The sequence below is a fragment of the Triticum urartu genome, chromosome 6A (assembly GCF_056163025.1).
Source record: "Triticum urartu cultivar PI428250 chromosome 6A, HENAU_Tu73, whole genome shotgun sequence".
Classification (NCBI taxonomy): domain Eukaryota; kingdom Viridiplantae; phylum Streptophyta; class Magnoliopsida; order Poales; family Poaceae; genus Triticum; species Triticum urartu.
Window position 1 is genome coordinate 204,596,283 of NC_141878.1, and position 72,089 is coordinate 204,668,371.

The following is a 72,089-nucleotide window of genomic DNA, read 5'->3' on the forward strand; positions in this document are numbered from 1 at the left end:
TTGTCAGATCTGCTACTCCATTTAGCTTTTTGTCATTTTTGTCATGATTATTGTGTGCATGTTATGCCCTGATGTTCTACATATGTTTTGTTAAGGGTTTTTTCATCTTTCCAGAGGTGCAACCCATGTATTTTTGTGATGTGTGTGGTGACTAGCACAAGCTTGCAAAGTGGTGCACTTGTTAATTCTGATTTCAGGGACTTAGTCTTTCCACTAAGTCCTTCAGCTGTTTATCTCATGATGCCATATGTTCATGTTGTTTCCTAGTGATCCGTGCCTCTTTTGAGAATGATCAGCAAGGATGTTTTGTTAATCTTGTAGTGCTCTATTCATCCATGTCTTTGTTTGCAATTATGGAGCACCCTAGCTTGAGTCAATCGAGCTCTACAAGGGTATTGAATCACGACGAGTACGACTCCATCAACCCCGTTCTCTTGAACGCTTCCGCGCGCGATCTACAAGGGTATGTAGATCCAATCCTCCCTCGTTGCTAGATGACTCCATAGATTGATCTTGGTGACACGTAGGAAAATTTTGAATTTATGCTACGTTCCCCAACACACCGACCACCAAAGTCTGAAGTATCTGTTTACTCAGCCAGATCTGAACCTCCGTCAGCAGAGATGGATGGAGACTGTTGCAGATTTTGACGTGGGTATATCCTATACCCCCGGCAAGGCTAATGTAATGGCTGATGCTTTGAGCCGCAAGTCTTATTGCAATCACCTCCAGGTTCACAAAGTTCAGCCCTCGCTTGTCGAAGAATTTAGAAAGCTGAACCTTCATATTGTTCCTCCTGGAGCACTCGCCCCCCTCCCCTAGAGTTTCAAAAGATGAATCTTCGTGTTGTTACTAAGGGTTCTCTAAATACCCTGGCTGTCGTACCGGATCTCGTAGCTGGTATAAAGACTATTCAAGGTTATGACTCTGAAGTCCATAAGATTAAACGTCATCTAGCAGAAGGAAAGACCTCCTTCTTCTCTATCACCGATGATGGCGCCTTGTACTTCAAAGTCCGCCTAGTGGTACCACGTTCGAGGAAAAACCTGGATCAGACTAAAGAGGTTAGGAAAGAAGCTCATGATACGCCTTTGTCTATTCATGCTAGTAGTACAAAGATGTACCAGGATATTCATCAAAGATTCTGGTGGTCTAATATGAAGCAGGATATTGCTCGTTATGTTGCTGAGTGTGACGTTTGCCGCCGTATCAAAGCAGAGCATCAACGGCCGGCTGGAACTCTGCAACCTATCTCTATTCCTGAATGGAAATGGGACCATGTTGAAATGGACTTTGTCACTGGATTTCCCAAATCACAGAAAGGTAATGATGCTATTCTTGTCGTCATTGACCGGCTTTCTAAAGTTGCACATTTTCTGGCGGTCAAAGGGACAATCACTGCTAGTCAGCTTGCTACTCTCTACATGTCCAGAATTGTTTCACTTCACGGTATTCCACTGGTTATCAGTTCAGACCGTGGCAGCTTATTCACTTCAAGATTTTGGGCGAGTTTCCAAGAAGCTATGGGAACTCACCTGTCGTTCAGTACGGCGTTTCATCCTCAGTTGCAAGGACAGGTTGAACGTGTCAACCAAGTTCTCGAAGACATGCTTCGAGCTTGTGTAATTTCCTTCGGCAAGAAATGGGTGGAATCTCTTCCATATGCCAAGTTCTCTTATAATAATAGCTATCAAGCTAGTCTGAAGATGTCCCCCTTCGAAGTGCTATATGGACGAAAGTGTCGGACCCCTCTGAACTGGTCAGAAACTGGGGAACGTCCACTCTTCGGTCCGGATATTATCCAACAGGCCGAAGAATAAGTTCGCATTATTCGCGAGAATCTCAAGACTGCTCAGTCACGTCAGAAAAGTCAGTATGACCGCCATCACCAAGACATGGTCTATCAACCTGGCGAAAAGGCTTATCTTCGAGTTACACCAATGAAGGGTGCTCACCGCTTCGGGATCAAGGGCAAGCTAGCTCCTCGCTATATTGGTCCCTTCACTATTCTCGAAAGGCATGGAAAAGTGGCATATCAACTGGAGCTTCCGCCGAACCTTTCCCAGGTTCACGATGTGTTCCACGTGTCACAACTCCGCCGTTGCTTCAAGGATCCAATCCGAGCAGTGGATCATGAAGTGCTCGAATTGCAACAGGACCTCTCCTATAAAGAGTATCCGGTCTGCATTCTTGACCAAGCTGAACGCCGCACACGTCAGAAGGCGATCAAGTTCCTCAAAGTCCAGTGGTCGCACCATTCTGAAGATGAAGCCACTTGGGAACGCGAGGACCGCCTGCGTGATGAATACCCCGCACTGTTTCCTTCTACCTCCTAAATCTCGGGACAAGATTTCTTGTAGTGGAGGAGAATTGTGACGTCCGGATATTTAAGCTACAGTGAATCTCTGCTAATGATGCCACGTCACCTCGTTTACTGTTGCTAATCTCGCGTCGGTTCGAAACTTTCAAATTCAAAATTTAAATATTGTCAAACATCAAAAGTTTTCAAACATCAAAACAAAAATGTTCGGTTAGTGCCGAATATTACATAGATAATTATAGTAAAGAAAACACAAATTTATAAAATACTTATATGCCCTAAGTTGAATTAAAGCAGTAAAACAAAATAAATAAAAGGAAAATAAACAAAACAGAAAGCAAAAATAAAATAAAAGAACCCCCCGGCCGCTTGGGCTTCGGCCCACCAGGCCACCGGCCCAACCCCTCTCCTTAACCCCTCCCGAAACCCTAGCCGTCCACCCCGTCGCCCTCGCCCCCCCCCCCCCCCCCCCCCCACTCGCTCCCCCCTCGCTCCCCCGATCCGGATCGGGATCGGGGTGACCGCGCCCTCGACGCCCGACGTCGCCGCCGAACGCCGTCGCCCCCTCCCCGCCTGGACCTCGCCGGCGCTCCCCCCACCGGCCTGCCTCCTCGACGCCGACGACGTCCCCGTCCTCCCCCACGACACCTGCTGCCCCGTGCCCTACCCCCACCGTGAGCCCGCGCCTCTCTCTCTCTCTCTCTCTCCCTCTCTCTCTCTCGCTTGCGCGCTCGCGCCGCCTGTCGCCGCGCGCCGACCACGTCGTCGTGCCGCGCTGCCTTGCCGCAGCTCCGCCGCGGCCTCCGCTGCCCCCCTCCTGCACGAACGCTCGCCGCCCCCCCATCACGCCCGTGCTCGTGCTCACGCATGTGCGCGCTCGCGCTCGCTGCACCGCAGCCACACCCGCAGCCGCACGGCCCCGCCGACCCGTGTTGCTCTCCACTGTTGCCCCGGCGCGCCTGCCCCTCACTGGCCGCCGCCCAGCCCGCCTGCAGGCGCGCCCCGCTGCTCCCGCCGCCGACCATCACCTCGCGCCGCAGCTGCTGCTTCCTGCGCATGCTCGCTGCGCACGCGCGTGCCGTCCTCATCCCTGCCGCCACAGCCGCCGTTAATGGGCGCCCGCCCGTTGCCCGTATCCCCCTTGCCCGTTCGGGCTGTGCCCGTAGCCCACACCCGCTATGGCCCTCCTGCCTATGTCATGTGGGCCCCAACCCCCACAGAACATTTAAAAAAATAAAATTAATTAATTAATTAAAGGAAATAATAATTAACTTAATTAATTTTGATTAATTAAACTAATCAAATTATTAAACTAATTAAACATCAGTTATCTAATTAACCTGGTTAGTTAATTAGCTAATTAATCAGTATGGCAGTGGGGCCCACCCCCTAATTAATACTCCCTCCATTCCATAATGTAGTGCTTCCTCTATCCTCGTGTTTCAACTTTGACCATAAATTTAACTATCAAGACCGATTGCGGCGGGAGCAAAATGCTGATATTTCGCCATGTTTGCTGTATACTTCTTGCAAACTTTCTTTGTGAGGCAGAAACAGGACATGCTGAAGGTAGGTATTGCTTGCACTATTGATTTCACAAGAATTTCACGTCCTGCACAAGCAAAATTCCTTTCAGACCATCCTTGCATGCTAGTCCGCGCCCGATCGCCAATATGATCAAACGTCTCGCTGGTGATCCTTCCCACTGCTGTAGGAAGACCAAGGTAGCGCTCACTGAATGCCTCCACGCAAATACCCAACCTTTGCTTCACTATGTGGCGTCTCCCTGTTGGCGTATTCAAAGAGAAGAAAACCGAGCTTTTTGTTTTATTCACACTCTGCCCTGAACAGTTTGCATAAATTTGTAGGATTTGATTCAATCTATCGACACTCTCCACCGTCGCACTAATGAAGATGAGGTTGTCGTCGGCGAAGAGTAGATGGTTGATCCAGGGTGACCTGCATGACACCTGAATACCTCTGTCCACAAAATGTCCACCAAAATGATTTAACAAGGAGGTTAGTCCTTCCGCACATAATAGAAACAGGAAGGGGGACGCAGGGCAACCTTGTCTCAGTCCTCTAGATGGGGTGAAGGAAGGTAGTAATTCACCATTCATCCGAACTGAGAATCTGACGGAAGTGACGCACCTCATAATCAGACGAACAAAAAGAGCATCGAAGCCCAGTCTGAGAAGCATTGCTTCCAGGTAATGCCACTCCACCCGGTCATATGCCTTCATCATATCCAACTTAACGGCACATGAAAATCGTTTTCCTTTCTTCCTTCTTTTCATCGAATGTATACTCTCGAAAGCAACAAGCACATTATCTGTGATGAGTCGTCCCGGGACGAACGCACTCTGTTCCTCTCCCACTATCGCATCCATCCAAGGTTTCAAACGGTTGGTTATAGCTTTTGCCGCAATTTTATACGGCACTGGACAGAGCGATATAGGTCGGTACTGTGAGATAGACTGGGGGTGTCTCACCTTCGGAATGAGAGTAATTGAAGTGTCATTTCTACCCACTGGCATCTCTCCCCCGTTCAGAAAATCCAATACTACCGGCACTAGGTCCTTTTCCACAAGAGCCCAATGTCGCTGAAAGAAACCTGCTGTAAAACTGTCCACTCCCGGCGCCTTTGAGGGTGCCATCTGGAACAGCGCCGCCTTAACTTCAGCGGCAACATAGGGCTTGGTCAGTTCTGTATTCATTTCCTCGCTGACCCGCGCTGGTACAAACTGAAGCAAGCCCTCCATGTCATTAAAACCTTGAGAGGTGTAGAGCATCTGATAAAAGGATTGAACCTCTTCTTTGTCCTCTTCGGGTGTTTGACAGATCGTATCATCCCGTCTTCTCAGCCTCAAGATTTTTTTCATACGCTTATGCTGTCTTGCTTGGGCTTGAAAATATGACGTATTCCGATCACCGGCTCGCAACCAGCGGACTCGCGATCGCTGTCGCACCCATACTTCTTCCTGCCGAAGAGCTTCTCTCAATTTTTGTGCTGTAACTACCTCCTCATCAGAAGGACCACGCCCCACTGAATGTTTCCGGAGAGTTTCTAGCTTCTTCTACAACTTTTTAACAGTCCGGGAAAGGTTCCCAAACTCCCGGGCACCCCAGGTACCCAGTTCGCCCTGTAGTTGTTGCAGGGTACCGGCTATACCTGCAAGTCCCTGTCCCCGATGTAGCCTCTTCCATGATTCATTTACAAGCTCATCATAGTCTGCATGAGACTGCCATACATTCTCATAACGGAACTGCTTCTTCCCTTTATTATTCATAAGTTGATGCTCACTAAGTTCAATTATAAGAAAACAATGATCAGATTCTATGGAACTGACATGTCTCTCGAGTAAGGGGAAAAAGATTGAAAAAATCCTCATTTGCGAGCGCACGATCGAGTCGTGCTTTCACATTCGCTTCCCCTTGCTGTTTGTTATCCCATGTGTATTCCAAGCCATTCCACCCTAGATCCTGTAGGGCGCACTCTTGCACCACCTCGCGGAAGGCCCGCATCTGCCACTCCGGCCGTGCCGCCCGGCTGAAGTGCTCGGACCCATACAAGGTCTCATTAAAATCACCAACGCAGATCCAAGCTCGATGTTGGATCGCATAAAGAGTTCTCATGAAGCGCTAGCTATGGTAACGATTCTCTGCTCTCGGTGCTCCATAGAAACCTGTAAATCTCCATGGCGGAGAAACTTGTCCCTCCTTCTTAACTATGACGTCAATATGACTCAGACTATAATTCTTCAACTCAACTGAAACTTCCTTCGACCAGAACAGTCCAACACCACCACTCAGACCATCACTATCGATTGCGAAACAACCCGCAAACCCCAACGTGAGTTTCAGGTTTTCCACTCTCTTTGCCCTTATTTTAGTTTCCATTACAAATAAAAGGGCAGGACCTTCTTGCTTCACAATGCTGCGAAGCTCGCGAACTGCCTCGAGGTTCCCAAGCCCCCGGCAGTTCCAGCTCATGCAATTCATTTGGACGGGCAGGGCTGCACCGTAGCCTCTGCCGAATTTTCTGGTGTTGGCTTCTTCTTCTTCTTCCTAAGCCTGTCCTCTTCATTATGTCCCTCTGAACCATCCTCACTATTGCTCATGTCTTCATGCTCCACAGCAGATTTCAACAATAGTGGTTGATTAACTCTTCGGTATTCCTGGGTAGGCACCTCCGTTCTTTTTGGTAAGTGAGATTTGATCGGTGAGGTAACCTCCATAGTAGTTTTGCCCGTAGCAACATTACTAGAGTTCTTTGATTCTCGTTTGCTGGTGCTGGCTGTAGTGTGCTCTCTCTTCGTACTGTCACCCGAGAAATCTTTCCTCCTCTTCTCCGGAGCACGCAGGCCTGCCCCAAAGGGGAGATCTCCGTTCTTGTCTCTCTTCCCCGGGGTAGGGCAAAAGAGCTCCGAATGTCCCAAGCGGCCACAGGAGAAACAGAAGTGCGGCACATTTTCATATTGTATCTCATACAAGTCTTGCTTCTTCCTCCTGGCTGATTCAATTAAAATCCACCTCCTCAGAGGTTTACTCACATCAATGGTGACTCTCGCGCGCAAATAATCTCCCGTGTGGTCAAACTGCACCGAGGAAGCCTTCTTATCAATCTGCTTTGCGATTTCTTTACCCCATACATCATCCCTGAGATTGTAGGGAAGATTGATAACTCGTGCCCATAACTACAGCCGGTCAAAACTCACCTCATCCGGCCTCATACACTCCTCAAATTCAGCAAGGATTACCGCGTTCTTGCTCACATGCCACGGCGATCCGTCCCAGATCTGATCTCTGTCTCTCTTGGATTCAAACACAGCCACGAACATATTATCTCCCATGGACGTGAACTTCAACCCCCTAGGGTTTCCCCAAGCTGGGCGGAGGGCATTGCTTATGGTTCGGATATGGAGGAGATTGCGGTTCAAAACCTTCCCTGCAAGTAGCCACTTCACCGGAGCTTCGTCTTCCCGATCATCAATAACTAGAGGCGTCGCCTCCTTGTCGGTGATCCCGAGTTTTCCAAGGGCCTCTTCCAGTTGAGCCCTAGCCGCGCCCGACGATCCTGGTGCCGCCTGCGCCTTCTCTCCTTGGTTCTCTGTCCGCCCAGGCGTGGGATTAGACCCACCCCCCTGCCGGCGCCCGATGAGGACATCTTGCTCGGCCAATCACGCACCCCGCCAATCAAGATCTGGCGAGCGCCGCCGTGCTCCACGAAACCCTAATCGCCTAAGCGGAGGCTCCTAGGTTTCCGAAAAAACGTTATCATGGGCTGGAACATCTAGTTACAGGGCCAGAAAAAAATGGCCCAGTATACATACCAGTTGACAAATACAACCACGCCCAGTCCGGGCATCGCTATTCCTCGCGTTCAGCGAGTCGAGGCATCTGACTCGCTGAAGCGCGTGAGCGTCTAGGCTGGGCCACCCGCGCTGGCAACACCGGCATGTTCCTTAGTTTTATTTATTTTTACATTTTTTGTTTTTGTTTTCATTTTTTATACTTTAAAAATATTATATATATATATATTAAAAACACTCTTCAAAAATACATTTGATAAAATATTGAATAAGTATTAAAAAATGTTGAACAAGAATTTGTAAAATGTTGAGCAAGTATTTGAAAAATGTTGAACAAGTATTAAAAATGTTGAAAAAATATTTTAAATATTTTGAATAGGTATTAAAAAAATATTGAACAAGTATATAAAAAATGATGAACATGTATTTAAAAATGTTGAGCAAAAATTTGATAAATGTTGAACAAGTATTTGAAAATGTTGAATAAGTATTAAAACTGTTCGACAGTATTTTAAAAATGTTGAATAGATATTAGAAAATGTTGAACGAGTATAATACAATGTTGAACAAGTATTTGAAAATGTTGAATAAGTATTAAAAATGTTGATCAAGCATTTGATTTTTTTTGAATAACTATGAAAATGTTGAACAAGTTTTTGAGAAATGTTGAACGTGTATACAAAAAATGTTGACCACTTATACAAAAAATATTTTTGACATATATGAAAATGTAGAGTGAAAACGAAAGCAAACATAAAAAACAAAGGAGAAAGGAGAAACAAAAAATGAAAAAGGAGGAAAAAAACGAAGGGACAAATGCAAAAAAGAAAGGAAAAGTTGGAGAAGAGAAAAGAAAAGAAGAAAAATGAATAAGCATTAAAAGAGGAGAAATAGAAAAGAAAGCTCCGGTCTTTTACATCAACTAGGGTGCGAACGCGAAATGATAAGTGGCATAGCGGCTAGCAACTCTATGTAGTCAATCTGTGGTTGGATGGTTAGAGGGACTATGATATTCTCAATCCACCAGGATTCAAGTTCGAGACGTTCACGTTGACGATGAGATGCCTACGGTGACTTCGTAAATTTCAAGATAATATGCCGGCTCAGTCTTTTGAAGATGCTCATAAAAATAGAGTGTGTACATGTTTATAAGGGTGAGTGTCTGCGCGTGTATATAAGCGCTTGCGTCTGTACTGTGTTAAGAAAAAAAACTCTATGCAGTACAGAATCGAACCCAGGCCCTCATTTTCTCTTACTTTTTCTATTTCTAAACGGTTCAGCGAGCCTCGCTAAATGCGAGAAATAGTCCTCGCGGCCCAGTCCACATCGAGCAGAGCCCTTCCTCCCGACACGGCGACGCCCTCGCACAGCACTGTGCCACTGCCCGACATCGACGCCCAGCCGCCTCGCCGTCGCCGTTCCTCGCGACCTCACCGCCGGTCGCCAGCCGGAGCCCGGATCCCAGCCTCCCGGCGCCCGCGCCTCTCCTTCCCGCCCGGCCGGACGGCCCTCTGGTCCAGCCGCGCCTCCCTGCCCACGCCCCTCCCTGCGCGCGGCCGTGCCCCTGCCGCCGGCCGGAAGCCTGGCGCCCCTGCCCTCGCCCCCCTGCAAGTTTGGCGGCAGCCACTGCCGCTCAGTCACCACACCAGCCTCCGGAATTGAAGGTACCGAAATACCCTAATTTCTGATTTAGGGTTTCATTTTTGCACTATCCATACATAATTTTGCACATAATTTCGGCCTAGTCACATACATTGAGAGGGATGCTTTCTCAGAGGTGAATGAAGCTGATATAATTGATATCTTCATGGCAATGCAAAAACGTAGGCCAGAAACAGTCTTTTTGAATTTCTCAAGGTATGCACTATCTACTACTCCCTCCGTTCCAAATTACTCGTCGCAGAAATGGATGTATGTAGAATTAAAATACATCTAGATACATCCATACCTGCGACAAGTAATTCGGAACGGAGGGAGTATGTTCCATGTAGTATGTAATATGTAGGCTTCTTTATGCAAAACTAAGATTTAATTGAGAATTTTAGTGTGTTTGTAAGACCATATTGATCTATTTCTTTGTGATATTCGTAATTAGTTAGAATGTTCACATGTCCATATTGCTTATAATTTTTTTGGGGGGCAGACCACCCTGTCATCCCCTCTGCAGCCGGGCTCACGGAGAAGGGCGTCACCCCGCCATGATCGCTGCATCGGCGCGGCGGGTCGCTGCCGCCGCCGCTTCGTCTTCCCCGTCCGGCCATGTCTCCCAGCTGGCCTCGACGCTGAATCACCAGGTGAGTGTGGCGCGGATGAGACGCGCGCATCTACGTATCTATTTGATTTCATGCTCTAGTATGTTGCCAGGCGGTGAATAAACTTCTTTGTGGTTGCAGAGATGGATTCACGACCGGAACAAGAAGGCAATGGAGTTGGTGGCCAAGGGTTGGAGCGCCCTACAGGAGGTCGATCGCGTCATCGACTTCGCCGACCGCAACGACAAGCGACTAATCCCACTTCTCAGGGTACAGCTCTGGATTCACGTTCCCTCTCTTCCCCCATTTGGAACCATTCTGTTGTGACCTGTTGTTGGGGTTTTAACTTTTTGTTGTGCGATTCTTTCTCGGTGTCGAAGGGCGCAAAGGAGAACTTTGAGCTGGCTCTAGAGATCGACAATATGAATACTCACGCGAGATGTTGGCTGGCCAAGATGCATTTCAAGTACCATGTTCCCGGGGCGTGCAAGGCAATGTGAGTTAATTTTACCTCCCATGATGTTAGTGTTAATTTACTTACTTTGCTGTGTCGTTCAACCTGCTCATATGGCATGTACACTACTTTGTTGTTTCACTGCTATTCCAGGAATCTGTGAACGTGATGCAAACAACTAATTTTATCGTTGCTTATGTAGTTATGTTGTTGTTTTGACTCAATTTGAATCCTTTATAAGTGACCTTTTTTTTGCGAACTATCCTTTTTAAGGACCTGGCTATTATGTAAGTGCCATGATTCTGAATACTGGATACCATTGCGCCTCAGTTAGATAGTTGCATACCAGAATTATTTCTTAGTATTTGTTTTATCTGACGGACCAGTTGCAGATAATACTGTGCTTGTTTTATCTGACAGAGCTAAAGCTGCAGGATAATTTTGTTTGCATTGCATATAATTTGGCTAGCGCTGTAGGTATACCTTGTTAATTAAGTGTTTTAGTAATATTTACATATCAGGCAGTGTGAAGAAATCTTCCATAAAAGTGTGTCTTTGTTGATGTCCAAGTCACCGCTACTTGTATGGGTCTCGTTACTCTTGTAGCTACTATGCTTAGCAGCTCATGAGAAATACTAGTTTCCCCAACAAAGTTAAGAAGTTCGTGTGAATGTCACACAGCTTTGCTTATGAATCTCGGTTGATGTTTATAAGGTGTATGCAGCATTTGGGCAATGGGGTAATGGCCTGATGGGCATTGGTATCTACTATCTAATACTCCCTCCGTTCCTAAATATAAGACCTTTTAGAGATTTCACTATGGACTACATACAGAGCAAAACGAGTGAATCTACACTCTAAAATACGTCTATATACATCTGTATGTAGTCCGTATTGAAATCTCTACAAAGTCTTATATTAAGAAACAGAGGGAATAGAAAAGAGTAACTTGAAATTTTGTGGGTCAAAACCTCTTCAAAATCCTTTTTTTTTTGCGGGTGAACCTATTCAAAATCCTAACTGGAACTGAACCTTATTGTCTTGGTCAAAATGTTTAATAAACCACTGGTATGCCTTGAGTTTGGCGCTTTGAGATAATTTGTACTGGCAATATATTTGAATTGCGGTTACTAACAACATTACGTGTCCAATTAGTCAGCAATAATTGCTGCATTAGTACTTACCAGGACAGAAGATTAACGAGATTAGCAGCTCCTTGATTGGAAAAGAAAATTGGGAACGATGTTTACTTTTTTGACCTTCAATTAAATCGTAAAATATTGAGTGAGGCAAACCATCCTTTTCTTTTGCTGCGTTTTAGTAGGAACATTTATTCCGCTACCTCCACATGAAGCAAAACTTGCCTTCAGTACACATTTCATGTGAATTATGCTCATCTCTCACTTTTCATGCGTACAGTGGTGCTGCTTTGCTTGTTGAAGCTGCGAACATGGGTGATCCAGAGGCACAGTATGAACTTGGATGTCGGCTAAGAGTTGAGGTTTTCACTCTTCATCTGCTTTTGGCATCTTTCTGTTCCACCTATTTAATTCTTTTTTTTGTGGGGCACTTTATTAATCGAATATTAGTTGTTTGCTGGGCAAATGATAGTTTCATTCCTTAGACCATTTCTGTGGAATATTTCTTCACCTCAGTTGATGGTTACCTTTGTTGCTTGTAGAATGATCATGTTCAGTCTGATCAACAGGCCTTTCATTATATAGAGAAAGCTGTTGACCAGGTATGCTCGCCACCTGAATGTTGATCATATATTTTCTACTATGCTTCTTGGTAAGCATATTCAGCTTTTACCTATCTTTGAATGCAGTTGCATCCTGGTGCTTTGTATCTTCTTGGTGCTGTATATATAACTGGGGATTGCGTTAAGAGGGACATAGCTTCAGCTATGTGGTGTTTCCATAGAGCTTCAGAAAAGGTAGTAAATGAAATAGATCAACTCAAAATTATCTTATTTACTTGCAACCCATGAATCACGTTGTTATTTCTGTTTTTCTGACATCTCAGGGACATGCTGGAGCTGCAATTGCATATGGTTCCCTTCTTCTGAAAGGTTTGTAGACAAGTACTCCCTCTGTAAAGAAATATAAGAGCGTTTAGATCACTAAAGTAGTGATCTAAACGCTCTTATATTTGTTTATGGAGGGAGTAACTCTTAGTGATCTAAACGCTCTTATATTTGTTTACGGAGGGAGTAACTCTTAACGTTTCAAGAGATAATCATGTGTCCTTATATTATCCTTCTTGTAATGGCTATTTTAGAGTAAACAGGTTGTGAAGTTATGGTTTCACCATTAATTTGGACAGCTCTTGGTCAACTGATTTTGTTTAATTTTGGCTGGAATTGTTAGATTACTCCAGACTCCAGGCCTATCTGTTTATGCTTACCGTGTGGTTGTTTCAGGTGCTGAAGTGCCTGAAGTCATTACCAGGTTCAACTCAGGCAAGAGTCCGTCAACTGGGAAGGTGCGAAAAAGGACCATACAGCAGGACCCAGTAAAGCTGGCAAAGGAGCAGTTCCAGATAGCAGCTGAGTCTGGATCTGACCTCGGTTTACGGTGGTTGAAGAGGCTTGGAGATTACGAAAAACAGCCCGAAGAGCTAAAGCAAATCCAGCAATGACCTCCAGCGAAAGAATACCGCTGCATTCGGCAATTAGGCCCAGTTCTTTTGAACAGATTGTGAAGAATCTCGTCCTGGAAAATCCTGAGCGAAAAGAACTCGATTTGCCTTCCAAAATCTCGAGCGAATTCTGCAGAATCCTAGTGCAATTCAAAATCCTCGAAAAACATAGATTTTCACAGAATCCCAGGATTTTGGTAAGTCCCACCAAAGAAAACGTTTCGGATATGAGAGTACCCCTATTGGAGGAATAATTTACAGCCAAACTGCCCCTTTTGCACGACTGAACGGCCCAGCAAACGCTCGATCCCCACGAGCGCTAGCGGCGGCGGGAGCTCCACCAGCCCGCCACCGGCCACCCCCTGGCAGCCCAGCCTACACGCCGGTTCTCGCCTTGGGGCGGCCCCTCTCCTCACGACGGCCCGCCTCGCCGCCGCCAGATGGGAACACCGACAGCACCCCTCCTCACGTCGCCGCCGGACGGGAGCTCCGTCAGCCTCGCTCCTCGCGACCCCGCTGGACGGGCAGCCCGCCGCCTCTGGTCGCCTCTGGCCGCCCTGCCTAGACGCCCGATGGGAACTCTTCTTCTCTGTCTCGTCTCTCTTCTACCTCTGTATTCTTTTCTGTTTCTCTGTTAACATCTAGGTGAATAGATGGATGGATAGATGCATGTATTGATGAATAAATGGTACTGCTAATGCATTGATGTATGTTTAAATTTGTATCTGTCGCTTGACAATTTCAATTTGGTAATTGCCAATTTGGTACTGCTACTTGGTGCTTGGTAATTTTGGTATGTGCTGATGAATAGATGCGCTAATGGCTGTATGTTTTAGATGGAGAAAGTCAGTGCAGCTAAAGCTAAAGTGTTAACAATTCATCAAACATTTTCTGTCTAAGGGCAGTACAGACATTTCGCCACATAACTGAATCCACAATCTCAAACTACAATCTTAGAAAAGAACTAGGCGACAGATTCTGTGAGAAATTTCTAGAATCTTGATTCTGCAGAATCCACCACGAAAAGAACTGGGCCTTAGTGGATGTTGCAATGCTCTTGCTGCACATTAGTAGAGAGCTTCATGTTTCATCTGCCTTCATAACGTAGAGATAACCCTATCTTCTATTATAGGAGCGTTCATGTCAACTTAACTTGCGGTCAAATCGGTTTCTAAATTAGCAGGTTGAATTGTAGTACCAAATTTATCCTTTTTTTGTCACTAAGGATTTAGCATACAACGACAATTATACTGCTGGCTTTACCCTGACAATTATGCTGATGGCCTGAATAATAAGACAACAAAAATCGCTATTTCTGTAAGCTTTTCTTGCTCCTAGGTGATCTTTTGAAAAATTCTTACTCCAGCTATTATTAAGGACAGTAAAACTGAGCCTAAAGCGAGCTCTCTCACGCACTTGCAATTTTGGCCGTCAGATCATGTGTTTGAAATGTTTCTGGTCGTCAGATCGTTGTTTAGCGCTAACTAGGCCGGCTGTCCTAAGGGCTGCTACTCCAGAAACCGTTTCGGTGGCCTCTGGTTAGTTGGGCCAGTTTCACGCACAAATATTCTGTCCCACGAAGCCCATGAGCACACGAGCATCTCCTCTCTCTCGGCCCCGTTCTTTCGTCTCTCTCCCCGACCTCTCCTCTTCTTCGACCTGGCTGTGTTACCCTCACCCTAGTGTGTCGCCGCCCCCAGCCACTACCGGCGCGAACATCAAGCCACGACTCAATCTCTCGATCTCGACCCTGAGTGGCGGTCGCCACCGCCAGGCATAGGCATCGAACGGGGTGCGACGAATTTATTTCAAACTTCCTCCATGTCATAGGCATCGCGTTGCCGTTGTGGGCCGCCGGCCGCCGGACGGTCGGAGCATCCCAATCTCGCAAGAAGAGCTTATGGAAGGGATGACCTTAAACGGCCGTCGACACGTTCTACCCCCCGGCCAAGCTGGTTGCGATGAACAAGGGCTGGTCCTCCACCAATTCTGCTGCAAGCAGTTGCTTGCCCCGTTCAGCGTCAAGGTGAGAATCACCCGTATGTACCTTTTTTCTGATTTCAGGTTCTGACAAGGGAAGATTATGCACTTTCTTACTGTTAATTTGATCTGCAAGCAGTGAACAGTACAAGATATACTTACAATGACGCATACATATTTGCTGATGGTATTTAAGGTGCTCTTCACAGTGCGGCCATCACTTCTGTTTGCCTGGTAATATTTGACATTTGGCATAATAAGATTAGTAATACCCATAAGTGATCTTTATTGCCCAAACAGTGAGTCTACAATGAGAGTTTCCCATTCCTGCAAGAACTTAGAAGTGTTCTGACATAGATAGATAGTACATACTGTATAGTAAGCACTGAACTTAAGTAACTCCAATTGCAGTTGGTTAATCATTCTCTTCCAAAATTAAGATGTTACAAGTTATATCAACAACTTTTCCCATTTGCCATTAGTATTTAATACTATTGCATTCATAAATTGATATAGGATAAGTTCAGATTTACTTGACAGAGTGAAAGATGAAGGGAAGGCCAAAATTCACCTGCAACAATTTTAGCAGAAAAGTTATCGTGTGGCCGGTTAGAGATATAATAAGGGTGAGAGCTAGGAACACATTAAAAGCTAAGTCAGGCTAAATGAATGGCAAATCGACAAATTTGTTACTGGAGCAGCGGCCCACCCCGTGTAACGCTTACTTATATGCAATCGAAGCCTAGACGAGACTGATGAGAAACCAAAGGCATCGTTGTCTGCCGCCAACACACTCCCTTTTGCCTACGATGTCCTTCTCCTCTATGTGCAACGGATGATGGTTCTGGTTGTGTACTCAATAAGGTGAGTTGGCTGTTGCTTGATTTAAAACTGGGACAATAGGTTTCTTGATTTGTCTCGTGGCAACCTTTTTTCTGGTAGGTTTTTTCAAACAATTCTTCTTCTATGATAAGTTGATAACACTGAGATTATCAGGAAAGGATTCAGAGTTTGCTGAATCCAGATTACCACACACATGATGCAGAATTAACAACCAGGACTTTGAAGGATGGATGACAGTGCTTATTATGTGGTAGAAATCAAATATCGAAAGGAGAATATAATGTTATCGAAGGTGTGTGTACTGTACAAGCATACTGATTGATGTGTTTTTTCTGTTGTTCCCTCATGCAGCTGTGTCCATAGATATTGATTGATATACTTATTGTTGTGACAATTGCAGTCGAGGGGAGAGACATATGGGCTGGGAGTTCTGGATTTGATGTCATCACACTGATCAATTCCACCGTGCTAGATGAAAATCCCGTCGCCATCGATGCCTCGTTCGCCGTGTGTGCTGGCCCTTACCTCCGCACTGGCATATGGTAGTTTCTTCCTCCCTGATGTTCAATTGATAAGCATGATCATGTTGTGTCATAGCGTGTACATTTGCTCGGAAGAAATAGGTGTCTGCTTATTTCCTTTCTTTAGATGTTCTTCTTTGTTTTGTTACTCCTACATGATGGAGAACGTAGTAATTTCAAAAATTTGCTACGCACATGCAAGATCATGGTGATGCATAGCAACAAAAGGGGAGAGTGTTGTTCACGTACCCTCGTAGACCGAAAACAAAAGCGTTAGCACAACGCGGTTGATATAGTCGTACGTCTTCACGATCCGACCGATCAAATACCGAACGCACGACATCTCCGAGTTCTGCACACGTTCAACTCGATGACGTCCTCGAACTTCGATCCAGCCGAGTGTTGAGGGAGAGTTTCGTCAGCACGACTGCATGGTGACGATGATGATGTTCTACCGACGCAGGGCTTCGCCTAAGCACCGCTACGATATGATCGAGGTGGATTATGGTGGAGGGGGGCACCGCACACGGCTAAGAGATCAAGAGATCAATTGTTGTGTCTTTGGGGTGCCCCCTGCCCCCGTATATAAAGGAGTGGAGGAGGGGGAGGGCGCGCCATGCGCCCTAGGGGAGTCCTACTCCCATCGGGAGTAGGATTCCCCCTTTCCTAGGGGGAGGGCGCGCCATGCGCCCTAGGGGAGTCCTACTCCCACCGGGAGTAGGATTCCCCCTTTCCTAGTAGAACTAGAGCCCTTCCAAGTAGTAGGAGTAGGAGGGAAGGAAAGGGAAGGGAAAAGGAGAAGGAAGGAAGGGGGCGCCCTCCTCCCTAGTCCAATTTGGACCAGCCCATGGGGAGGGGTGCGGCCACCCTTTGAGGCCTTTCTCTCCTTTCCCTTATGGCCCATTAAGGCCCAATACAAATTCCTGTAACTCCCCGGTACTCCTGAAAATACCCGAATCACTCGGAACCTTTCCGATGTCCGAATATAGTCGTCCAATATATCGATCTTTACGTCTCGACCATTTCGAGACTCCTCGTCATGTCCCTGATCTCATTCGGGACTCCGAATTCCTTCGGTACATCAAAACACATAAACTCATAATATAACCGTCATCGAACTTTAAGCGTGCGGACCCTACGGGTTCGAGAACTATGTAGACATGATCGATACACGTCTCCGGTCAATAACCAATAACGGAACCTGGATGCTCATATTGGCTCCTACATATTCTACGAAGATCTTTATCGGTTAAACTGCATAACAACATACGTTGTTCCTTTTGTCATCGGTATGTGACTTGCCCGAGATTCGATCGTCGGCATCTCAGTACCTAGTTCAATCTCGTTATCGTCAAGTCTCTTTACTCGTTACGTAACACATCACCCCGCAACTAACTCATTAGTTGCAATGCTTGCAAGTCTTATAGTGATGTGCATTACCGAGTGGGCCCAGAGATACCTCTCCGACAATCGGAGTGACGAATCCTAATCTCGAAATACGCCAACCCAACAAGTACCTTCGGAGACACCTGTAGAGCACCTTTATAATCACCCAGTTACGTTGTGACGTTTGGTAGCACGCAAAGTGTTCCTCCGGTAAACGGGGGTTGCATAATCTCATAGTCATAGGAACATGTATAAGTCATGAAGAAAGCAATAACAACAAACTAAAAGATCAAGTGCTATGCTAACGGAATGGGTCAAGTCAATCATATCATTCTCTAATGATGTGATCCCGTTAATCAAATGACAACTCATGTCTATGGCTAGGAAACTTAACCATATTTAATTCAACGAGCTAGTCAAGTAGAGGCATACTAGTGACATACTGTTTGTCTATGTATTCACACATGTATTATGTTTCTGGTTAATACAATTCTAGCATGAATAATAAACATTTATCATGATATAAGGAAATAAATAATAACTTTATTATTGCCTCTAGGGCATATTTCCTTCAGTCTCCCACTTGCACTAGAGTCAATAATCTAGTTCACACCGCCATGTGATTTAACATCAATAGTTCACATCACCATGGGATTAACACCCATAGTTCACATCGTCATGTGACCAACACTCAAAGGGTTTACTAGAGTCAATAATCTAGTTCACATGCTATGTGATTAATACCCAAAGAGTACTAAGGTGTGATCATGTTTTGCTTGTGATGGAGGTTTAGTCAACGGGTCTACTACATTCAGATCCATATGTATTTTGCAATTTTCTATGTCAACAATGCTCTGCATGGATGTGACGTCCGGATATTTAAGCTACAATGAACCTCTGCTAATGATGTCACGTCACCTCGTTTACTGTTGCTAATTTCGCGTCGGTTCGAAACTTTCAAATTCAAAATTTAAATATTGTCAAACATCAAAATAAAAATGTTCGGTTAGTGCTAAATATTACATAGATAATTATAGTAAAGAAAACACAAATTTATAAAATACTTATATGCCCTAAGTTGAATTAAAACAGTAAAAGAAAATAAATAAAAGGAAAAGAAACAAAACAGAAAGCAAAAATAAAAGAAAAGAACCCCCGGCCCCTTGGGATTCGGCCCACCAGGCCACAACCGGCCAGGCCATCGGCCCAACTGGGCAAAGGCCCAGCCGGCCCACTCCCTTTCCTTAACCCCTCCCGAAACCCTAGCCGTCCACCCCGTCGCCCCACTCGCCCTGCTCGCCCCCCACTCGCTCCCCCATCGCTCCCTCGATCCGGATCGGGATCGGGGTGACCGCGCCCTCGACGCCCGACGTCGCCGCCGAACGCCATCGGCCCCTCCCTGCCTGGACCTCGCCGCGCTCCCCCCACCGGCCTGCCTCCTCGACGCCGACGACGTCCCCGTCCTCCCCCACGACACCCGCTGCCCCGTGCCCTACCCCCCACCGTGAGCCCGCACCCCCCCTCTCTCTCTCTTTCGCTTGCGCGCTCGCGCTGCCTGTTGCCGCGCGCCGACCACGTCGTCGTGCCGCGCTGCCTTACCGCAGCTCCGCCGCGGCCTCCGCTGCCCCCCTCCTGCACGAACGCTCGCCGCCCCCCATCGCGCCTGTGCTCGTGCTCACGCATGTGCGCGCTCGCGCTCGCTGCACCGCAGCCACGCCCGCAGCCGCACGGCCCCGCCGACCTGCGTTGCTCTCCATCATTGCCCCGGCGCGCCTGCCCCGCGCTGCTCCCCCTCACTGGCCGCCGCCCAGCCCGCCTGTAGGCGCGCCCCGCTGCTCCCGCCGCCGACCATCGCCTCGCGCCGCAGCTGCTGCTTCCTGCGCGTGCTCGCTGCGCACGCGTGCGCCGTCCTCATCCCTGCCACCGTAGCCGCCGTTAATGGGCACCCGCCCGTTGCCCGTATCCCCCTCGCCCGTTCGTGCTGTGCCCGTAGCCCACACCTGCTATGGCCCCCTTGCCTATGTCATGTGGGGCCCAACCCCCACAGAACGTTTAAAAAAATAAAAATAAAATTAATTAATTAATTAATTAAAGGAAATAATAATTGACTTAATTAATTTTGATTAATTAAACTAATCAAATAATTAAACTAATTAAACATTAGTTATCTAATTAACCTGGTTAGTTAATTAGCTAATTAATTAGTATGGCAGTGGGGCCCACCCCCTAATTAATACTCCCTCCATTCCACAATGTAGTGCTTCCTCTATCCTCGTGTTTCAACTTTGACCATAAATTTAACTATCAAGACCGATTGCGGCGGGAGCAAAAATTATATCAATAAATTCGTATTCGAAAGAAGTTTCTAATTATGTAACTTTTTCTCCCACCGCAGTCGGTCTCGTTCATTAAATTTATGGTCAAAGTTCGACCTCGGGAAGCGCGGGCGCACTATATTTTGGAATGGAGGGAGTACTAATTAGAGTAATTAAATTGTTCAATTAAAATGTGTCTCTGACAAGTGGGACCCACTGGTCAGGTTGACCAGTTAACTGCTGACGTCAGCATGACCTCATGCTGATGTCATAAATCCATTTTCGAATTAAATTAAATAATTAATTAAATTCTAGAAATTAATAAAATCTTTAGAAAATCATATCTTTTAAACCGTAGCTCAGATGAAATTATTTTCAACATGAAAGTTGCTCAGAACGACGAGACGAATCCGGATACGCAGCCCGTTCGTCCGCCACGCATCCCTAGCATAGCAAACACGCAACTTTCCCCCTCTGGCTCCTTTGCCCGAAAACACGAAACACCGGGATACTTTCCCGGATGTTTCCCCCTTCACCGGTACCACCTCGTACCGCGTTAGGGCACACCTAGCATCACGCTTTGCCATGTCATGCATCGTCTTGCATTTGTTTGCATTATATTTATTGTTTCTTCCCCCTCTTCTCTCGCTAGACACCGAGACCGACGCCGCTGCTACCCAGTACTACTACGGTGTTGACGACCCCTCTCTCTTGCCAGAGCAACCAGGCAAGCCCCCCCCTTGATCACCAGATATCGCTTACTCTCCTCTATACTGCTTGCATTAGTGTAGTGTAGCATGTTACTGCTTTCCGTTAATCCTATTCTGATGCATAGCCTATCATTGTTGCTCCAGCTGTTGATACCTTACCTGCCATCCTGAATGCTTAGTATAGGATGCTAGTTTACCATTAGTGGCCCTACATTCTTGTCTGTCTGCCATGCTATACTATCGGGCCGTGATCACTTGGGAGGTGGTCACGGGTATTTACTTATACATAATATATGATACTTATGGTGATTAAAGTCGGGTCGGCTCGTAGGAGTACCCGCGAGTGATTCCGATGTTGGGGGCTGAAAGGGCAGGTGGCTCCATCCCGGTAGAGGTGGGCCTGAGTTCCCGAAGGCCCCCGACAGTTACTTTGTGGCGGAGCGACAGGGCAGGTTGATACCATCTAGGAGAGAGGTGAGCCTGGCCCTGGTTGGTGTCCGTGGTTATTTCAGAAAAACACGCTTAACGAGATCTTGGTATTTGATCTGAGTCTGGCTACTGGCCTATACGCACTAACCATCTACGCAGGACAGTTATGGGCACTCGACGTCGTGGTATCAGCCGAAGCCTTCGTGAGGTCAGCGACTAAGCGGCGCGCGCCGGGTTGGACCGCGTAACGCAACTTGCAGGTGCCGTTGAACAGAGCAGGTGACGCAACCAAGCTCAAGGAGGAGCTCGTTGAAGATCTTGTCCTTTGTGTTGCTTCGTTCTAGTTGATCAGTAGTGGAGCCCAGTTGGGGTCGATCGGGGACCTTTGTCGCATTTGGGGTTCTTCTTTTATTTTGGTTCCGTAGTCGGACCTTGAGTGTATTTGGATGATGTAATGCTTTATTCATGTAATTGTGTGAAGTGGTGATTGTAAGCCAACTATGTATCTTTTCCCCTATTGTATTACATGGGTTGTTTGTGAAGATTACCTCACTTGCGACATTGCTTTCAATGCGGTTATGCCTCTAAGTCGTGCTTCGACACGTGGGAGATATAGCCGCATCGAGGGCGTTACAAGTTGGTAATCAGAGCCTTCCCCGACCTTAGGAGCCCCCACTGTTTGATCGTTTTTAGCAGCCGTTGTTGAGTCTAGAAAAATGTTTTGAGTCATTTAGGAATTATATATCGGGGAGTTTAGGAATTCTTTTTACTTCCCAGTCTCTTCATCGCTCTGGTGAGGCATCCTGACGTAGAGTTTTGACTCTTCTCTTCTCAAATTTCACTAAATTTTTTTTAGGATCACGCGGGTATCTTGGAATCGTTTCGATGGTTTTGTGACGAGAACATTGTCTTGGTGCCTCCTGTCAGGGGTTTTGTGGAAGTGTCCCGGGGAGTTGAGCTCCGAGGTGTTGTCGTCATAATCTTATCGTTGCAGTTCTGGAATACCTGAGTTTAGTAAGCCGACATCGAAAATCTCTTTTATGCAGTTCGTTGGTGAGATAACCTCGACGCCACCCAGTACTGGGGCGGGAGTTCGGGAGTATTGCCATAACTCGTATAACGGATGCTTTTCGAAGGTTGAGGTAGATGATTTCCGAAGGTTTCTTGGTTATGTGTTGAAGGATGGATACAACTGGATGTAGGATTTGCTAGTTTGGGTGAGATATTATGCTTCACCTGTATCCCCAACACCTGATTGCATAACCGGAAAGTTTCGGGAGTTTATAAGTGGGAATTCAAGTAGCTCTTAGGATATCTTTCCGACAGATGTATGATATGAAATTGGGGTTCGACGTCTAGTGGTCTGCCTATTCACGGTCGATTTTACAGTGGTCTCTTTGTGTCTTAAAGAGTCCTTGGCTATGCCGACTCGGGGACGCTTCGTATGTCATGTGCACTGCCTTGTACATGATGGTGCTGTACGATCGAGCCCGTGTAGGCCCCACCACGAAAACTTCGGACGAAAACTCCATCATATGTTTGTTCCGGCTTATTTTGCAAGCCAATCCCTTGTTTTTGTTTTGAGTCGTGGTATTCGAGTTGCTTCGAAGTCAAATGTTGATTCCATACCTTTCCTAAACGGTGTTCTCATATTTATATGTGGATACCAATCCTTCTTGATCATCGAGTTTGTCATGTCAATCCTTTTCACCGGCTTGTTTCTCTTCAAGTGGATCCGATCCTTTCAACATCAGCAAGATCAAGTATCAGTTCTTCTCAACGGTGTTCGTTTCACCCATTCCAAATTGTCTTTGTTTTTCCCACCCTCCCTCCCTTTGTTTTTTCTCCTAGGACTCGGATTTCTTTATCAAGTATCCATTTTATTATGGAAGTCTCTCCATTCTTCTTCCTTCATGTTCATACCCGGTGATGCTCATGAAGATTTTAACGCAGTTTCTAGTTCACCATTATCCATTCTTTTTCTTCTCCGGTGGAACCAATTCAAGCTTTTGGTGTTGATCATATCCTTTTTCCTCGTTTCAAATGTCTTTTCATGCCGGTGCACCTCTTAAACTTCCCCGCTTGCTATTCTATTGTTCCGGAGTGCTCAAGATATCTCGATGATTCGTGTTTTCCACTCTACATTCATTCAAGCTCTTTTGAGGATGTTATCTCATTCAAGCCATTTAATTCAACCGGTGCAATCTCCCTTCCAAATGATTCTACGGTGTTTCTTTTGAGTGGGCCCTAAACCACAGGTCTTTTTCCAGGATCTTACCTGACTCTTCTTATTTTCCCGGAGCTATACTAAATTCTTTTCAAAGTTTGACGTAAGAATGAATTATCGTCAGTCAAATGACTTCTCCAAGATCTTCCAAATTCTTTTCAGTCAAATGACGTAAGAATGAATTCTTTTCAACTATCCGGAGCTAATTCAAGAGTCTTCTCAATTTGTTATCCGGAGTCCATCAATTCAGGGGTATTCTTTCTCAGCTTTCAGTTATCATTCTCCAATCTTACCGGTGCTTCGTTTAAGTGATCTTCAATCAGCTCGTGATCTCTTTGTTCTCTTGTATCTAAATTCTCTCAAGCTTCTTCATTCATTTGCTAATTCTTACCCGGTGTTTCTTTTTCTTCTCATTGTTCTTTTCAACTTTTACGGTGGTTCGCTCAAGATCTCTTCCTTGGTTGTCATACTAATTCTTTCGTTGTTTTTCTATCCTACCGGTGACTTGCTGAAGACTTTCTCAAGTTGGCGCTATATCTATCATAATCCTTTCTACGAGAATAAGTAGTATGCCAATTCCATTGCTTGTCATCAATTTTAATTGGTGAAGGATACACATAATGTAATTCTTATTCTTGTTTCATCGAGTTTATTCAATTCCTTATTCCGGAGGTTCATCAAAATTCTTGTTTCCAATTGTTCATCTTCTCTTTTTCCCGGAGTTCCAACCTTTTTCAACTATTTCATCACGGAGATCCATCTAAGTCATTACAAGGATTCACCTTGTGCCTTCAACTTCTCTTTCTTTTGTTTGATCATTCTTTCATTACCGGAGTTCTTCATGAAGGCCCTACATGATGGTTCATCAAGGATTTATTTCCTTCTCGAAGTGTTCATTGAGATTCTTTTCAAAGGAGTTCAAGCATTCTCCATCTTGCTATCCGGAGTGCAATTCTTTCTTCCATATTATTGGAGGTGGTTTTATGTCATTCTTGATAATTGAGTTCATGTTTTCATGATTCACATGTGGTCAAGAATGAGATATTTTAAATCCATCAATCTCGTCATTGGAGTTATATTGGGTTATATTTCACCTAAAGCTTTCCCTAAGGATTGTTGCTATTATGGTGCTTATAATTGACCCAAGTTCTTCATTTATCCTCCCGGTGAAATAAGTTTCTCGTCTCCTCGTTGTTATCAACCCAATCAAATTTTTTCTGTGAGTGGCAAGTTGTCACCTCATAATGTTGAGATGCCTTCTATAAGTCCACTTCAAGTTTGTCCTTCCGTTGTTGGTGTTCCAACAACTCCGTTCGACCCTTCTCCTAAAGATGCCTTTTCAAGCTCTTTGTGGCAGAAGTTGGCTTTTCTTCTCCATTCTTTTATTTCAATGATCTATATTCTATTTCTCTCTTCCGGAGGCATTGCGACGTTGTTCTTTTCACCCATCATCTCGTTTTTTCAAAGATCATGTTCTTTTCATGCCTATCCATTTAACAGGAGTGTTGTGCCCTTTTGCTCAAGTTGTTTTGGCCTTATCAAGCCTTGCACCTCTTTTCTACCGGAGTGCTGTCCGAATTTGTTCTTCCCTGTTTCTCTTTTCTAACGGAGTGTTTTCAACTTCGTCCATCTTCGTTGTTTTCTTCTTTAAATTTGTTCAACCTCGCAAGGTTCTTTGGTTTCACTCATTTGTCAAAGAAGCAATTAGTTTTACCTCTTCTCTTCCTTTTCCGTTTCCCTCCGGTGCCATCCTAGATCTCGGGACGAGATCCTCTCATAGTGGTGAAGTGTTGTGACGCCCTAAGACCGGAGCTTCAGATGCCTTCCATGTGTTCTGGGTTTCGCCGTGTGTTTCATTTGTGCCCGCCCTTTTATTCGTGCATTGCATCATGTCATCATGTCATCATGTCATAAGTCTTTTGCATCTCACTAAATGAATTGCATGGATTTTCGGTCCATTTAAATCGAGGGAATTCACATGGTGATTCTCTTTATAACATATCCTCCCGATATTAGGGAGCTATTATAAATATTTCTATTCTTGTGGAGTTACCGTGACGCACTTGCAATGTAACTCTCAAGTCTTTTCTGCTTCGAGTTGCTCCTCAAACATTGCCATATATCCTTTCGTCATTTTCCGGAGCTCCACCTAAATTCTCAACATTTTTGGACACTTCCAAAACCTAGTCCTAGTTCAAACCCATTTGAATTAAATTCAAATGAGTTTGAATTTACATCTTCCAATCTTGGCCTTTTATATTTTCTCGAAACAAGCGTATTTTTTTGAGTCCGGGAAAATAATCCCTTTGCCCAAATTCTTGTCCACTCATTTCTTTTCTCTCCTTTTATTTCTTTGCTTTCCTGTTTTTGTGAGAGATTTGAAGAAGAGAGAGGTAGATGCCAGCAGCAACAGCCGACCAGGCCTCTGGCCTTTCCCTCTCCATGGTCTGGCTCAGCAGATCGAGGTCCAACCAGCAGCCCCGCCGGCCTCTAAGGCCCATTTGGCCCAAGGCCATCTCGCAGCCCAGCCGCACTAACCCTAGCGCATCCCTCCTCTCTCCCTCGACTCATCCTCACGCCGCCAGCCTCTTTCTCCCTCGATCCCATCCCCGTGCGCTCGACCTCCTTCTCCCTCTCGATCATCCAGTGCCTCCTCACCCTCTCCCTCAATCCCATCCTCGCCGACGCCCTCTCCTGGCCTCGCGCCGCCTCTCTTCCCTTTCCTCCTGGCATCGCTGCACAGAGAGGGGGCCGCTATCGCGACCATGGGCGAACACCGGATCCCGAGCGCCGCGCCCTCAAGGGCCCCGCCTTCGCGCCGCCGTCCTCCATGGCCGTAGCCGACCGAGCTCGAAGCTCCCACCGATGCACCTCGTCGCGTCTCTGCTGCCTCCTCGCAGCCGGCCATCCTCGCCGCCGCCCGGGGTTCCCCTGCACCTCAAGCCTGACGCCCGACCTGCGACCTCCGCCACCTCGATGTCCCTTGGCGCCCTGCCGGCCAATCTGGCCCCGTCGTCCAGGAACTCCATGGTGCTACCTTGCTGCTTCCTCCAGCGCCCAAGTCCACCTTGCCGCTTCCACCGTTCTCACGCCCCTGCTTCTTCCATGGCGCTGTTGCCATCCATGGCAGCTCTGCCGCTGTCGCCTTACCGCCGCCGTCCAGCACAACACCTCAGGAGATGGCCAGAGCCTCGATCCCCTACTCCTCCGCTTCGGGTCCTAGTGTCCTGCGGCCATCGCCCCTGCATCATGCCAAGTACATGCACCGTGCCCTGAACCGCCAAGGAAGACCACCGAACAGGGATTCGCCAAGTACCAGGTCAACGGAGACCGCCAAGTTTGTTTCCGCCGCCTTCGAAATCGCCAAGTACCACGACAACCTCGAAGGGATTCAACTCCGTCAAGTTCCTCTAACGATGACCCGAACGGCTACGAAACGCGTAACACTACTGTCACCGAAGACCCGTGCAACGGAACCGTCAAGTTCGACTACCTTCGTGTGTACCTTTACTTCCCACGATGACCGTGTACAACTACCATCCCGTGCATGTCGCGAAGTACCTCTTCGAAACGACCGAGTACCACTACCGTCGACCCTCGAAGAACCCGCGGACGACAAGTTCCTTGGTGTGACCCCGAACACCTACGGAGTGTGTACAACTACGAAACGAGAACAACTACTTCCTCTACTTTGCACCGAACGGGAATCGTCCTGTTTGCACGCTTCGAAGGTATAACCCTGAGACGACGCTCGTGAACGAACGCATGCATGTTGTATGAGATGCACCCTTGTTTTGCCTCGAGTCTTAACTATCGGTGCACGTTGCCCCTCTTTTGCCTTGCCACCGACATGTGGAAACCCGGTTACCGGGATCAGCCCACCATCTTTTGCACGCTCCCGTCACTTCCTTTTGCACTGGTATCCCCGTGGGCTACCGGATAACCGATATGTTGCCATGGCATCATTTTCGTATTCGTTGTCGTGGCACCCCTTTCATTTCCGCCACGATGACAAATGCTTCATAATATGCTCTTGTTAACATTTTCTTAAAATTGCATAAACTTGAACATGACATCCGCATCATGATAACAACATTTAATATGTTTAAAAATTGTTGTTGCATTAAATTGCTAATGCACATGAGGATTTATCGGAATTGTAGTTTGTTGTTCCGGCCTCATTTAAACTTACCTAGATAGGTAATTTTTTTTCATATGCTTCACCTCTTGCCATGTTAACAAACATTTAATTTTGTTGAGTACCTAACCGAGATCGAACTAAATAACTTGAATGTGGTGTTTCGTCAATATGCAACGGAGTTGCATATTGAGCTCCACTTAATTTGTAGGGCTGTTTGTGCACTTTGCCATGCCATGCCTCATTAAACTGGACATGCATCATACTTGTTTGCGCATCGTGTCATGCTTATGTGGTGGTTGTTTACCATGATTGTTTGCTTCTTTCCGGTGTTTGCTTCTTCGGGTTGGTTCCGATAACGTCGTGTGTGTGAGGATCCGTTCGACTACGTCCGTTTGTCTTCTTCATGGACTCGTTCTTCTTCCTTGCGGGATTTCAGGCAAGATGACCATACCCTCGAAATCACTTCTATCTTTGCTTGCTAGATGCTCGCTCTTTTGCTATGCCTATGCTGCGATACCTACCACTTGCTTATCATGCCTCCCATATTGTTGAACCAAGCCTCTAACCCACCTTATCCTAGCAAACCGTTGATTGGCTATGTTACCGCTTTGCTCAGCCCCTCTTATAGCGTTGTTAGTTGCAGGTGAAGATTGAAGTTTATTCCTTGTTGGAACATGGAGATGTTGTTCCTTGTTGGGATATCATAATATCTCTTATTTAATTAATGCATCTATATACTTGGTAAAGGGTGGAAGGCTCGGCCTTATGCCTGGTGTTTTGTTCCACTCTTGCCGCCCTAGTTTCCGTCATATCGGTGTTATGTTCCCGGATTTTGCGTTCCTTACGCGGTTGGGTTATAATGGGAACCCCTTGACAGTTCGCTTTGAATAAAACTCCTCCAGCAAGGCCCAACCTTGGTTTTACCATTCGCCACCTAGCCTTTTTTCCCTTGGGAGTCGCGCATCCCGAGGGTCATCTTATTTTAACCCCCCCGGGCCAGTGCTTGTCTAAGTGTTGGTCCGAAATGGGCAGCCTGCGGGGCCACCTCGGGGAAACTTGAGGGATGGTTTTACTCGTAACTTGACCTATCCGGTGTTGCCCTGAGAATGAGATATGTGCAGCTCCCATCAGGATGTCGGCACATCGGGCGGCTTTGCTGGACTTGTTTTACCATTGTCGAGGATGTCTTGAAGAACCGGGATACCGAGTCTGATCGGAATGTCTCGGGAGGAGGTCTATTCCTTCGTTGACCGTGAGAGCTTGTCATGGGCTAAGTTGGGACACCCCTGCAGGGATTTGAACTTTCGAAAGCCGTGCCAGCGGTTATGGGCATATGGGAATTTATTAACGTCCTGTTGTAGAAAACCTGAAGTTAACCTTAATTTAAAATATATCAGCAGCGTGTGTAACCGTGATGGTCTCTTTCCGGCGGAGTCCGGGAAGTGAACACGGTGTTGGAGTTATGCTCGACGTAGGTTGTTCTAGGATCACTTCTTGATCATACTTTTATCGATCGTGCTTTGCCTTCTCTTCTCGCTCCCTTTTGCGTATGTTAGCCACCATATATGCTAGTCGCTTGCTGCAGCTCCACCTCATACCTTTACCTTACCCATAAGCTTAAATAGTCTTGATCGCGAGGGTGCGAGATTGCTGAGTCCCTGTGGCTCACAGATACTTCCAAAACCAGCTTGCAGGTGCCGTTGAACAGAGCAGGTGACGCAACCAAGCTCAAGGAGGAGCTCGTTGAAGATCTTGTCCTTTGTGTTGCTTCGTTCTAGTTGATCAGTAGTGGAGCCCGGTTGGGGTCGACCGGGGACCTTTGTCGCATTTGGGGTTCTTCTTTTATTTTGGTTCCGTAGTCGGACCTTGAGTGTATTTGGATGATGTAATGCTTTATTCATGTAATTGTGTGAAGTGGTGATTGTAAGCCAACTATGTATCTTTTCCCCTATTGTATTACATGGGTTGTTTGCGAAGATTACCTCACTTGCGACATTGCTTTCAATGCGGTTATGCCTCTAAGTCGTGCTTCGACACGTGGGAGATATAGCCGCATCGAGGGCGTGACACTATCCCCCTCTTATTCCAGCATTCTGCAGTTCAGTCCACATATGATAGCCTTTTCCATTTGATACCAATGCATACATATGTAGTGTAGCTCCTTACTTGCGAGTACTTTGGATGAGTACTCACGGTTGCTTTGCTCCCCCTTTTCCCCCTTTCTATACTCGATTGTTGCGACCAGACGTTGGAGCCCAGGAGCCAGACGCCACCGTCGATGACGACTACTACTACTCGGGAGGTGCCTACTACTACGTGCAGCCCGCTGATGACGGCCAGGAGTAGTTTAGGAGGATCCCAGGCAGGAGGCCTGCGCCTCTTTCGATATGTATCCCAGTTTGTGCTAGCCTTCTTAAGGCAAACTTGTTTAACTTATGTCTGTACTCAGATATTGTTGCTTCCGCTGACTCGTCGATGATCGAGCTCTTGTATTCGAGCCCTCGAGGCTCCTGGCTTGTAATATGATGCTTGTATGACTTATTTTTATTTGTAGAGTTGTGTTGTGATATCTTCCCGTGAGTCTCTGATCTTGATCGTACACGTTTGCGTGTATGATTAGTGTACGATTGAATCGGGGGCGTCACAAGTCGGTATAAGAGCCGACTGCCTGTAGGAATCCCCCTTCCACACTCCTTGGCCGAAGTCGAGTCTAGACATTACAAAAACTTTTACTAACATGGCTGTGTGCCTTACGGGCCCACGTCGCCATCTAGGTGGTATTAGGATCTTTTACTCCTCGATCCTTACTCTAGGACTCTGAACTCTCTCCTACTCGGGTTAAACGATTTTACTAACTCTAACACTAGGATCCCGTAACCACGTTCACCCCAAAGTTGGATAAGCCCAACCTATTCTTTAGAGTTGTATATTGAACATTATCCACACTGTCAGTTGACTCCTTTGAAACGTCTTTGTTTTCAGATGGAACCCACGAGACAGGTCGTGTGCCACACGACGGCCATTGGTGCCTCGGGATCACCTGCTGTGTTGGTTGAGATGATGACCTATCTGGGTTATCGCTGGCACCCTGAGTACACCGTCTATGAGGAGTACCAGGACTTCAACCAGGAGTAGTACCGTGCCATCGTCCATCTCTACTCTCGAGAGTATGACTCCACTACTGTGCTGCACACTGCTCATGGTGTTGGAGTGACTATCGACATGGCGGTCCATGATGCTGCTTATGCTGCTCTGACACGTCTTCGTGGAGAGTATCAGGAGTTGGACACCTCCTGAGGGAGTCCTGGATTAGGGGGTGTTCGGGTAGCCGGACTATACCTTCAGCCGGACTCCTGGACTATGAAGATACAAGATTGAAGACTTCGTCCCGTGTCCGGATGGGACTTTCCTTGACGTGGAAGGAAAGCTTGGCAATGCGGATATTCAAGATCTCCTACCATTGTAACCGACTCTGTGTAACCCTAACCCTATCCGGTGTCTATATAAACCGGAGGGTTGTAGTCCGTAGGCAATCAACTCCATACACAACAATCATACCATAGGCTAGCTTCTAGGGTTTAGCCTCCTTGATCTCGTGGTAGATCTACTCTTGTACTACCCATATCATTAATATTAATCAAGCAGGAGTAGGGTATTACCTCCATCGAGAGGGCCCGAACCTGGGTAAAACAAAGTGTCCCCTGTCTCCTGTTACCATCCGGCCTAGACGCACAGTTCGGGACCCCCTACCCGAGATTCGCCGGTTTTGACACCGACATTGGTGCTTTCATTGAGAGTTCCTCTGTGCCGTCACAATCAGGAAGGATGCCTCTTCCCATCTTTAAAGATGGTGCCGTTGCTAAGGGAGCCTTGGCTGTTGGCCAGACCCTCCGGCTAGGTGGTTTCCTCATGACCACCTGTTTGGCTGTTGCGCCGACAGTGACCTCTCGGGTCATCAAAAGCAACCTACACGTCAGCTCGGAGCTCGTCGAGCAGCTAGATCCAATGGAGCTCTCTTCCGTAAACGAGCTCTTGGATCGCATCGCCGCCCTGGGGGTCGCTACGGATTACGACCAGGTTGGGCTTAAACCCGATCTAAGAGAAATTAACTCTCCCCAAGTCACCCACCACGTTGCCGTGGTAGAGGCGCAGTGCGGCGACCCTTCATCTATTTTAAGGACTAGCTACGTCCGAATTCCCGACTCCTCCAAGCCGGATACCCGCGGAGGGGAGGATGTAACTCAAGACCTGAGCTTAGGATCAGGCAACGGGCTAGATTCATTGGACAACATCCAAGAACCCGAACTTCAGAGTTCGGAAACTCTTCGGCCTCCGAATCTTGGATTGGGTGAGGTTTCAGATTCAACGACACCCGCCCACCCGAACATAAGCGATCTCTCCCAAATCAGGCAGAGGCCCGAGGAAACAGTACATCATTACTGGGCCAGATTCCTCCTGGTTATGAACAAGATAAAGGATTGCCGCGAGGAAGACGCAATCTCAATTTTTTGCAGTAATTGCACGGACGAGGGAATCCTTAACGCCGTAAGTCGTCGTGATATTACACGCTTCGCTGACTTGGCGTCCATAGTACAAAAATATTATGCGATGGAAAGCGCCTGGAAAACCGAAATAAAATTTTGGGATAATCCGGCCTTGAATAGTAATCCCGTCCGAACTAAGAGGGTGCATCATCATAGGACACCTGGGATAAACACCAAAAAGCCAAAACCCTCTACAGGGCATGGAACCGTACTGGAAAGGTGGCTTGATGGACCCTGTAGAATTCACAGTACAGAGGACGCCACACCAACTCACAGCCTCAGAGCATGTTGGATACTCCGGCAGGTGGCCAAAATCGGCGAGGACCTCTTAATCCTGGAGGCCGCAGAAAGCCAGCCCGAGGACACCAGTACCGTTCTCACAGTCTTTGAGACTTTCGCATCAAACAATGTGCGAAAAAGAACACTCCGCAGCCCCGCCGAAGTCTATCAAGTTGCAACAATAAATCCATGGAGCGACACTGCTATTACCTTCAACGCAAGTGATGAACCTAAATTCCGAACAGCCCGAGCACCAGCCGCATTGGTCCTCAGTCCCATAGTGGACGGCTTTCGCCTCACCAAGGTGCTCATGGATGGAGGCCGCGGACTGAACCTCATTTATGAGGAAACCCTTCAAAAAATGGAAATAGACTGGAGCCGTGTCAAGCGAAGCAGCACAACCTTTAGAGGAATAATCCCCAGTCGGGAAGCGCGCTGCACAGGAAAAATCACACTAGATGTGGTGTTCGGCACGCCGGATAATTACAGGTCCGAAGAAGTCACGTTTCAAGTGGCCCCGTTTAAGAGCGGACATCATGCTTTACTGGGACGGGAAGCATTCACAATTTTCCAAGCAATACCCCATTACGGGTACATGAAGCTTAAGATGCCCGGGCCGAACGGAATTATCACTCCAGCTACTGATCCAGACGTTGCACTCCGCGCCGAAAACAAGACGGCCGCATTAGCCCTTGAGGCACTATCCGAAGACCTAGCGGCCGAGGAACTGACTGCGCTGCGCTCCACGGTTAACAGGGATGATGTGATACTCGATAAGAGATCCAAATCCACATCCTTCAAGCCAGCTGACGAAATAGTCAAATTCCAGGTCCATCCAACGGACCCCAATAAAACAGCTTCCATCGGGGCACGACTGAGCCCTGATGTAGACGCCGCACTGCGAGAGTTCCTACGAGAGAACTGGGACATTTTTGCCTGGCACCCTTCAGACATGCCAGGGATCCCACGCAAGCTGGCCGAACACAGCTTAAATATCCTAAAAGGATTCAAACCTGTCAAACAAGCCCTTTGGCGTTTTTCCGAACCCAAGAGACAGGCTATGGGAGAGGAGCTAGCCAAGCTATTGGAGGCCGGATTCATTAGAGACATAAAACATCCGGACTGGCTAGCAAACTTGGTGATGGTACCAAAGAAGGACAAATCCTGGCGCCTGTGTGTCGATTTTAAAGACCTTAACAAGGTTTGCCCAAAGGATCCCTTCCCCCTCCTCCGTATCGATGAAATTATCGATGCCACCACAGGACACGACTCGTTGTGTTTCCTCGACGCATACTCCGGTTACCATCAAATCAAGATGGCAGAATCAGACCAAGCTGCAACAGCATTCATCACACCATACGGCCCATTCTGCTTCAACACAATGCCCTTCGGGCTGAAAAACGCCGGCGCAACATATCAGCGCATGATCCAGACATGTCTGGCAAATCAGATCGGCAAAACAGTGGAAGCGTATGTGGATGATGTGGTCGTCAAATCAAGACATGTCGAATCTCTAATAGACGACTTGAGGCTTACTTTCGATAACCTCCGAAAATACGATATCAAGCTCAACCCAGAAAAATGCGTCTTCGGCGTTCCAGCCGGAAAGCTCTTGGGCTTCATTGTATCCGGTAGAGGAATTGAAGCTAATCCAGCCAAGATCTGAGCTTTGTCACAATTGGATATCCCAAAGGACCTCAAACAAATACAAAAATTAACTGGATGTGTGGCGGCTTTAAGCCGCTTCATCTCCCGCTTGGGAGAAAAGGCACTACCCCTCTATCGCCTCCTTTGGCGCACCGAACACTTTGAGTGGACGGAGGCCGCCACGGCCGGACTTGATGAAATAAAAGCCATATTGGCAACAAACCCAGTCCTGGCTGCGCCGGACTCCGGCGAACCAATGTTATTGTACATTGCAGCAACACATCAAGTTGTCAGCGCAGTGCTCGTTGTCGAGCGGGAAACGGACAGACACAAACCCTTCAAAGGCCGGTCTACTACGTATCCACTGTCCTCACTCCATGCAAATCACGGTACCCACATTATCAAAAGATTGCATACGCGATATTCATGGCATCCCGGAAGCTACGACACTACTTTCAAGAGTGTTCCATAACAGTAGCCTCGGAAGTACCACTCAACGATATTATCAACAACCGCGACGCAACGGGCCGGATTGCAAAATGGGCCATCGAGCTTCTCCCGTTCAATATAACCTATAAGCCACGACGAGCTATTAAATCCCAAGTTTTGGCCGACTTCATCGCAGAATGGACGGAGGCCGAGCTCCCTAAAGAGTACGGCACATATTCAAACTGGATTATGCATTTCGACGGCTCCAAAATGTTGGCCGGACTGGGGGCTGGCGTCGTCCTGATGTCCCCCACAGGAGACACAGTCCAATATGTGCTCCAGATCATGTACATGGATTCCAACAATGCAGCCGAATATGAGGCCCTCCTACATGGTCTCCGGATAGCAGTATCCATGGGTATCCAGCGCCTAGAGGTACGCGGGGATTCAAACCTCGCGATATCCCAAATAAATGGAGACTTCGACGCCAAGGACCCAAAAATGGCAGCTTACCGCAACGCCGTCCTAAAAATGTCAGCTCGGTTCGAAGGGCTGGAGTTTCACCATATAGCCCGAGAAAACAATCAAGCAGCGGACGTCCTGGCACGCATCGGAGCAAAACGTGATGCAGTCCCCCCCAACATCTTTTTGGAATGATTGTTCAAGCCATCCGTAACATGGGAGGGGGAACCCGTAAATAACAGCCCGGACCCAGCCGCACCACTCGACGCCGAACAATCTGACACAATTGGAGGCTCTGCCAATGAAATTACACCTTCAGCCCACGTAATAATGGCGGTCATCGCCCCGTGGACAGAACCATTCCTAGCCTACCTTCCTAGGCAGGAACTCCCGGAGGACCAAAACGAGGCCCGCTGCATAGTGTGGCGATCTAAAGCCTATAGAGTCCATGAGGGAGAGCTTTACAAGAAAAGCACTACCAGAGTCCTTCAAAGGTGCATCTCCGAAGAGGAAGGGCGGAACCTTCTGGCTGAAATTCATGCCGGACTCGGTGGTCACCACGCCGCTGCTCGGTCCCTTGTTAGCAAGGCTTTCCGTACAGGCTTTTATTGGCCGACGGCCCGGGCAGACGCTCAGGACTTAGTCCAACGATGCGCTGGTTGCCAACTTTTTGCCAACCAAAGCCATATGCCACCCACTGCACTCCAAACTATACCCATCACCTGGCCTTTTGCGGTCTGGGGGCTTGACATGGTCGGACCCTTTAAAGGTGGGACCGATAGGAAAAAATACTTACTGGTCATGGTGGACAAATTCACCAAATGGATAGAAGCCAAGCCTGTTAAAACGGCCGAATCCGGACCTGTGATAGACTTCATATCCGGGGTGGTACACCGCTATGGCGTCCCCCACAGCATCATAACCGATAATGGTACAAACTTTACCGCCGACGAGGTAAAACTCTGGTGCAAAAACATGGGCATCAAGCTCGATTATGCTTCCGTCTCACCCACAAACCAACGGCCAGGTCGAACGTGCAAATGGTCTTATAATGAGCGGCATTAAACCCAGACTGGTGCGGTCTCTCAAGGAATCTAACACGCACTGGGTAGAGGAGCTTGACTCCGTGCTATGGGGGCTGCGGACCACGCCAAATCGCACCACCGGATACACACCATTTTTTATGGTGTACGGCGCAGAGGCAGTTCTGCCCTGCGACATAATTCATGACTCACCTAGAGTGCGCATGTACGAAGAAAGAGAAGCCGAGCTCGATCGGCAGGACAACTTGGACGCCCTAGAGGAAGAGCGCGACGTGGCAAAAGCCCGTTCCGCGTTTTATCAACAGCAGGCCCGAAGATATCAAAGCAGAGAAGTACGGGCCAAAAATTACAATGTTGGCGAACTAGTTCTACGCCTGCCGGATAAGAAAAAGGACAAACTCAAGCCCAAGTGGGAAGGTCCATTCATAATCGACCAAGTCCTGACTGGCGGGGCATACCACCTGCGAGATGCGTTGGATAACCGACTCGAGCCGAACCCATGGAACGCCACCCGTCTCCGAAGATTCTATGCCTAGCGCCGGACTCTGTGTTCGTCTCCTTCCTCTGTCCATTTTTTGCATTTTTCTGTCTTACATTTCTCTCCTTCCCCTCTTTTCTTTTATAGCCCTTAAAGGCTTATCTAGTGACGCACCACTCGCGCTCATTAAACCTGGGGGCTTCTTTAACAGAAGCTTATTTATACGGGCTTCACGCCCAACACATGCGTCAAACTTCCGCATGTACCTTTTTCTTCACCATTATATGCATCGATATGACTTAAGTTTTGGCCAAGCTGGGTTGCCTGGCTCCTGTGCTTACCCCTACGTTCCCGATTGTTCGGCTAGGTGGTAAAGGGAGCACCTCTGCGATTGTTACTGCCGGGTCAGCCGGATGTGTACCTCAGACTGGGTGAAGCCGAAAGCTAGCGTTCTTAAGGGAATATTCGGTCGGTGAGATAAGAGATGATCCTTTTCTTTTTATGCGGCCCCAGATGCTTTTTTCTGCGTCTTTTTACGCAGTCCGGACATGCACTTTAGGGCATGCCTCCCAGCGAAAGGAACCCCTAACGGAACTATTCTCTCTGGAAGATGTTTCTTACTAACCATGTAATATAACATAACTAGTTGGGCACTTGTCTGATAAAGCACTAATGACCCCTACGCCTGGTCTCCACGCATACCACGGTTCTTATATAACCGCTATGGTATTCGGACACACTCCGGACCGTCAGGTCCCGAGGTCGAAGCGAAAAGGTCGGCAACGACAAATGATCTACAATCCGGCTAGAAGGCATTACACATGTCAATTCAAAATTACATAGTCATTCTGACTGATTGTATTCCTCTTCTATACCATCTAACAGGCTGTCTAATTTACAGTCCTGCTGGGAATACTTCGCGGCCAACTCTACTTGGCTGTATACTAAGCTCACAGGGATCTCCTTCCCGTCAGGCCCCACTGGTCCGACCTCGGCCATGTGGTTTGGGTCAGACTTCGTAAAACGGGTCTTCACCATGGCCCAGGCTTCCCTAGCGCCTTGTCGGCAGGCCGATATCTTCCACAACCGGAAGCGCCGCCAAGCTCCCTTCAGCTTCTCCGCAAGCTCTCCAAGGCCCTCGGGCATGGAGTGGGCAGGCCATAAGGCTTGGGCAACACCTCGCATCGCCTGCTGAATTCGCTCGTGCAGTTGCATGAGTTCGGGAAGAAGGTCACCCGTAGAACCAGGCATCTCCTCTGCAGGACGACCTGTGAGCATACCTACAGACATTACTCTGTTAGTCGACTTCTTCGCCGAACTCTTTTTTCAAAGTTCGTTCAAGCACTTACTAAAAATGCCGCGTCGAAGCCGCTGATTCTCCTTCATGGAGTCCGACAGCTGGCCACGAACATCTTTAAGTTCGACGTCCAGCTTGGTGTTGGCATCCTGAAGATCATTCTTCTCTCGCCTCACCCTTGTCAACATACTCTCACCGGCCTTTAGCTGGCGTAAGAGTTGTTGTTTGTCCGGATCGAGTCCGGCGCCATCTGCAATATGATTTGTCAGATTTACACCCACACCGCACAATACTAATCTTTCGAAGTGTATCTTACCTGAGGGGGTCTCTTTGGACTCCCCTGCTGCGGCTAGTGCGGCCTCTAGTTGGGCCCTGCACTTTTCCAGCTCCTGGGACAGTACAGTATTCTTCTCTGTAAGAACCTGCATATTAAAAGATCCTTAAATCAGTTGCTCTAACTGTTTCAAGTCTCGGGGGCTACTGGTATATATATATTTGACCAAAATTTTCTTACCCGTATGTCTTTTACATACTGCTCCGTGGCCCTGGCTAAACCATTTTGAGCGGCACGGAGGTACGCATCTCCCGAATTAAAGGCATCTAAAGCCTCTTGGGAGAAACAAGCGTCACGTAGAACTGTCCGGCGACGCCTGTGGTTCATGGCACTCTCCACTTCAGAATTTGTGGCAGACAGCCTGTCCTCATCCTCTGTCGGAGGAGCGTCCGGTACGCGCCTTGTGCTCGCCTCCGCTTCCTGGCCAGCCGTTGGAGCCTGGCTGGTGGAGGCGCGATTGGCAACCTCTCTGGATGTAGTCCGGCAAGGTCTCTTCATTCTGAAGATAGCACGAACGTTAATATGCCCTGACAGAATAACACCAGGGAAACAGAGGGTGCACTATACCTTTGCGCCGGCATCTCAGTCCGGACTTCATTCCTTTTTGCCCCACGGGGCCCTGCGGCCCCTCGTTGGCTGGCCGCCGCAGGTTCGGCCTCCTGCCTTGGAAAAATCCCCTGCAAAACACGGTTGTCGTCAGAAACACTGGAATACGTGAGAGTGCAATCTCTCTCGAGGGAATGAGACGCCGGCTTCTGTCACCTTGGAGGCCGGGATTAACCCTGGGTAATCAGCCGTGATGGCTACCAAGGTATTGTCCTTGCTTAGCTGATGGAACACCCCGTCGATAAGCTCCACCGATATGTCCGGATCCTCTTCGGAGTCCGGATTGAGGGACCGTTCTGGGTCCTCGGGCTGTGGAGGGCGTCTGTTTATATCCTTTACCTCCTGTCGTAGTTCCTGCACTAAAGTCATTAGACTACATATCTAACCGTGGGAGTATAGAACAAACAGGCAAGCGCAATTATTCACTTACCCAACTTGGAGGATCGTACATAGTAAATCCGGCCTACGGATTGACGTGGAGGAATTCCTCCTTTTCTCCCTTATACAAAGAGGATAAGATCTTTACTAAGGCGGCGGCTGAGTCCGGCCCCTTACGACCGTAACGTGTGGCGTCATCCTCCCCGTTGAAATCCCACATGGGGTGGCCTCTATATTGAAGCGGCTGCACCCCCCGCATAATGCATGCGGCCATGACTCCAATCATGGTTAGTCCGGAATGAGCCAACAGTCTTATCCGGCCCATCAGGTAAAGGACGTCTCTATCACTTTCTCTCTGAGAGCTCCGCGGACGCCAGCTCAAGCGTTTCTTCAATGGAGCACTGTTGAACTCAGGGAGACCGACCCGGATAGGGTCCGGAAGCGGGACGTCATCTATGTAAAACCATTCCGAAGGCCAGTCCTCGGACGCCTTCTTTGGGGTTCCGGATAGGTATCTGGTCCCGGCGATGCGCCATACTTCGGCTCCGCCCACTTGATATATAGACCCCTTTTTAGAACGGGGCACCAGGCAGAATAACCTCTTCCACAGCGCGAAATGAGCCTCCACGCCTAAAAATAGCTCGCAAAGGGCGGAGAAACCTGCGATGTGCAATACGGAGGCGGGCGTGAGATGGTGCAGCTAGAGGCCGTAGAACTCCAGAAGCCCGTGGAGAAACGAGTGAATTGGAAATCCCAGTCCCCTTATTAGATAGGGGACGAGGCACACCCGCTCTCCTTTAGAAGGATTGGGGGTGCTCTCCGCTTGTTTTCCGCCATTATAGGTGGCGAGACCGGCTCGGACCGGGACCATGTATGCCTGAGGGAGGAATCCCTTGGCCTGAAGTGACGCTAACTTGCTATGCGGGATGGTGCAACTCTCCCAGTCCCCGGGTTTGGGACCGGAGGGGCGAGGGGAGGAGCTGCGACGGCTGGTCATGTTGGAATGGACCTTTGCTGGAAGCGCTCTGATGATAACTCACGGAAAGGAGAAGGTATGGTTTGGACCTCAATGGTCGTGTTCATGCCAACCACACTGATCTCAATGAAGTTCTAGACCAGCCTGCTACCGTGATGGGTACACTCCTTGTAAATTTAGTACCTGCATCTGTTTTATTCGATTCAGGAGCATCGCATTCATTCATGTCAGACAATTTTGCATACAAGCATGATGTTAAATGTGAGGAGATGAACACTTCGGTATTGGTAAAAACCCCATGGGACAATGTCAAACCTCACTGGTTGGCATCGATGTCCCCATGGAAATCGAAGGGCTGGAATTCTATGCCTCTCCCATTATCCTGAAGTCGTCTAACATCGACCTCATTCTGGGGATGGATTGGTTGAAAGCGCATACTGCTTCTATAGTTTGCACCACTAAGGTCGTCCATCTGCTACACCCTTCTAATGAAATAATTGCTTACCAAGCTCATCTAGTTCAGAACGCCGAGGCACGACTTTATGCCTTGAATGCGTTGAACGCTGCACCACTCGAGGGCATTGAAAACATTCTCATCGTTTGTGAATTCCAAGACGTCTTCACAGAAGAACTTCCAGGGATTCCCCCTGCTAGAGCTGTCGAATTCATCATCGACTTGAAACCCGGCACCACCCCTATAGCCAAACAACCCTACAAGATGCCGCCACATGAACTCATTGAGCTTAAGGAGGAAATCGACAAATCTCTTGTCAAAGGTTTCATTCGCCCAAGTTGCTCTCCTTGGGGAGCACCTTCTCTCTTTGTTAAGAAGAAGGATGGGACAAACCGATTAGTCCAAGACTACCGTCCTATAAACCAAGCTACCATTCAGAATAAATACCCTCTTCCTCGGATCAATGATCTTTATGATCAACTGGCTGGCTCATCAGTGTTCTCCAAACTCAACTTGAGGTTGGGTTACCACCAGATCCGTGTTCGTGAAGAGGATATCCCAAAAACCGCCTTCGTGACTCGGTATGGATCATACGAGTACACCGTCATGTCATTCGGCTTAACGAATGCTCCAGCCACCTTCTCTCGTCTGATAAACTATATATTCATGGATTACCTCGACAAGTTCGTCGTGGTTTATTTGGACGATATCCTTGTATTTTCCAAGATCAAGGAAGAACATGCTGAACATCTTCGTCTTGTGCTGGAAAAGCTTCGAGAGCATCAACTGTATGCTAAGTATTCCAAGTGTGAATTCTGGCTCCCCAAAGTAACCTATCTTGGGCATGTCATCTCCAAGGATGGTATTGCCGTCAACCCTGAACGACTTCAGGCTATTCTCGATTGGACTCCTCCGAAGAATGTCAAGCAAGTCCGAAGTTTTCTCGGTCTCGCCAGCTATTGCCGTCGATTCGTCGAGAACTTCTCCAAGATTGACAGGCCTCTGACTAATCTGTTGCATAAGGGTGTCAAGTTCGACTGGACAGACAAGTGTTAGGAAAGTTTCCAGGCGCTCAAAGACAAGTTGACTTCTGCCCCAGTGCTTGCTCCACCTGATACTAAGGACTTCGTCATTTACTATGACGCTTCCCGTCAAGGATTAGGCTGTGTCCTAATGCAAGAGCGCAGAGTGATTGCTTATGCCTCTCATCAACTGCGCCCTCACGAAGAAAACTACCCAGTTCACGACCTCGAGCTTGCTGCTGTCATTCATGCACTGAAGCAGTGGCGACATTACCTTCTCGGTAATCGTTGCGAAATCTTCACCGTGTTGGAAATATGCCCTAGAGGCAATAATAGATTGATTATTATTATATTTCCTTGTTCATGATAATCGTTTATTATCCATGCTAGAATTGTATTGATAGGAAACTCAGATACATGTGTGGATACATAGACAACACCATGTCCCTAGTAAGCCTCTAGTTGACTAGCTCGTTGATCAATAGATGGTTACGGTTTCCTGACCATGGACATTGGATGTCATTGATAACGGGATCACATCATTAGGAGAATGATGTGATGGACAAGACCCAATCCTAAGCATAGCACAAGATCGTGTAGTTCGTATGCTAAAGCTTTTCTAATGTCAAGTATCATTTCCTTAGACCATGAGATTGTGCAACTCCCGGATACTGTAGGAGTGCTTTGGGTGTGCTAAACGTCACAACGTAACTGGGTGGCTATAAAGGTACACTACGGGTATCTCCGAAAGGTGTCTGTTGGGTTGACACGAATCGAGACTGGGATTTGTCACTCTTTGTGACGGAGAGGTATCTCTGGGCCCACTCGGTAGGACATCATCATAATGTGCACAATGTGGTCAAGGAGTTGATCACGGGATGATGTGTTACGGAACGAGTAAAGAGACTTGCCGGTGACGAGATTGAACAAGGTATCGGGATACCGGCGATCGAATCTCGGGCAAGTACAATGCCGCTAGACAAAGGGAATTGTATACGGGATTGATTAAGTCCTTGACATCGTGGAACATGTGGGAACCAACATGGGTATCCAGATCCCGCTGTTGGTTATTGACCGGAGAGTCATCTCGGTCATGTCTGCATGTCTCCCGAACCCGTAGGGTCTACACACTTAAGGTTCGGTGACGCTAGGGTTATAGAGATATTAGTATGCGGTAACCCGAAAGTTGTTCGGAGTCCCGTATGAGGTCCCGGACGTCACGAGGAGTTCCGGAATGGTCCGTAGGTAAAGAATTATATATAGGAAGTGCTATTTCGGCCATCGGGACAAGTTTCGGGGTCACCGGTATTGTACCGGGACCATCGGAAGGGTCCCGGGGGTCCACCAGGTGGGGCCACCTGCCTCGGGGGGCCACATGGGCTGTAGGGGGTGCGCCTTGGACTACATGGGCCAAGGGCACCAGCCCCAAGAGGCCCATGCGCCAAGAGAAGAGAAAAAGGGGAGAGTCCTAAAAGGGGAAGGCACCTCCGAGGTGCCTTGGGGAGGATGGACTCCTCCCCCCTTGGCCGCACCCTTCCTTGGAGGAAGGGGCAAGGGCTGCGCCTCCCCCCTCTCCCTTGGCCCTATATATAGTGGGGAAAAGGAGGAGCAACCATACCTAAGGCCTGGCACCTCCCTCTCCCTCCTGTGACACATCTCCCTCCTCCCGCAGCGCTTAGCGAAGCCCTGTTGGAATCCCGCTACTTCCACCACCACGCCGTCGTGTTGTTGGATCTCCATCAACCTCTCCTTCCCCCTTGCTGGATCAATAAGGAGGAGACGTCGCTGCTCCGTACGTGTGTTGAACGCGGAGGTGCCGTCCGTTCGGCGCTAGGATCATCGGTGATTTGAATCACGACGAGTACGACTCCATCAACCCCGTTCTCTTGAACGCTTCCGCGCGCGATCTACAAGGGTATGTAGATCCAATCCTCCCTCGTTGCTAGATGACTCCATAGATTGATCTTGGTGACACGTAGGAAAATTTTGAATTTATGCTACGTTCCCCAACAGTGGCATCATGAGCTAGGTCTATGTGTAGTTTCTATGCACGAGTAGAACACAAAGTAGTTGTGGGTGTTGATTTTGTTCAATATGCTTGCCGTTACTAGTCTTATCTTGATTCGGCGGCATCGTGGGATGAAGCGGCCCGGACCGACCTTACATGTACTCTTACGTGAGACTGGTTCCACCGACAGACATGCACTAGTTGCATAAGGTGGCTAGCGGGTGTCTGTCTCTCCCACTTTAGTCGGATCGGATTCGATGCAAAGGGTCCTTGTGAAGGGTAAATAGCAATTGGCATATCACGTTGTGGTTTTTGCGTAGGTAAGAAACGTTCTTGCTAGAAACCCATAGCAGCCACGTAAAACATGCAAACAACAATTAGAGGACGTCTAACTTGTTTTTGCAGGGTATGCCTTGTGATGTGATATGGCCAAAAGGATGTGATGAATGATATATGTGATGTATGAGATTGATCATGTTCTTGTAATAGGAATCACGACTTGCATGTCGATGAGTATGACAACCGGCAGGAGCCATAGGAGTTGTCTTTATTTATGACCTGCGTGTCAACATAAACGTCATGTAATTACTTTACTTTATTGCTAACCGTTAGCTGTAGAAGTAGAAGTAATAGTTGGCGAGGCAACTTCATGGAGACACGATGATGGAGATCATGATGATGGAGATCATGGTGTCATGCCGGTGACAAGATGATCATGGAGCCCCAAGATGGAGATCAAAGGAGCTATATGATATTGGCCATATCATGTCACTATTATTTGATTGCATGTGATGTTTATCATGTTTATACATCTTGTTTACTAAGAACGACGGTAGTAAATAAGATGATCTCTCATTAAAATTTCAAGAAAGTGTTCCCCCTAACTGTGCACCGTTGCGACAGTTCGTAGTTTCGAAGCACCACATGATGATCGGGTGTATAGATTCTTACGTTCGAATACAACGGGTGTTGACGAGCCTAGCATGTACAGACATGGCCTCGGAACACATGCAAACACTTAGGTTGACTTGACGAGCCTAGCATGTACAGACATGGCCTCGGAACACAGAAGACCGAAAGGTCGAGCATGAGTCGTATGGTAGATATGATCAACATGAAGATGTTCACCGATGATGACTAGTCCGTCTCACATGATGATCGGACACGGCCTAGTTGACTCGGATCATGTAATCACTTAGATGACTAGAGGGATGTCTATCTGAGTGGGAGTTCATAAGATGAACTTAATTATCCTAAACGTAGTCAAAAGATCTTCGCAAATTATGACGTAGCTCGCGCTTTAGTTCTACTGTTTAGATATGTTCCTAGAGAAAATTTAGTTGAAAGTTGATAGTAGCAATTATGCGGACTAGGTCCGTAAACTGAGGATTGTCCTCATTGCTTCATAGAAGGCTTATGTCCTTAATGCACCGCTCAGTGTGCTGAACCTCGAACGTTGTCTGTGGATGTTGCGAACATCTGACATACACATTTTGATAACTACGTGATAGTTCAGTTAAACGGTTTAGAGTTGAGGCACCGAAGACGTTTTGAAACATCGCGAAACATATGAGATGTTTCGAGGGCTGAAATTGGGATTTCAGGCTCGTGCCCACGTCAAGAGGTATAAGACCTCCGACTATTTTCTTAGCCTGCAAACTAAGGAGAAAAGCTCAATTGTTGTGCTTGTGCTCAGATTGTCTGAGTACAACAATCGCTTGAATCGAGTGGGAGTTTATCTTCCAGATGAAATAGTGATGGTTCTCCAAAGTCATTGCCACCAAGCTGCTAGAGCTTCGTGATGAACTATAATATATCAGGGACATATATGATGATCCTTGAGATATTCGCGATGTTTGACACCAAAGTAGAAATCAAGAAGGAGCATCAATTGTTGATGGTTGGTGAAACCACTAGTTTCAAGAAGGGCAAGGGCAAGAAGGGATACTTCATGAAACGGCAATTCAGATGCTGCTCTGGTGAAGAAACCCAAGGTTGAACCCAAACCCGAGACTAAGTGCTTCTGTAATAAGGGGAACAGCCACTGGAGCAGAATTACCCTAGATACTTGGTAGATTAGAAGGCTGGCAAGGTCGATAGAAGTATGTTGGATATACATTGTGTTGATGTGTACTTTACTAGTACTCCTAGTAGCACCAGGGTATTAGATACCGGTTCGGTTGCTGAGTGTTAGTAACTCGAAATAAAAGCTACGGATTGAACGGAGACTAGCTAAAGGTGAGCTGACGATATGTGTTGGAAGTGTTTCCAGGGTTGATATGATCAAGCATCGCACGCTCCCTCTACCATCGAGATTGGTATTAAAACCTAAATAATTGTTATTTGGTGTTTGCATTGAGCATAGACATGATTGGATTATGTCTATCGCAATACGGTTATTCATTTAAGGAGAATAACGGTTACTCTGTTTATTTGAATAATACCTTCAATGGTCTTGCAGCTAAAATGAATGGTTCATTGAATCTCGATCGTAGTGATACACATGTTCATGCCAAAAGATAGTAATGATAGTACCACCTACTTGTGGCACTGCCACTTAAGTCATATCGGTATAAAACACATGAAGAAGCTCCATGTTGATGGATCTTTGGACTCACTCATTTTTGAAAGGATTGAGACATGCGAACCATGTTTGTTGGTAGATATGCATGAAGAAACTCTATACAGATGGATCGTTTGGACTCACTTGATTTTGAATCACTTGAGACATGCAAATCATACCACATGGGCAAGATGACTGAAAGCCTCGTTTTTCAGTAAAATGGAACTAGAAAGCAACTTGTTGGAAGTAATACATTTTGATGTGTGCAGTCCAATGAGTGTTGAGGCGTGTAGTGGACATCGTTATGTTCTTACTTCACAGATGGTTTGAGTAGATGTTGAGTACATTTACTTGATGAATCACGAGTCTGAATTATTGAAAGGTTCAAGTAATTTCAGGGTGAATTTGAAAGATCGTCGTGACAAGAGGATAAAAGATCTATGATATGATCATAGAGATGAATATCTGAATTACGAGTTTGGCACAGAATTAAGACATTGTGGAAATTGTTTCACAACCAATACAGTCTGGAACACCATAGTGTGATGGTGTGTCCGAACATCATAACTGCACCCTATTGGATATGATGCATACCATGATGTCTCTTATCGAATTACCACAATAGTTTATGGGTTAGGCATTAGAGACAACCACATTCACTTTAAATAGGGCACCACGTAATTCCGATGAGGTGACACCGTATGAACTATGGTTTAGAGAAACCTAAGCTGTCATTTCTTAAAAAGTTTGGGGCTGCGACACTTATGTGAAAAAGTTTCAGGCTGATAAGCTCGAACCCAAAGTGGATAAATGCATCTTCATAGGACACCCAAAACAGTTGGGTATACCTCCTGTCTTAGATCCGAAAGCAATAAGGGATTGTTTCTAGAATCGGGCCCTTTCTCGAGGAAAAGTTTCTCTCGAAAGAATTGAGTGGGAGGATGGTGGAGACTTGATGAGGTTATTGAACCGTCTCTTCAACTAGTGTGTGGCAGGGCACAGGAAGTTGTTCCTGTGGCACCTACACCAATTGAAGTGGAAGCTTACGATAGTGATCACGAAACTTCAGATCAAGCCACTACCAAACCTCGTGGGATCACAAGGATGCGTACTACTTCAGAATGGTACGTAATCCTGTCTTGGAAGTCATGTTGCTAGACAACAATGAACCTACAAGCTATGGAGAAGCGATGGTGGGCCTGGATTCCAAAATGGCTCGAGGCCATATAATCCGAGAGAGGATCCATATATGAAAACAAAGTGTAGACTTTGGCAGAACTACTTGATGGTCGTAAGGCTGTTAGGTACATAGGGATTTTAAAAGGAAGACGGACAATGATGGTAAATGTCACCATTAAGAAAGCTCGACTTGTCGTTAAGAAGTTTCCGACAAGTTCAAGGAGTTGACTACGGTGAGACTTTCTCACTCGTAGCGATGCTAAGAGTCTGTTGGAACTATATTAGCAATTACTGCATCATTTATGAAATCTTGCAGATAGGATATCAAAACATTGTTTCCTCGATGATTTTTGAGGAAAGGTTGTATGTGATACAACCGGAAGGTTTTGTCAATCCTGAAAGATGCTAATAAGTATGCAAAGCTCCAGCAATCCTTCTAAGGACTGGAGTAAGCATCTCGGAGTTGGAATGTATGCTTTGATGAGATGATCAAAGATTTTGGGTTTATACAAAGTTTATGAGAAACTTGTATTTCCAAAGAAGTGAGTGGGAGCACTATAGAATTTCTGATGAGTATATGTTGTTGACATATTGTTGATCAAAAATGACGTAGAATTTCTGGAAAGCATATAGGGTTATTTGGAAAGTGTTTTTCAATGGAAAGCCTGGATTAAGCTACTTGAACATTGAGCATCAAGATCTATAAGGTTAGATCAAAACGCTTAATGGTACTTTCAAATGAGCACATACCTTGACATGATCTTGAAGGTGTTCAAGATGGACCAGTCAAAGAAGGAGTTCTTGCCTGAGTGGTAAGGTATGAAGTTAAGACTTAAAGCTCGACCATGGCAGAATAGAGAGAAAGGACGAAGGTCGTCCCCTATGCTTAAGACATAGGCTCTACAGTATGCTGTGCTGTGTACCGCACCTGAAGTGTGCCTTGCCATGAGTCAGTCAAGGGGTACAAGAGTGATCCAAGTATGGATCACAGGACAGCGGTCAAAGTTATCCTTAGTAACTAGTGGACTAAGGAATTTTCTCGATTATGGAGGTGGTAAAAGAGTTCGTCGTAAAGGGTTACGTCGATGCAAGATTAACACCTATCCGGATAGCTCTGAGTAGAGATACCAGATACGTATAATGGAACAACAATTTAGAATAGCTCCACGTAGAACAGTTATTTGAAATGGCTCCAAATAGAGCGTGGTAGCTGCATCTAGGAGATGACATAGAGATTTGTAAAGCACACACGGATCTGAAAGGTTCAGACCCGTTGACTATAACCTCTCTCACAAGCATAACATGATTAAACCCAGAACTCATTGAGTGTTAATCACATAGTGATGTGAACTAGATTATTGACTCTAGTAAACTCTTTGGGTGTTAGTCACATGGGGATGTGACCTTGAGTGTTAATCACATGGCGATGTGAACTAGATTATTGACTCTAGTGCAAGTGGGAGACTGTTGGAAATATGCCCTAGAGGCAATAATAAATTGATTATTATTATATTTCCTTGTTCATGATAATCGTTTATTATCCATGCTAGAATTGTATTGATAGGAAACTCAGATACATGTGTGGATACATAGACAACACCATGTCCCTAGTAAGCCTCTAGTTGACTAGCTCGTTGATCAATAGATGGTTACGGTTTCCTGACCATGGACATTGGATGTCATTGATAACGGGATCATCACTAGGAGAATGATGTGATGGACAAGACCCAATCCTAAGCATAGCACAAGATCGTGTAGTTCGTATGCTAAAGCTTTTCTAATGTCAAGTATCATTTCCTTAGACCATGAGATTGTGCAACTCCCGGATACCGTAGGAGTGCTTTGGGTGTGCCAAACGTCACAACGTAACTGGGTGGCTATAAAGGTACACTACGGGTATCTCCGAAAGGTGTCTGTTGGGTTGGCACGAATCGAGACTGGGATTTGTCACTCCGTGTGACGGAGAGGTATCTCTGGGCCCACTCGGTAGGACATCATCATAATTTGCACAATGTGATCAAGGAGTTGATCACGGGATGATGTGTTACGGAACGAGTAAAGAGACTTGCCGGTAACGAGATTGAACAAGGTATCGGGATACCGGCGATCGAATCTCGGGCAAGTACAATGCCGCTAGACAAAGGGAATTGTATACGGGATTGATTAAGTCCTTGACATCGTGGAACATGTGGGAACCAACATGGGTATCCAGATCCCGCTGTTGGTTATTGACCGGAGAGTCATCTCGGTCATGTCTGCATGTCTCCCGAACCCGTAGGGTCTACACACTTAAGGTTCGGTGACGCTAGGGTTATAGAGATATTAGTATGCGGTAACCCGAAAGTTGTTCGGAGTCCCGGATGAGATCCTGTATGTCACGAGGAGTTCCGAAATGGTCCGGAGGTAAAGAATTATATATAGGAAGTGCTATTTCGGCCATCGGGACAAGTTTCGGGGTCACCGGTATTGTACCGGGACCACCGGAAGGGTCCCAGGGGTCCACCGGGTGGGGCCACCTGCCCCGGGGGGCCACGTGGGCTGTAGGGGGTGTGCCTTGGCCTACATGGGCCAAGGGCACCAGCCCCAAGAGGCCCATGCGCCAAGAGAAGAGAAAAAGGGGAGAGTCCTAAAAGGGGAAGGCACCTCCGAGGTGCCTTGGGGAGGATGGACTCCTCCCCCCCTTGGCCGCACCCTTCCTTGGAGGAAGGGGCAAGGGCTGCACCTCCCCCCTCTCCCTTGGCCCTATATATAGTGGGAAAAAGGAGGAGCAACCATACCTAAGGCCTGGCGCCTCCCTCTCCCTCCCGTGACACATCTCCCTCCTCCCGCAGCGCTTAGCGAAGCCCTGTTGGAATCCCGCTACTTCCACCACCACGCCGTCGTGTTGTTGGATCTCCATCAACCTCTCCTTCCCCCTTGCTGGATCAAGAAGGAGGAGACGTCGCTGCTCCGTACGTGTGTTGAACGCGGAGGTGCCGTCCGTTCGGCGCTAGGATCATCGGTGATTTGAATCACGACGAGTACGACTCCATCAACCCCGTTCTCTTGAACGCTTCCGCGCACGATCTACAAGGGTATGTAGATCCAATCCTCCCTCGTTGCTAGATGACTCCATAGATTGATCTTGGTGACACGTAGGAAAATTTTGAATTTATGCTACGTTCCCCAACACACCGACCACCAAACTCTGAAGTATCTGTTTACTCAGCCAGATCTGAACCTCCGTCAGCAGAGATGGATGGAGACTGTTGCAGACTTTGACGTGGGTATATCCTATACCCCCGGCAAGGCTAATGTAATGGCTGATGCCTTGAGCCGCAAGTCTTATTGCAATCACCTCCAGGTTCACAAAGTTCAGCCCTCGCTTGTCGAAGAATTTAGAAAGCTGAACCTTCATATTGTTCCTCCTGGAGCACTCGCCCCCCCCCCCCAGAGTTTCAGAAGATGAATCTTCGTGTTGTTACTAAGGGTTCTCTAAATACCCTGGCTGTCGTACCGGATCTCGTAGCTGGTATAAAGACTATTCAAGGTTATGACTCTGAAGTCCATAAGATTAAACGTCATCTAGCAGAAGGAAAGACCTCCTTCTTCTCTATCACCGATGATGGCGCCTTGTACTTCAAAGTCCGCCTAGTGGTACCACGTTCGAGGAAAAACCTGGATCAGACTAAAGAGGTTAGGAAAGAAGCTCATGATACGCCCTTGTCTATTCATCCTAGTAGTACAAAGATGTACCAGGATATTCATCAAAGATTCTGGTGGTCTAATATGAAGCAGGATATTGCTCGTTATGTTGCTGAGTGTGATGTTTGCCGCCGTATCAAAGCAGAGCATCAACGGCCGTCTGGAACTCTGCAACCTATCTCTATTCCTGAATGGAAATGGGGCCATGTTGAAATGGACTTCGTCACTGGATTTCCCAAATCACAGAAAGGTAATGATGCTATTCTTGTCGTCATTGACCGGCTTTCTAAAGTTGCACATTTTCTGGCGGTCAAAGGGACAATCACTGCTAGTCAGCTTGCTACTCTCTACATGTCCAGAATTGTTTCACTTCACGGTATTCCACTGGTTATCAGTTCAGACCGTGGCAGCTTATTCACTTTAAGATTTTGGGCGAGTTTCCAAGAAGCTATGGGAACTCACCTGTCATTCAGTACGGCGTTTCATCCTCAGTTGCAAGGACAGGTTGAACGTGTCAACCAAGTTCTCGAAGACATGCTTCGAGCTTGTGTAATTTCCTTCGGCAAGAAATGGGAGGAATCTCTTCCATATGCTGAGTTCTCTTATAATAATAGCTATCAAGCTAGTCTGAAGATGTCCCCCTTCGAAGTGCTATATGGACGAAAGTGTCGGACCCCTCTGAACTGGTCAGAAACTGGGGAACGTCCACTCTTCGGTCCGGATATTATCCAACAGGCCGAAGAACAAGTTCGCATTATTCGCGAGAATCTCAAGACTGCTCAGTCACGTCAGAAAAGTCAGTATGACCGCCATCACCAAGACATGGTCTATCAACCTGGCGAAAAGGCTTATCTTCGAGTTACACCAATGAAGGGTGCTCACCGCTTCGGGATCAAGGGCAAGCTAGCTCCTCGCTATATCGGTCCCTTCACTATTCTCGAAAGGCGTGGAAAAGTGGCATATCAACTGGAGCTTCCGCCAAACCTTTCCCAGGTTCACGATGTGTTCCACGTGTCACAACTCCGCCGTTGCTTCAAGGATCCAATCCGAGCAGTGGATCATGAAGTGCTCGAATTGCAACAGGACCTCTCCTATAAAGAGCATCCGGTCTGCATTCTTGACCAAGCTGAACGCCGCACACGTCAGAAGGCGATCAAGTTCCTCAAAGTCCAGTGGTCGCACCATTCTGAAGATGAAGCCACTTGGGAACGCGAGGACCGCCAGCGTGATGAATACCCCGCACTGTTTCCTTCTACCTCCTAAATCTCGGGACAAGATTTCTTGTAGTGGAGGAGAATTGTGACGTCCGGATATTTAAGCTACAGTGAATCTCTGCTAATGATGCCACGTCACCTCGTTTACTGTTGCTAATCTCGCGTCGGTTCGAAACTTTCAAATTCAAAATTTAAATATTGTCAAACATCAAAACAAAAATGTTCGGTTAGTGCCAAATATTACATAGATAATTATAGTAAACAAAACACAAATTTATAAAATACTTATATGCCCTAAGTTGAATTAAAGCAGTAAAACAAAATAAATAAAAGGAAAATAAACAAAACAGAAAGCAAAAATAAAATAAAAGAACCCCCCGGCCCCTTGGGCTTCGGCCCACCAGGCCACAGCCGTCCACCCCGTCGCCCCACTCGCCCCACAGCTTCGGCCCAACCCCTCTCCTTAACCCCTCCCGAAACCCTAGCCGTCCACCCCGTCGCCCCACTCGCCCCACTCGCCCCCCCCACTCGTTCCCCCCTCGCTCCCCTGATCCGGATCGGGATCGGGGTGACCGCGCCCTCGACGCCCGATGTCGCCGCCGAACATCGTCGCCCCCTCCCCGCCTGGACCTCGCCGGCGCTCCCCCCACCGGCCTGCCTCCTCGACGCCGACGACGTCCCCGTCCTCCCCCACGACACCTGCTGCCCCGTGCCCTACCCCCACCATGAGCCCGCGCCTCTCTCTCTCTCTCCCTCTCTCTCTCTCGCTTGCGCACTCGCACCGCCTGTCGCCGCGCGCCGACCACGTCGTCGTGCCGCGCTGCCTTGCCGCAGCTCCGCCGCGGCCTCCGCTGCCCCCCTCCTGCACGAACGCTCGCCGCCCCCCATCACGCCCGTGCTCGTGCTCACGCATGTGCGCGCTCGCGGTCGCTGCACCGCAGCCACACCCGCAGCCGCACGGCCCCGCCGACCCGTGTTGCTCTCCACTGTTGCCCCGGCGCGCCTGCCCCGCGCTGCTCCCCCTCACTGGCCGCCGCCCAGCCCGCCTGCAGGCGCGCCCCGCTGCTCCCGCCGCCGACCATCACCTCGCGCCGCAGCTGCTGCTTCCTGCGCATGCTCGCTGCGCACGCGCGTGCCGTCCTCATCCCTGCCACCACAGCCGCCGTTAACGGGCGCCCGCCCGTTGCCCGTATCCCCCTCGCCCGTTCGGGCTGTGCCCGTAGCCCACACCCGCTATGGCCCTCCTGCCTATGTCATGTGGGGCCCCAACCCCCACAGGACGTTTAAAAAAAATAAAAAAAATAAAATTAATTAATTAATTAAAGGAAATAATAATTAACTTAATTAATTTTGATTAATTAAAGTAATCAAATAATTAAACTAATTAAACATTAGTTATCTAATTAACCTGGTTAGTTAATTAGCTAATTAATCAGTATGGCAGTGGGGCCCACCCCCTAATTAATACTAATTAGGGTAATTAAATTGTTTAATTAAAATGTGTCTCTGACCAATGGGACCCACTGGTCAGGTTGACCAGTCAACCCTGTTGACTGCTGATGTCAGCATGACCTCATGCTGATGTCATAAATCCATTTTTGAATTAAATTAAATAATTAATTAAATTCCAGAAATTAATAAAATCTTTAGAAAATCATATCTTTTAAACCGTAGCTTAGATGAAATTATTTTCAACATGAAAGTTGCTCGGAACGACCAGACGAATCCGGATACGCAGCCCGTTCGTCCGCCACGCATCCCTAGCATAGAGAACACGCAACTTTCCCCCTCCGTCTCCTCTACCCGAAAACACGAAACAGCGGGGATACTTTCCCAGATGTTTCCCCCCTTCACCGGTACCACCTCGTACCGCGTTAGGGCACACCTAGCATCACGCTTTGCCATGTCATGCATCGTCTTGCATTTGTTTGCATTATATTTATTGTTTCTTCCCCCTCTTCTCTCACTAGACACCGAGACCGACGCCGCTGCTACCCAGTACGACTACGGTGTTGACGACCCCTCTCTCTTGCCAGAGCAACCCGGCAAGCCCCCCCCTTGATCACCAGATATCGCCTACTCTCCTCTATATTGCTTGCATTAGTGTAGTGTAGCATGTTACTGCTTTCCGTTAATCCTATTCTGATGCATAGCCTATCATTGTTGCTCCAGCTGTTGATACCTTACCTGCCATCCTGAATGCTTAGTATAGGATGCTAGTTTACCATCAGTGGCCCTACATTCTTGTCTGTCTGCCATGTTATACTATCGGGCCGTGATCACTTGGGAGGTGGTCACGGGTATTTACTTATACATAATATATGATACTTGTGGTGATTAAAGTCGGGTCGGCTCGTAGGAGTACCCGCGAGTGATTCCGATGTTGGGGGCTGAAGGGGCGGGTGGCTCCATCCCGGTAGAGGTGGGCCTGAGTTCCCGAAGGCCCCCGACGGTTACTTTGTGGCGGAGCGACAGGGCACGCTGAGACCACCTAGGAGAGAGGTGGGCCTGGCCCTGGTTGGCGTCCGTGGTTATTTCAGAATAACACGCTTAACGAGATCTTGGTATTTGATCTGAGTCTAGCTACTGTCCTATACGCACTAACCATCTACGCGGGGACATTTATGGGCACTCGACGTCGTGGTATCAGCCGAAGCCTTCGTGATGTCAGCGACTGAGCGGCGCGCGCCGGGTTGGACCGCGTAACACAACTTCCTTTGTAATGGAGACTGCTAGGTCTGCTCACCGGCCGCGTACGCAACGTGCAGGTGTGCAATGGGCGATGGGCCCAGACCCCTGTGCCATAGGATTTAGACCGGCGTGCTGACCTCTTTGTTGTGCCTAGGTAGGGCTGCGACGTGTTGATCTTCCGAGCCCGGGCATGACCCAGGAAAGTGTGTCCGGCCAAATGGGATCGAGCGTGTTGGGTTATGTGGTGCACCCCTGCAGGGAAGTTAATCTATTCGAATAGCCATGTCCCTCGGTAAAAGGACGACCCGGAGTTGTACCTTGACCTTATGACAACTAGAAACGGATACTTAATAAAACACACCCTTCCAAGTGCCAGATACAACCGATGATCACTCTCTCACAGGGCGACGAGGGGAGGATCATCGGTTAGGATTATGCTACACGATGCTACTTGGTGAACTTACCATCTACTCTCTTCTCCTGCTGCAAGATGGAAGTTAGCAGAAGCGTAGTCTTCGATAGGACTAGCTATCCCCCTCTTATTCCGGCATTCTGCAGTTCAGTCCACATATGATAGCCTTTTCCATTTGATACCAATGCATACATATGTAGTGTAGCTCCTTGCTTGCGAGTACTTTGGATGAGTACTCACGGTTGCTTTGCTCCCCCTTTTCCCCCTTTCTATACTCGATTGTTGCAACCAGACGTTGGAGCCCAGGAGCCAGACGCCACCATCGACGACGACTACTACTACTCGGGAGGTGCCTACTACTACGTGCAGCCCGCTGACGACGACCAGGAGTAGTTTAGGAGGATCCCAGGCAGGAGGCCTGCGCCTCTTTCGATCTGTATCCCAGATTGTGCTAGCCTTCTTAAGGCAAACTTGTTTAACTTATGTCTGTACTCAGATATTGTTGCTTCCGCTGACTCGTCTATGATCGAGCTCTTGTATTCGAGCCCTCGAGGCCCCTGGCTTGTAATATGATGCTTGTATGACTTATTTTTATTTGTAGAGTTGTGTTGTGATATCTTCCTGTGAGTCCCTGATCTTGATCGTACACGTTTGCGTGTATGATTAGTGCGATTGAATCGGGGGCGTCACAACGGAGCTACTCTAGCTAATTGCTCCCACTTTCAGTATGTATCCAGATTGGGACTTTGAGTCATCTGGATCAGTGTCAAAACTTGCATTGACGTAACCCTTTACGACGAACCTTTTGTCACCTCCATAATCGAGAAACATATCCTTATTCCACTAAGGATAATTTTGACCAATGTCCAGTGATCTACTCCTAGATCACTATTGTACTCCCTTGCCAAACTTAGGGCAGGGTATACAATAGGTCTGGTACACAGCATGGCATACTTTATAGAACCTATGGCCGAGGCATAGGGAATGACTTTCATTCTCTCTTTATCTTCTGCCGTGGTCGCGTTTTGAGTCTTACTCAACTTCACACCTTGTAACATAGGCAAGAACTCCTTCTTTGACTGTTCCATTTTGAACTACTTCAAAATCTTGTCAAGGTATGTACTCATTGAAAAACTTATCAAGCGTCTTGATCTATCTCTATAGATCTTGATGCTCAATATGTAAGCAGCTTCACTGAGGACTTTCTTTGAAAAACTCCTTTCAAACATTCCTTTATGCTTTGCAGAATAATTCTACATTATCTCCGATCAACAATATGTCATTCACATATACTTATCAGAAATGCTGTAGTGCTCCCATTCACTTTCTTGTAAATACAGGCTTCACCGCAAGTCTGTATAAAACTATATGCTTTGATCAACTTATCAAAGCGTATATTCCAACTCCGAGATGCTTGCACCAGTCCATAGATGGATCGCTGGAGCTTGCATATTTTGTTAGTACCTTTAGGATTGACAAAACCTTCTGGTTGCATCATATACAACTCTTCTTTAATAAATCCATTAAGGAATGCAGTTTTGTTTATCCATTTTCCAGATTTCATAAAATGCGGCAATTGCTAACATGATTCGGACAGACTTAAGCATAGATACGAGTGAGAAACTCTCATCGTAGTCAACACCTTGAACTTGTCGACAACCTTTTTGCGACAATTCTAGCTTTGTAGATAGTAACACTACTATCAGCATCCGTCTTCCTCTTGAAGATCCATTTAATCTCAATGGCTTGCTGATCAATGGGCAAGTCAATCAAAGTCCATTCTTTGTTCTCATACATGGATCTCATCTGAGATTTCATGGCCTCAAGCCATTTCGCGGAATCTGGGCTCATCATCGCTTCCTCATAGTTCGTAGGCTTGTCATGGTCAAGTAACATGACCTCCAGAACAGGATTACCATACCACTCTGGTGCGGATCTCACTCTGGTTACCTACGAGGTTCGGTAGCAACTTGATCTAAAGTTACATGATCATCATCATTAGCTTCCTCACTAATTGGTGTAGTAGTCACAGGAACATATTTCTGTGATGAACTACTTTCCAATAAGGGAGCAGGTACAGTTACCTCATCAAGTTCTACTTTCCTCCCACTCGCTTCTTTCGAGAGAAACTCCTTCTCTAGAAAGGATCCATTCTCAGCAACGAATATCTTGCCTTTGGATCTGTGATAGAAGGTGTACCCAACATTTTCTTTTGGGTATCCTATGAAGACGCACTTCTCCGATTTGGGTTTGAGCTTATCAGGTTGAAACTTTTTCACATAAGCATTGCAACCTCAAACTTTAAGAAACGACAGCTTAGGTTTCTTGCCAAACCATAGTTCATACGGTGTCATCTCAACGAATTTAGATGGTGCCCTATTTAACGTGAATGTAGTTGTCTCTAATGCATAACCCCAAAACGATAGTGGTAGATCGCTAAGAGACATCATAGATCGCACCATATCTAATAAAGTACGGTTATGACGTTCGGACACACCATTACACTGTGGTGTTCCAGGTGGCGTGAGTAGTGAAACTATTTCACATTGTTTTAACTGAAGGCCAAACTTTTAACTCAAATATTTTACCTCTGCGATCATATCGTAGAAACTTTTATTTTCTTGTTACGATGATTCTCCACTTCACTCTGAAATTCTTTGAACTTTTCAAATGTTTCAGACTTGTGTTTCATTAAGTAGATATACTCATATCTGCTCAAATCATCTGTGAAGATCAAAAAATAATGATACCTGCCGCGAGCCTCAATATTCATCGGACCACATACATCAGTATGTGTCAGTATGTATGATTTCCAACAAATCTGTTGCTCGCTCCATTGTTCCGGAGAACGGAGTCTTAGTCATCTTGCCCATGAGGCATGGTTCGCAAGCATCAACTGATTCGTAATCAAGTGATTCCAAAAGCCCATCAGCATGGATTTTCTTCATGCGCTTTACACCAATATGACCTAAACGTCACTGCCACAAATAAGTTGCACTATCATTATTAACTTTGCATCTTTTGGCTTCAATATTATGAAAATGTGTATCACCACGATCGAGATCCAACAAACCATTTTCATTGGGTGTATGACCATAGAAGGTTTTATTCATGTAAACAGAACAACAATTATTCTCTAACTTACATGAATAACCGTATTGCAATAAACATGATACAATCATATTTATGCTCAACGCAAACACTAAATAACATTTAATTTAGGTTTAACACTAATCCTGAAAGTATAGGGAGTGTGCGATGATGATCATATCAATCTTGGAACCATTTCCAATACACATCGTCACTTCACCCTTAACTAGTCTCTGTTCATTCTGCAACTCCATTTTCGAGTTACTATTCTTAGCAACTGAACCAGTATCAAATACCGAGGGGCTGCTACGAACACTAGTAAAATACACATCAATAATCTGTATATCAAATATACCTTTGTTCACTTTGCCATCCTTCTTATCCGCCAAATACTTGGGGCAGTTCCGCTTCCAGTGACCAGTCCCTTTGCAGTAGAAGCACTTAGTCTCAGGCTTAGGACCAGACTTGGGCTTCTTCACTTGAGCAGCAACTTGCTTGCCGTTCTTCTTGAAGTTCCCCTTCTTCCCTTTGCCCTTTTCTTGAAACTAGTGGTCTTGTCTACCATCAACACTTGATATTTTTCTTGATTTCTACCTTCGTTGATTTCAGCATTACGAAGAACTTGGGAATCGTTTCCGTTATCCCTTGCATATCATAGTTCATCACGAAGTTCTACTAACTTGGTGATGGTGACTAGAGAATTCTGTCAATCACTATCTTATCTGGAAGATTAACTCTCACTTGATTCAAGCGATTGTAGTACCCAGACAATCTGAGCACATGCTCACTGCTTGAGCTATTCTCCTCCATCTTTTTAGCTATAGAACTTGTTGGAGACTTCATATCTCTCAACTCGGGTATTTGCTTGAAATATTAACTTCAATTCCTGGAACATCTCATATGGTCCATGACATTCAAAACGTCTTTGAAGTCCCGATTCTAAGCCGTTAAGCATGGTGCACTAAACTATTAAGTAGTCATCATATTGAGCTAGCCAAACGTTCATAACGTCTGCATCAACTCCTGCAATAGGTCTGTCACCTAGCGGTGCATCAAAGATATAATTCTTCTGTGCAGCAATGAGGATAATCCTCAGATCACGGATCCAATCCGCATCATTGCTACTAACATTTTTCAACATAATTTTTCTCTAGGAACACAATAAACTGGGAGCAACATCGCGAGCTATTGATCTACAACATAGATATGCTAATACTACCAGGACTAAGTTCATGATAAATTAAAGTTCAATTAATCATATTACTTAAGAACTCCCACTTAGACAGACATCCCTCTAATCTTCTAAGTGATCACGTGATCCATATCAACTAAACCATGCCCGATCATCACGTGAGATGGAGTAGTTTCAATGGTGAACATCACTTGTTGATCATATCTACTATATGATTCACGCTCGACCTTTTGGTCTCCGTGTTCCAGGCCATATTTGTTATATGCTAGGCTCATCAAGTTTAACCTGAGTATTCCGCGTGTGCAACTGTTTTGCACCCATTGTATTTGAACGTAGGGCCTATCACACCCGACCATCATGTGGTGTCTCAGCACGAAGAACTTTCGCAACGGTGCATACTCAGGGAGAACACTTATACCTTGATAATTTAGTGAGAGATTATCTTATAAAGCTACCGCCGAACTAAGCAAAATAAGATATATAAAAGATAAACATCACATGCAATCATAATATGTGACATGATATGGCCATCATCATCTTGTGCCTTTGATCTCCATCTCCAAAGCATCGTCATGATCTCCATCGTCACCGGCATGACACCATGATCTCCATCATCTTGATCTATATCAATGTGTCATCACATGGTTGTCTCGCCAACAATTGCTCTTGCAACTATTGTTATCGCATAGCAATAAAGTAAAGCAATTATTTGGCGCTTGCATCTTATGCAACAGAGAGATAACCATAAGGCTTTTGCCAGTTGCCGATAACTTCAACAAAACATGATCATCTCATACAACAACTTATATCTCATCACGTCTTGACCATATCACATCACAACATGCCCTGCAAAAACAAGTTAGACGTCCTCTACTTTGTTGTTGCAAGTTTTACGTGGCCGCTACGGGCTGAGCAAGAACCGTTCTTACCTACGCATCAAAACCACAACGATAGTTTGTCGAGTTGGTGTTGTTTTAACCTTCGCAAGGACCGGGCGTAGCCACACTCGGTTCAACTAAAGTTGGAGAAACTGACACCCGCCAGCCACCTGTGTGCAAAGCACGTCGGTAGAACCAGTCTCGTGTAAGCATACGCGTAATGTCGGTCCGGGCCGCTTCATCCAACAATACCGCCGAACCAAAGTGTGACATGCTGGTAAGCAGTATGACTTATATCGCCTACAACTCACTTGTGTTCTACTTGTGCATATTACATCAACGCATAAAACTTGGCTCTGATACCACTGATGGGGAACATAGTAATTTCAAAAATTTCCTACGCACACGCAAGATCATGGTGATGCATAGCAACGAGAGGGGAGAGTGTTGTTCACGTACCCTCGTAGACTGAAAACGGAAGCGTTAGCACAACGCGGTTGATATAGTCGTACATCTTCACGATCCGACCGATCAAATACCGAACGCACGACACCTCCGAGTTCTGCACACGTTCAACTCAATGACGTCCCTCGAACTCCGATCCAGCCGAGTGTTGAGGGAGAGTTTCGTCAGCATGACGGCGTGGTGACGATGATGATGTTCTACCGACGCAGGGCTTCGCCTAAGCACCGCTACAATATGACCGAGGTGGATTATGGTGGAGGGGGGCACCGCACATGGCTAAGAGATCAAGAGATCAATTGTTGTGTCTTTGGGGTGCCCCCTGCCCCCGTATATAAAGGAGTGGAGGAGGGGGAGGGCTGGCTGTAACACCCCGGATGTAACTTTCCCAATTTGTACTCCAACTCTTGCCGTTTCCGGCGTTAAGTTATTTTATTTTCTCGGGTTCGGGTCTTTGTCTCCGTGTGTTGTTGTCGTTGTCATGCATCTCATATCATGTCATCATGTGCATTGCATTTGCATACGTGTTCATCTCATACATTCGAGCATTTTCCCCGTTGTCCGTTTTGCATTCCGGCGCTTCGTTCTCCTCCGGTGGTCATTTCTAGCTTTATTTCGTGTGTGGGGATTAAACATTTTCGGATTGGACCGAGACTTGCCAAGCGGCCTTGGTTTACTACCGGTAGACTGCCTGTCAAGTTTCGTATCATTTGGACTTTGTTTGATACTCCAACGGTTAACCGAGGGACCGAAAAGGCCTCGTGTGTGTTGCAGCCCAACACCCCTTCATTTTGGCCCAAAACCCACCATAACCTCCTTCATCATCTAGAGCGTTCTATCACGATCGCGTGGCCGAAAACCGCATCTCATTTGGACTCTCCTAGCTCCCTCTAGGCCTATAAATAGGTCCTCCTCGAAAATCTCGGATCCCCCTCCCCGAAACCCTAAAAATCGTCTCCGCGCGGCCGGACATTGTCTGCACCGCGCCGGACACATCGCCGCCGCCCACTCCCGTCGCGCCAAGTGGCGCCGCCACCGCCTCCACAGCCGCGGCCCGCCAGGCCCAACGCCGGCCCCCGCGAGCCCGCGAGCCGCTGCCCGCCTCCTTCACCGCTCCGCCGCCGCGCCCGAGCTCTGCCCCGCGCCGCCGCATCGCCGCGCCGCCCCCGCCAATGCCGCCCTCCGCCGTCGCCGCCCTGCCGCCGGCCAGATCCGGCATCCCCACGCCCGGATCCGGCGCCGGCACTCCTCTCCGACGAGCTTCGGGTCCTCTCCGGCGAGCAGTGCCGCCACCTCGATTCGCGCGCCGGACGAACCCTAGACCCGGAGGTCGAAAATTCTACTAAGTCCCTGATATTTTCCGTTTCAAGTGCCCATGTTCTTAGCCCCATAACTTTGCATCCGCAGCTCCGATTCATGCATATAGCATATCAAAATGTTCATCTCAGAGAGTACATCATTTCATTCCATTGCATCATTTTCTTTTGAGTTCATCTTGATGCCCGAAATGCTGTTAGAAGAGGGCTACTTGAGTTAATTGTCAGATCTGCTACTCCATTTAGCTTTTTGTCATTTTTGTCATGATTATTGTGTGCATGTTATGCCCTGATGTTCTACATATGTTTTGTTAAGGGTTTTTTCATCTTTCCAGAGGTGCAACCCATGTATTTTTGTGATGTGTGTGGTGACTAGCACAAGCTTACAAAGTGGTGCACTTGTTAATTCTGATTTCAGGGACTTAGTCTTTCCACTAAGTCCTTGAGCTGTTTATCTCATGATGCCATATGTTCATGTTGTTTCCTAGTGATCCGTGCCTCTTTTGAGAATGATCAGCAAGGATGTTTTGTTAATCTTGTAGTGCTCTATTCATCCATGTCTTTGTTTGCAATTATGGAGCACCCTAGCTTGAGTCAATCGAGCTCTACTTTTGCTACTTTGTGAATCTGGGCAGATTGTCAACTTGTTTGCAATTTTGCCGATGATATTGTAGTTGATCCGTGCATGCTATGCTATTGTTCTTGCCATTTCTAGCTTGCATTTTGTGTGTTCTTGATAGATGTATGCTTAGCTTATCATGACTTGCACCATAGTGAGTGCATCGAGCTCGTAAACATGCCTACTTGATATCTGTTTTCAGCATGCTCCAGTTTTCACTAAGTCTGTGATCTGGTTATGTTTTTGCTATGTTCACATGCTTGCAATTGTATTTTCTGATCCCTTTTGGCTGAAGGTCACTAAGGGACTTTTGTTAAGCTCTTTGAGTATCTCCATGTCATGCTTTACTTTGTCATGTTCAGATACTGTAGCATATAGTTTTTTTGCTCCGAAGAGGGCTACCTGATCTGAAATTCCAGACAAGTGTTAATTTCACTAAGTCTGAGATATGTTGGTCATATGCATTTTTGCCATGCTTGTTTGAACCTGTTAGTGGATGAATTTGCCATAGCTCAGTGCTAGACTTTTGTTAAGAATCATGAATGCATCCCTGCCATGTATTTTGTTGTCATGTTTGGGTGCTGTAGCTTGTTCATCTCATTGCATTAAATGGCTACTTGTTGTAAATCGCAGACCGGTGTCATATTTGAATCGCTTGCCATTTCCAAACCGTAACTCCGATTCTGGTGTTCTTTATATCGTTTTCAAGCGATTTCATCTCATCTTTCCAGTGGCACACTTGGATTTCCAAGTTGAGGCCAGGTTCTTGCATTCCCTGTCACATCTTGCATATGCATCCCGCATCGCATCCCGCATAGCATATCATCTTTGCATCATCTTGTTTGATCCTTGCACGTGGTTGATTGTGTCTTTGTTGCTTGTTTGTCTTGTTTGGGTAGAGCCGGGAGACGAGTTCACTAACGAGGAGCCTGTTGAGTTTGCTTTCGAGGATCCAGTCAACTCTGACAACTGTGCAGGCAAGATGATCATACCCTCGAAATCACTACTATCTTTGCTATGCTAGTTTGCTCGCTCTTTTGCTATGCCAATGCTACGATGCCTACCACTTGCTTTTAAGCCTCCCAAATTGCCATGTCAAACATCTAACCCACCATGTCCTAGCAAACCGTTGATTGGCTATGTTACCGCTTTGCTCAGCCCCTCTTATAGCGTTGCTAGTTGCAGGTGAAGATTGGAGGCCGTTCCTTGTTGGAACATTTATTTACTTGTTGAGATATCATTATATTGCCATGTTATCTTAATGCATCTATACACTTGGTAAAGGGTGGAAGGCTCGGCCTCTCGCCTAGTGTTTTGTTCCACTCTTGCCGCCCTAGTTTCCGTCATATCGGTGTTATGTTCCCGGATTTTGCGTTCCTTACACGGTTGGGTTATAATGGGAACCCCTTGATAGTTCGCCTTGATTAAAGCTTTTCCAGCAATGCCCAACCTTGGTTTTACCATTTGCCACCTAGCCTCTTTTCCCTTGGGTTTCCGGAGCCCGAGGGTCATCTTATTTTAACCCCCCCCCCCCGGGCCAGTGCTCCTCTGAGTGTTGGTCCAAACTAGAGTCATGTGCAGCGCCCCCTCGGGGAAACTCGAGGTTTGGTTTTAGTTGTATGGAGCGCTCATCTGAGTGTGCCCTGAGAACGAGATATGTGCAGCTCCTATCGGGATTTGTCGGCACATTCGGGCGGTGTTGCTGGTCTTGTTTTAACCTGTCGAAGTGTCTTGAAGAACCGAGATACCGAGTCTGATCGGAACGTCTTGGGAGGAGGTCTATTCCTTCGTTGACCGTGAGAGCTTGTCATGGGCTAAGTTGGGACTCCCCTGCAGGGATTTGAACTTTCGAAAGCCGTGCCCGCGGTTATGGGCAGATGGGAATTTGTTAATGTCCGGTTGTAGATAACTTGAACCTTAACTTAATTAAAATGAATCTACCAAGTGTGTTACCGTGATGGCCTCTTCTCGGCGGAGTCCGGGAAGTGGACACGGTGTTGGAGTAATGTTTGCGTAGGTTGCTCTCTAGTTTCTCGCTCGCGCTTTCCTCCTCTTCTCGCTCTCTTTTGCGAATAAGTTAGCCACCATATTTGCTAGTCGCTTGCTGCAGCTCCACATATATTTACCTTACCTTACCTATAAGCATAAATAGTCTTGATCGCGAGGGTGCGAGATTGCTGAGTCCCTGTGGCTCACAGATTACTATTACACCAGATGCAGGGCCTGATGATTCCGCTCCAGGAGACGCGTTTGAGCTCAAGTGGGAGTTCGACGAAGACTCTCAACGTTACTATGTTTCTTTTCCTGATGATCAGTAGTGGTGCCCAGTTGGGGGTGATCGGGACCATGTCGCATGTTGGGTTATCTTTTATTTTGGCGCCGTAGTCGGGCCATGAGTGTTTGGTTGATGTAATGTTATTTATGTACTTGATTGACGTGGCGAGTGTAAGCCAACTATGTTATCTCCCCTTTTATTATCTATATTACATGGGATGTTGTGAAGATTGCCTAACTTGCGACATATGCCTTCAATGCTTTTATGCCTCTAAGTCGTGCCTCGACACGTGGGAGATATAGCCGCATCGAGGGTATTACACTGGCCCTCTCTATGGCGCGCCCTAGGGGAGTCCTACTCCCACCGGGAGTAGGATTCCCCCTTTCCTAGTAGAACTAGGAGCCCTTCCAAGTAGTAGGAGTAGGAGGGAAGGAAAGGGAAGGGAAAAGGAGAAGGAAGGAAGGGGGCGCCCCCCCTCCCTAGTCCAATTCATACCAGCCCATGGGGAGGGGTGCGGCCACCCTTTGAGGCCTTTCTCTCCTTTCCCGTATGGCCCATTAAGGCCCAATATGAATTCCCGTAACTTCCCGGTACTCCCGAAAATACCCGAATCACTCGGAACCTTTCCGATGTCCGAATATAGTCGTCCAATATATCGATCTTTACGTCCCGACCATTTCGAGACTCCTCGTCATGTCCCTGATCTCATCCGAGACTTCGAACTCCTTCGGTACATCAAAACACATAAACTCATAATATAACCGTCATCGAACTTTAAGCGTGCGGACCCTACGGGTTCGAGAACTATGTAGACATGACCGAGACACGTCTACAGTCAATAACCAATAGTGGAACCTGGATGCTCATATTGGCTCCTACATATTCTACGAAGATCTTTATCGGTCAAACCGTATAACAACGTACGTTGTTCCCTTTGTCATCGGTATGTTACTTGCCCGAGATTCGATCGTCCGTATCTCAATACCTAGTTCAATCTCGTTACCGGCAAGTCTCTTTACTCATTCCGTAACACATCATCCCGCAACTAACTCATTAGTTGCAATGCTTGCAAGGCTTATAGTGATGTGCATTACCGAGTGGGCCCAGAGATACCTCTCCGACAATCGGAGTGACAAATCCTAATCTCGAAATACGCCAACCCAACAAGTACCTTCGGAGACACCTGTAGAGCACCTTTATAATCACCCAGTTACGTTGTGACGTTTGGTAGCACACAAAGTGTTCCTCCGGTAAACGGGAGTTGCATAATCTCATAGTCATAGGAACATGTATAAGTCATGGAGAAAGCAATAGCAACAAACTAAACGATCAAGTGCTATGCTAACGGAATGGGTCAAGTCAATCACATCATTCTCTAATGATGTGATCCCGTTAATCAAATGACAACTCATGTCTATGGCTAGGAAACTTAACCATCTTTGATTCAACGAGCTAGTCAAGTAGAGGCATACTAGTGACATACTGTTTGTCTATGTATTCACACATGTATTATGTTTCCGGTTAATACAATTCTAGCATAAATAATAAACATTTATCATGATATAAGGAAATAAATAATAACTTTATTATTGCCTCTAGGGCATATTTCCTTCACTACATCCACGTGCCACCAAGAGATTATGCTTGAGATGCGGGCTATGGGACAGGTAATTAGTCCACGGGGACTGCCATACCCCCATACATTCATATTTTGGTATCTATATATGCATTAAGGATATACAATTGCTTACTTTGTGTTTCTCTATCATTCAAGCCATGGTACTGTTTGTATTGTATGCGACAATTTACTTCTGTGAAGGCATAGGCAACGGTGATGAACCCCTCTGTTATGGCCGGTTTAGCTAGGCCCACCGGGCAATCTTAGCCCACAAGTTATCTTAGGTTAATTCTTATGCAAGTTATCTAGGTTATAAATATAGGCTGTAAGACTCTTTTTGGAATTAAGCAATAAGAATATTATTATCCCTATTGCCCGGCTCACAGAGGAGCCGGAACCCTAGCCGTCTCTAACCCTAGCTACCACCGCCATCTTCCTCCAACGCGACGGCGCCCAGCCGCCGGCGCGCCCGATCATCGCCCCGTCCCACTCCATCCTTCCCCTACAACCTCCGGAGCAGGTCCAATAGGACCCCTGGTTCTACCAATTTGGTATCCAGAGACTCGGGTTTGATCATGTCGTCATCAACACCCACGCCGCCGCTGCCCATCATCACCACCGCCCCGATGACCACTGTCCGGTCCCCAACGCCGCCGGCCCCGATCACCTCCGCGCCGCCGGCCCCCGTCATTTCCGCGCCGCCGACAACCTCCGTCTTCACGTCGGAGGAGATGACCAGCACCCTGTGGGACCTCGTGACGGCCGTCCAGGGCATCTCCCTGTACTTGGTCGGCCCGCACACCACCCCGCCGGCTGCGCCCCCCGCCTACAGCTACCCGGCGACGCATTGGCTGATCCAGAACGCATCGGGCCCGAGCGGGACGCCCTTGCTGCCGTTCCAGGCGGGCTACACCGGCGGGCCCTCGCCGTTGCTGCACCTGTCCTGGTACTCGGTACCCGCGGCGATCGCCGGGGCCCATCCGTCGCTCCAGCCGTCGCCCGCCTAGTGTCGTCCTGGCCGCAGTGGCCCGCGCCGGTTCTCGTGGCGCCACCCGCGCCTCCCATGCCCGCCCCAGCGCCGCAGTGGCCGCACTGGCCCGCGCCGGCCCCAGCCGCGCCAACCGCGCCAACCGCGCCGGTCCGGCTCCCAACGCCGCCGCCCAGCTCCGGATTGGGCCAGTCCACATCGGGAGGACTTCCGATCTAGCAGGTCCGATTTTCGCCGTCATCGTCCCTGATCCCGGCCTAGCTAACCGGGATGTCGCCACCGCCAGTTTACACAGAGGCCGGGGACCCAGCGGTACCCACGCTGCAGTCTGGGGCCTTGTCTGGCTCCGCGAGGGCCTACGACGGCCTTCCCACCATTGACCGGGCGCCGTCATCATCACTGCTCCGCATCGCCGAGCCGATCGGCGATGGCGCGCCGACCCAGACGCCGCCACGGTTCGCCAAGATCGATTTCGCCACTTATGACGGCATGGAGGACCCGCTTAACTGGCTCAACCAGTGTGAGCAGTTTTTCCGTGGCCAGCGCACGCTCGCGTCGGAGCGCACTTGGCTGGCATCCTACCACCTCCGCGGTGCAACCCAGACCTGGTACTACGCCCTCGAGCAGGACGAGGGCAGCATGCCCCCTTGGGAGCGCTTCCGCGAGCTCTACCTCCTTCGCTTTGGGCCTCCGGTTCGCGGGAGCCTCCTGGCGGAGCTCGACCGCCTTCCCTTCACCTCCACGGTGCAGGACTTCGCCGACCATTTCCAGGGCCTGGCATGCCATGCGTCGGGCATGACGGCGCAACAGTGGGCCGACCTCTTTGTCGGTGGACTTCCGGATCACATTCGCGTGGACGTGGAGCTTCGGGGACCCCAGGATCTCCAGTCGGCCATGTACTACGCCCGCACGTTCGAGCGCCGCGCGGTGGCCATCCAGCAGGAATCACCGTCCCGGACCGCTGGGTCACTACCCGGGTCGGATTCCGCGCAGGGTCGGCCTGCGCAGGCTTCTGCGGCACCCCTCGCTACGACCGCGTCGCGCCCATTCCGCTAGCTCACCTCAGCCGAGCTACTTGAGCGTCGCCGTCAAGGGTTTTGCTTCAACTGCGACGAGCCCTACACGCCCGGCCATGCCTGCCCACGACTCTTCTACCTGGAGGTTGCAGACTACATTCCGAAGGACGCCGTCGCTGCCGACCTGGCCGCCCCAGCTGTCGAGAAGGTGTTTAACGCTGGTTGATCGCCTCGAGGAGTTCCGCAAGCGCTTCCCCACCTTACAGCTTGAGGACGAGCTGTTTGTGCAGGCGGGGAGAAGTGTTATGGTCGGTTTAGCTAGGCCCACCGGGCAATCTTAGCCCACAAGTTATCTTAGGTTAATTCTTATGCAAGTTATCTAGGTTATAAATATAGGCTGTAAGACTCTTTTTGGAATTAAGAAATAAGAATATTATTATCCCTATTGCCCGGCTCCCAGAGGAGCCGGAACCCTAGCCGCCTCTAACCCTAGCTGCCGTCGCCATCTCCCTCCGCCGCCAGCGTGCCCAGCCGCCGGCGCGCCCGATCATCGCCCCGTCCCACTCCATCCTTCCCCTACAACCTCCGGAGTAGGTCCGGTAGGACCCCTGGTTCTACCACCCTCTTATCGTGATGGCGTGAGGTGATGGTAAAAACTCGATGATGCCGAGCAGATTACTATGAATGAAACTTTGCCGCATGATCTCCGTGAAGAAATAAATGTGTTCGAAATTAGGTACCATTACCCTGCCTGATCTTCAATCTTCCACACCGAATGTTCTAATCTTGCTTTGCTTCATTTCACACGTTGTTCCAGTAATGAATTAAGTTCAAAGACAAATAAGTTTTGGGACTGCCTACTAGCATATCACTTCAATAAATTGAGGCAGGCATAAAAGCCAATGTATCTTCACAGATGAAATCCTCATATCACAATGTATTGTAGTGATTGACATGATTTGTTAGATTTACTTAACATTTGAGTTGATTAGCCAGTGGCACGCTGCACCGTTTGCTTCAAAAACACACGGAGCATATGAGTTTGAGTGGGACTTCATTAAAGCTTATGCTGAGATTCGTAAAGACTATCCTTACATGTTCACTTATTAAATAATCTTCTTTCTTGCATTTCCATTAATTCCCTTTGTTTGCTCAACTCTATACAACATCGCTATTTTCTGAAAATGTGTTGTGCAGAAAATGAATCTGTTTGACTATCTAACTACTCGTGAAAAGGGATAATTTACTTGATTATTTACCTACATGCTCAATGGTGTGCTAAATGAAAAACCTTTTAGGCAGTAATACTTCTCTATGCATGCCTTCAGCTCATCTGCATTCCTCATGTGAAGGATGGCATCAACAACGATGTAGTCTAGGAGGAAGAGACCAGCTATAGTGCCTGCTCTCATGTAAGTATGACGGATAAATCATAATCATTTCGATATTTCCTACATTATGTTTATTTGTACACTAAATTTCTATATATATACCTTATATTAACATGTACTTTCTAATGCATTTCATCTGAAGCTTCATACTTCTTTAGTGACAATATTCTTTGCACTTGTTCTTGCTTACAGATGTTTCTCACTCAACCATGCTTCTCATCTTTTGGTTTGGTTTTTCTGATGTGTGTGGTTAAGATACCAGCTTACAAAACCATCAGGAAGTCCAGAAAAAAAATCTTTGAGTGCAAGTGTGGAGGTTATGAAAGAACCATTAATTCGTATCTTTGGGATGCTATGTAATTATTATTTTAGAAATGAAGAGGCCATATATTCTTACCATGATTGGTTAAAATACCATTTTATAGAGCCTTATATACTTTAGAATTATGGTTACTTTTGATAAAAACATATATTTACGTTTATTTTTATGCTTTGATATATTCACTAAATTCCTAGCATTCCATCGCCATAATGGACAGGCGCGGCAACGCGCGCCATCGATGATCTAGTTCCTAGTAAACAACCCTAGTATTTTTGACAGCATAATAAACAGCCCTAGTAGGCAAGGAGGCATTATTTTTCCCTCAATTCTTCAACCGTACTTTAATATCATCGAGAAAATGATTTTATTTTGTTTTGTTTTCCAAGATCTTGATAGGTGGCAGTGATCAGGTAAATTGTTGCCATTTGCCGAGGTGATATGATATGGATAAAAAATTGCGCTCACTTTTTAATGAATAATGTCGGGTGTTTATAGGTGGTAGTTGTTAATTATCCTCCATATCACAAATAAGTGGCATCTTTGGCATTCTCATGTTCTTCATGGTATAAAAATTTGACTATTATTTGGTATTAAAATGTGTAAAACCCAAGAAATTACAATATTCTAGCAAAAAAGGAGAAGATAAATATACATGTGCGACTTTGAAAGTTTCGATCCAGATAATTAAAATGATATTTCTAGTCACCGAAGACTTGTCCAAAACATATTTTATGGTATGGATGGAGTAGCAATTGCCTGGCAGCTCCATTAATAATACCACTCCTTGTATGTTGCTGCTCCTCATATATATGTTTCATCTTGAAAAAGTTATTGTAAAAAACTTTTGGGATAATATGAGTTGGGTTATATTTAACATGTTAAAACTTCTTTAAGCCCAAAGGGAAAATGATATAACATACAATGATTATTGTCTCCTTTGGTAATTCACATGAGAAAAAACTTAAATAAAAAAAAGTGAGTTTAAGAATAATAAATGTGTTCTGTATATTTCCTTTAAACCCATGAGTGGGGAAAATATGAGGTATAACATATAATCTTGTGTTGATACTACTGTACAAAAAATTTCTCATGGGAACCTTGAAAACAAACTCAAAAAGGTAAAAGAGTATAAAATAGGATGTTTGAATAGGTTACCATTCACGAAGAGACACTCTAACCTTTGCAAATATCAAAGTCATCGCATATTTTCAATGAACATATCTTTACTTTTTGAAATTGGTAAGGACTTTGTGAACAAGTCGGTGAGCTTATCGCAAGACTTGGCTTGCAGAAGTGTTTATTTCTCTACTTTAGTGTAACTCAAAGGGATAAAATGATTTAGGGGCAATATACTTAGCACATTTAGGGGCAATGTACTTAGTGATATTTCTCTTTATATAACTTGTCTATTTATGTGCAACATAGCACATTGTATTGGTAGATACTCCCTCCGTTCCAAAATATAAGGTGTATTGGTATTTTCAAAAGTCAAACATGTGCATGTTTGGCCATTTAAAAAAATCAATACATACAGTACCAAATATGTATCATTAAATCCATCACAAAATACTTTTATATTTTATTTATTTTGTATTGTACACGTCGATAGTTTATTCTATAATCTTGGTCAAATATACATGAGTTTGACTAACTGGAAAATCAATACACCTTATATTCTGGAATAGAGAGAGT

The 72,089-nt window shown here is 47.1% G+C and overlaps 1 protein-coding gene and 1 long non-coding RNA gene across 4 annotated transcripts; both read left to right on the forward strand.

The window, feature by feature from the left end:
• Positions 1–2,800: 2,800 nt before the first annotated feature.
• On the forward strand, positions 2,801–13,095 carry LOC125513246 (uncharacterized). 3 transcript variants are annotated; one of them, XM_087527576.1, is made up of 9 exons: positions 2,801–2,994; positions 9,776–9,926; positions 10,026–10,154; positions 10,265–10,380; positions 11,758–11,839; positions 12,020–12,079; positions 12,167–12,274; positions 12,364–12,409; positions 12,761–13,095. In XM_087527576.1, the coding sequence occupies exons 2-9, from the start codon at positions 9,831–9,833 to the stop codon at positions 12,976–12,978; spliced, it is 855 nt and encodes a 284-aa protein (XP_087383702.1). In that variant the 5' UTR covers positions 2,801–2,994; positions 9,776–9,830; the 3' UTR covers positions 12,979–13,095. The 3 variants fall into 3 exon arrangements, with proteins under 3 accessions (XP_087383702.1, XP_048534259.1, XP_048534257.1); XM_048678302.2 differs by lacking the exon at positions 2,801–2,994 and adding an exon at positions 8,061–9,296; XM_048678300.2 differs by lacking the exon at positions 2,801–2,994 and adding an exon at positions 9,425–9,489.
• Positions 13,096–14,677: 1,582 nt separating this feature from the next.
• Positions 14,678–20,985, forward strand: LOC147964756 (uncharacterized). Its single transcript, XR_015609523.1, has 5 exons — positions 14,678–15,004; positions 15,098–15,822; positions 16,004–16,093; positions 16,202–16,343; positions 20,676–20,985. It is a non-coding gene; the product is annotated as an uncharacterized LOC147964756 (long non-coding RNA).
• Positions 20,986–72,089: the final 51,104 nt, after the last annotated feature.

What these genes read in the sequence shown, in the direction of transcription:
- LOC125513246 (XM_048678300.2), top strand. Translation starts at nt 9,440, where the DNA reads ATGGCAATGCAAAAACGTAGGCCAGAAACAGTCTTTTTGAATTTCTCA. An exon ending in CCTCGACGCTGAATCACCAG is followed by an intron (nt 9,927 to 10,025) that starts GTGAGTGTGGCG and finishes TTGTGGTTGCAG; the next exon opens with AGATGGATTCACGACCGGAA. An exon ending in TAGAGAAAGCTGTTGACCAG is followed by an intron (nt 12,080 to 12,166) that starts GTATGCTCGCCA and finishes CTTTGAATGCAG; the next exon opens with TTGCATCCTGGTGCTTTGTA.